We start from the raw sequence: 69,860 nt of genomic DNA on the forward strand, positions 1-69,860 counted from the left end.
ATAAGATATCAGTCAGGTCACACAGGAGAAGCAACTATCTGCTTCTCCACCCTTCCCCCCCACTTCCCCCCCCCCCATGGCTCCATTGGCGCACATGGGCCTGGACACTGAGGATGGCTCCATGGATCCTCTGCCTCAGGTGCTAAAAATATCTTAGCTGCGAGCATGGCCCCAGATGGTTAGAGCATTGACCCCAGATGGGGGTTGCTGAGTGGATCAGGTTGGGGCACAGGCAGGAGTCTGTCTCTCTATCTCCCCTCTTCTCAGTTGGAAAAGAGGAAGAAGAAAAAAGATCATTTGTTAAAAAATAGTGTCATCAATCATTAGCTAGAGAGAATGAATCCAAAAAATCTCCAAACATGGTGCTTAGCTACCCCCAAGTTCCCTGTTATGCCCCCCACCCCCACCCCCACCCAGCCTCCCTAGTAAGCTCCTTCCAGGGCTTGAGGTTGCCTGGAGAGCTAATTTCAGGCCTTCCCATCTTGTTCTGAGGCCCTTAGGCCCTCCCCTCTCCTACCTTAGGAGGGTCTCAGGATGGAGAGGTCCTATCCCCCAGCCTTCCTGGTCCACATTAATGAGCACATTTTTGAAAGAGCCTGGAGGAGAGATTCCCAAACTCTTAGTTGCAGAGTTTCAGGCTGAGAATGAACAGATAAATAATGGCTTGCCAAATTAATTAATCATTTTATTAGCCCGAGTAATTATTAATCAGGTCATTAATCACCCAGCTGTGTATTATGAATAGTAATTGAGTGGTGGTGGGGAAACGGGATGGAGCAGGTTTTAGCTCTAAGGTCCAGTAGTGTCTGGACCTTCTGGTCCCAGGAAGTTTTGGGAAGGTGTATAGGCCCCATCTCTCCCCCATGGAATGGAACAGGGTCTATCTGGTCCCTTTGCAAAGGCAAGCACCAATTTGAGATGTCTCACCTTGACTTCCAGAGTTTAGATGGGTGCAGGTCATAGAGTCTGGGACATGCACACAGAGGCGAGAGAAAGATGAAGGGAACTTGCACTTAGGAGTGTGTGTGAGTGTGCATGTGTGTATGTGTGGACAGGGTAAGGACAGGGTGGGACCAGTGGGGAGAGACGAAGACAGAGCCAGATGTCCAGATGTTCCCACAGTGTCGGTCTGATCCATCAGTTGATAGGTAAAAGCAATACTCAGATTGACTCAAAGTTTTGCCTTTAAGCCTGACACCTTGGAACTGCAGATGCCACCCGAGAGGAGGGGCAAAAAAGGGGGGTAGAACCAGAGGAAGTGAGGAAGGGCAAGATGAGATGGAGTGGGAGGAGGAAAGAAAAAATAGACATGACTCGTCACCTTTGGATTTGGGGCCTGCCGGCTCCAGGATTTGGTATTTTTGTCTTGTTGGGGTGTTTGATAATTCCCTCTGTGCCCACTTTCCCACACATTCCACTCCACTCAGGGCCTCCTCTCTCCTGAGGCTTGGAGTGGGCCTCAGCTTCTGAAGTGTTCCTCTTGGCTGTCCCCTGGGAATCTGCCCACTGCTCTGTGGGGCTGGAAGGAGGGGAGATGCGAGGATAAAAGGAGAGAGGAAAGGGGTGGCATGTTACACTTGTTCTTGACACCAAGAAGTCATTCTGTAAGTCCCACCATCATCTCTCTTGCTGTTTGGAGATCCCAGCAACTCATATCCTTATGTGGTATCCTTTCAGACAGCAGTAAGCTCTTGTCCCTCCTGTGGTCCCTATCCACAGGCCTCCTTTTCTCTGGGCCAGATGCTCCCAGGCCTTCTTCCCTTTGCAGCTCACTTGGGGAGGGGCCAGTGATCATGTTTTGACCACCTTGGTCCTATGTTATAGCCCTTTCATTTCTGTTTACAGCGAAATTCATTCTTTATTTATAGTAGGTCCTGCTTTGTTTATGACCTGCTTGGGGTCAGCTTCATTCTGTATCTCCAGTTCCTCTCCCATGCACTGTGTGTTTATGTCTCTTCTTGGTGCCCTATTTGCAGGCCCTTCCCCAAGACTGCACTCTAAGGGGACACGGGGCAGAGGAAGGCCTGGGTCTGAGAACCTGAGCCCTATAGCTAGAGGAGACATGGGGCTGAGAGGGGGCATGGGATGCTGGTGGCTCCCAGTTTGGGCCATGGGAGGCTGAATGCAGGGATACTTACATAGGGAGGGCAAGGAGACAGAGGTGGCCCCTGAATCCTGAAGAGGCCTTTCAGGAGGGGACACCCTCACATGACCAACTCCACCTGTTTGGGGCTCAGGCTCTGTGAGGATACGGACACCCACACTCCCCAGGCTCTAGCCCCTTCAGGGCCTGTCCCCTGGGCATCCCTGTTCAGTGTATCCTCTCAGCAGAGCTCTGGGGGCAGGGCAGAGGGTCAGGCGCAGGGGCAGCTTCTGACAAGACAGAGACTGTCATGAGATAAACACAAATACGGGCCTGGAACCTAGCCTCTTGTTTGAAATTCTTGACTGCAGCTGGGTAGGCTGGGGGGGCAGTTGGTGAGAAAGGGGTTGGAGAAGGGAAAGCAGACCTACTAGAGGGTATGGGGGTGCAGAAGGAGGGGACTGCGGCCCTGTAGCCCTTGACATTGCTCAAGGACTTCTTGCCAATCACTTTGAGGAAAAGTCTAGCATTTAAAGTGCCCCGAGCTTGACCTACCCGCTTATGAAATAACTCAGTAGTGGGCATGAATAGGAGAGCAGAGGGTGGGGAGATTTGAGGAACCCCAATATCTGGGGGTCAGGAAGGGGATGCAGCCCCATCTCAGCCAAGGTCATAGGTTCTTTCTCTTGTCTGACTTCCATTTCCGTCTTTGTAAGGGACTGGGGAGCAGGGAGGGAGGGCGTGAGCGTGGAGGAGGCCAGGTCCCTTGCTCTTCCCCTGATTCTCCCTGGGAGCTGTTCATCTTTAGTCAGGTTCTGAGTGTTTTCTGGAAGACTCCTTGGGGAGTGTGGGGCACCCTCCTCCACCCCTAGCGGCCCCCTTTCCATGTGCCTTTGGGGCATCACAGGTTCCACCTTCTCCTTGTCCTCCCTTTCCCCTGTCTTTTCCAGGCTAGGACGTCATTAGAAAGGAGGCATCTTTATTTTCCCTGACTCCCTTTCCCTGAACTCTCTCCCTCTGCCTCACTGGGAAGCCTTTCTTTGGCCTTGCTGCATCTCTCCTCTTCCATTCAGTTTCGCCTGCCCAAACTTTTTCTTAGAACAGAGGAAGTCAGGCCCTTGATTTCTACTCTGAACCCTCTCTGGGCCCTATTTCTCTTGGCCCTTTTATGGATTCCACAGAGCTTTTCTTAGACTCTTAGAACACCGGAGAGAACCTACCTGCCTTCCTGGTTCCCCTCTCCTTCCGAAGTCTCACATTTCTAGGCCGCAGAGGGGAAAGGATTATGCAGTTCTTCCCATTGACAGCAGAGGGCAACACACACAAACCCAGGCAGATTGTGGAGGCTGAGGGGTCTGGGTGGGGTGACTCCAGTGAGAGGTGAACAGAAGAAGCTTGTTAGCCTAGGTAGTGGTCTGGGGGCAGAATTAGTGGAAAACTCTAGGACCACTAAATGGGATGGGAATCTCTAGTTCTTTGCCTTATTTATAAATTCTATAATAGCTAATAATATCAGCTACATTTTGGGACACTTTTTATATAACATTTCAAATTCTCAAAATGACCACGAAGTACAATTATTTTCATTTTACAGAAGGGTAAACTGAGACTGGGGAAGGTTAAATCATGTTGAATCGTCCTCCCAAGGTCACACAGCAAGGAATGGGTAGAAGTGGAATTCAGTGGTCATTATGAGGTGGCCTATGCCTGGGGGTCTTCCTCTTTATCCCAGCTACTCAGCAAGGAGCCTGGAAGAGGCCCTCTCAGCGCCCACCGAGTCGCCTCCTTCCGGAGTCCAGCAGGGTTCAAAGGAGGGTTGGGAGGCTGGGAGGGGGACCCCTGCCCCCACAAGCCTTCCTCAGCCTGGCCAGATGCCTTTGGGGCCTGGAGACAAGGGCTGGAGAATGGGACTGCCATAAACAGTGTCCGGCTGCACTGCAAGGCTGTAAAACCAGCCCAGCAGAAGCTGGAATGCAGAGGGATGCAGGAAGGGTTTTCTGGCAGGGTCTGGCCTGATAGTATCTTTGGGGCCCCGGGGGTCAAAGGGTAGCCCGCCTCCCTCCCTCCGCTCCCTCTCCTAGCCATCCTGCTGCTCTCTCCTTTCCCCTTCCCTGCCCCCTCCTTGCCCACATTTCTGTAGTTGTGTCCATGTGTCCTTACCTCTGTTCAGTCCCTCTTAGCCCCTTCTTCCCTGAGGGCTGGTAGAGCCTGCATGTGAGCCTATTGACTGTAACTTTGGGATTTCTTTGCCTCACTCCTCTCATCTGTAAAATGGGGAATTATGCTAGTACTTATCTCAAAGGCTAGATGAGACAGTATTTGTAAAGCACTTAGAATAGTGCCTGGATTACATAAAGTGCTATCTAATTATCTGTTAATATAATAAATATTAGTGTGTTTGTTTATTCTTATTTCTTCTCCCTGCTGAGGGATCTGGGTTAGCCATAGGTGTTATTACCCCGATTTCTTCCCACAACCATCATCTGGATCCTGGAAGGGAAGCAGCTGAGGGGAAGGATAGATCTAAAGACAGGGTGCATGCTGAATACCCTACTTCCCACCAGTCCAGGCTCCTGGACCTGCCTCTGCAGACCAGGCAGCCACCCCTCTTCTAGCCAGCAGGGGGCAGCAGATGCCTGGACTGTGATGCGCAGGAAAGGGTGTGCCCCAGCTCACCTGGCCCTGCAGAGAGAAAGCGCCCAGGACTATGAGGAAAATCTAGTGGTTGTTTGTGGCCAGGACAGGTTGATTCCCGGTTACTTTTTCCTGCCCCGGTGCCTCTGTATATGTGAGCCGGTGTTCTACCCCGTGGTTACTTTTGTTGTGACATGCACAGGGCAAATGAATATTTTAGAATGTACCAGAACCAGCAGAGCAGCATGTTAGAGCCAGAAGGGACTCAGAAATTGTCTAAATACCTAATCTTCTTCAGATGAAGAGGCTGAGGCCCAGAGAGGGCAAGGTGCTTGTTCAGACTTGCACAGTTAGTTTGCCGCAGAGCTTTCAGGCTCCTGCTCTGTTGCTCTTACGAGTGTGTGTCTGTGTGTTGGCATGATCTAGGTGCATGTGCTGTCCTATTCAGAAGCTTGGGCTTCAGAAGAAGTGCCTGCTCTTGGCCCCTGAGGCTGCCTCCTGGGAATAGTCCTGTCTGCCCCTTCCCTGGCTCCCCTTGCTCTGCCCTGGCCTCTTCCTCATGGCCAAGCGAGATGAAGGAGATTGCCTTCTTCCCTGGATTCTAGGTCTCTGGGGGGTCAGAGCTCTCATAATAACAACAGTATAACCATTTGTAGAGTGGTTATTGCCACATGCATCAGATCATTGAATTACTTAACCCTTCAACAACTGTACAAGGGAGGCATCCTGACTAGTCTTAATCTATACATGAGGAGATGGAGGCACAGAAAGGTCAAGGACCTTGCCCAAGATTACACAGCCAGCAGGTAGCCAGGTAACCAGGTAACCAGGCTGTCCCAAGGAAGCTCGGAGCCCTACGCATAGTGTATCATGCAATGGCGCGAGCTCCACCCCAGTCACCACTCTGACTGCTTGCTGAGTGCTCCTCACGTGCCAAGCACCAGGCAAAATACTTCTCATCCATATGGGCTCTAATCCTCAGGATGACCTTGTGAAGAAAGGCTTTGTTTCTGGCATAGTAGGCTTTACTGTCACTTTGCAGAATGGAAGATCAGCTAGTAAGCAGAGGTGCCAGACCTCTGTCTGGGCTCTGTGTAAAACCCACACTTAGCCATCTGCTGGCTCGGTGCTCTCTGGCTTTGTATCACCTGAGGATCTTGTTAAAATGCAGGTTCTATTATATGAAGCGAAATAAGTAAATCAGAAAAAACCAGGAACTGCATTATTCCATACGTAGGTGGGACATAAAAGTGAAACTAAGAGACATTGATAAGAGTGTGGTGGTTACAGGGGGAGGGGGGAAAGGGAGAGGGAAAGGGGGAAGGGGAGGGGCACAAAGAAAACTAGATAGAAGGTGACAGAGGACAATCTGACTTTGGGTAATGGGTATGCAACATAATTGAACGACAAGATGACCTGGACTTGTTATCTTTGAATATATGTATCCTGATTTATTGATGTCACCCCATTAAAAAAATAAAATTATTGAAAAAAAAATGCAGGTTCTGGTCTGGTAAGTCTGGGGCAGGCCTGGGATGCTGCATTTCCATACGCTCCTTCTGGGGGTGCTGACGCTATTGGTGCATGAATCATGCTTTGAGCACTAAGGGCCTCTGGGTCCTTCTAGTTCTGGCATGATGGGCTTTCTCTGGGTCTCAGTGTTCCCATCTGTAAAAGAAGAAGGGCCCAAAGAGTTCGGATACTCAGTTCAGGTTCTTTCTACCACCCACCACTGCCTTATACCACCTCTAAGCATGGGCTTCATGGTCTCTCAGAGTGGAGAAGATCTTAAGGACCTCTTGGTGTGACCCTGTTATTTAACAGCTGGAAAAGCTATGACCCTGGGGAGGGTGGGTGGGTCCTTTCTAAAAATCATAAAGCACATTTGTGGTGGGTATGAAACTGGAACCCATATTCCTGACTTCCAATCAGGTGCCCTGTGCTCTTCCTGAAAGGGCCTTGGGTGCTCTAGGAATCCACAGGGAGGCCCAGCCACTGGGCAGTGGGAGGGCTGGAGGGCTCCCATGAGGGCTACATGATGAGTCTTTGTTGGGAGCCAGTTGCCCCTCTTACATTGGCGCCAACCTTTCTGTCTTGGTTTCTCTTTCCTCCCCTTCCTTTTTGGTTTCTTGCTATCCCTACTCTCTATGCCCTGGTATCTCACCCCATCTCTGTTCCAGTCGGGTTGACTCTATCCTATTTGTTTCCCACCTGCCAGCATTCAGAGTCACAGGTGTGACTTTGAATGGCATTGACCAATTTGCATGGACAGCTGCACTCCCTTCTCCAGCTCCCTCTGATCTTCCCATGGTCTGTGCCCTTCTGGCTTTCTGTAGCAGAGGAACTTTGGGGCTGACAAACTTCCTGAGGCTGACAGAGAGGGGGGGTCTGCCTGTCTGAGAGGGCCTAGAGCAGGAAGGTGGGTCCCACCCACAGGGTGGAGCTCCTACAGGAGCCAGACTGGACGGGGCCCCCACAACCTCACCCTGTAGCCAGCAGCCCCGTTCAGGCTGATCCCTTCAGCTGGGGGTGCAGTGGAGCACTGTGAACCTAGGTCTTTTCATGCCACCAGCACTGCCTGACCTCCCAAAGGATCTGCTGACTTCATGTGTTTACCTGAATGATGAGTAAACCAAGCAACTCACCAAGAAAGCCCATAGCAGAGCTAGAACCTGCTGCTCTCCTGGCTCAGGGTGGGGCTGGCTGAGGAAAGACTGGGAGCCAAGGCGCCTGGGTCCCAGTTCTCTACATGACTCAGACTGGAGAGAATGGAGCAAGCAGCTCCCCTCCTGGCCTTTTCCCAGGGACTCTAGGGAAGCTCCTACTCCCTGGGTGGGGGCCAGGGGGGACTGACTGACGGAGCATTCATTCTACAAATGCCTATTGAACACTTCCCCTGTTTGGGGCTGGGATGGACATCAAATGTTCAGATCCAACTTAGATCCTGTTGAAGAAAGAGGAAGGGTCCTTACATGGGCCAGAGAATGGGAGGGAAGCCTCGGTCACATCAGAACTGAGAGGCAAAACCAGGAAGACTTTTCCTGGAGTCAGGTGCTGAGGAGGCATGGAAAAGAAGTGAGGAGTCCTTCCTGCCTGCACGTGTAGGGTCCAGTGTGCAGATGGTGACCTGGGCAGGTTGCTCCACTTCTCTGGGCCTAATTTCCCTCCTCTGAAAAATGAAGCATGAAGCTAAGTGAACAGTTTTCAGGTGCCAACTCAGAATTACCTGGGGGTTTAAGAGTCAGGTTCCTGGGCCTCTCTGATCCAGGAGCCCTAGGGGCAGGACATAGCTTTGTTTCTCTAGGTCCTCCATAGTTCTGATGGAGAGGTGATGGCCCAATCTGCAACCCAGAGCTCATCACACCCACTTGCTGACCCTGGTAACAGGGTGGGGCCAGAGACCAGAAGAGCCTGGAAAGTGGTGGGGAGTGGGTGGTGGTGCTGGAGGCCTCCGAGGGTCTCTCCCGCCTCCTGCTCTGATTCCCTTGCCCAGTGCTATTTGGAGGGAGCACTGAACCCCATCATTTAGACCGCAGACGGGCACTGTTACCCCCCACCTTGGAAAGGAAACTGAAGCCCAAAGCTGTTACCTGGAAGAATCCTGGGCTCTTTGTTTTCACATTTTAGATCCCCACCACTTCAGGTTTATGGCTTTTTCTCTCCCTTCTCTCTGCATTGGTTTCTCTTTTCTTTGTGGATAAGATACTTCCCTTTTCCATCTCCTGCCAATTTTCCTTCTTTTTCCTTTTCTCTCTCTTCCTGTCATCTCCAGTTTCTAATAATTTAAAGTATTTTCGGAGAATGTCCTTATCAACTCTTTTATGAGAAGTCCTCCCTGTCATCTGCCCCAAGTCCCTCCTCCAAGGGGAGTCCATATTTCCTGTTCCTTCCTCATATATGAGGAGGAGAAAGGGTCATAAACATCGCCTTTCTGACTAGCACCTGTCTTATCCAACTTCCCCTTGCCTCCTGCTCCTTCCCTGTCATCTAGTGCCAATTTTCCCCCTCCTTCTTCAGGTTTTAGAATTATTTGTTTGGTTTATAGCAGGGGCAAAAAGCCAGATTCATTTTCAGGGAGAAATCCTCTCTGATCCCAGCAGGAAGGATTAAGGTTAGATGCCTGGAAGAACTTCCAAATAGCTGAAGAGCAGCCCTGAAAGGAGGCTGTGGATCCAGAAGGAAGCCTGGATCCAGCTTATAATCTCCTTTTTACCCTAGTTCCTCCTCTTTACACATCCAAGCCCTGCCTCTGTCCTCTTCATGGGTGTCAAGGGAGGAGTCAGTGGGCGTGGGTTCCTCAGGGCCCCACTGGTGCTGAAGGAGGGGCTGGGGTCCCGTGCCACTTTAGCTTTGCCCATTGCTCCTGCTTCACTATTTACTCCAACTGTCTTTCCCCTTTTCAGGCCCTTCTGGTCTCTGTCTGCACCCTGTCCCTGGGGTCAGCTGGTGGAGGTAATGAGCTCTGAGTTGCAGATTGGGCCTCTCTCTGAAGGTGGGGCACCAGGGTCTGTCTCCCTAGGCCTGGCTCTGATGGCTGGGGCCACTAGAGGCGGAGCTGCCTGTACTGCCTCTGTGTGGCCACAAGGAGGCTCCGGGACCAGGTTTTTCTCCTTTCCACTGGAGCTGCAAGGACTCCCAGCAGCCCCAGCATGCGCACTTTTCTGGAAGTGCTGGCGGTCCTGCAGCTGCCACTGAAGGGTCTCTGCCAGGCTGGGAGGCCACTGAAGGGATGCAGTCTCTGCCCTTCATAATCTTATTCCAGAAGTACTTCCCTTCTGTGTCAGGATGGCCTTCCAGCTGTCAATCCTCCATTTCTATTGCTACTGGGGGGAAGAGATCAGGCTGAGTGAACCACTCTTCCTCTTCCATCCAGGACCGACCCTACTAAGCTTCTGAGATCAGATGACATCAGGCGCTTTCAGGGTAGTTTGTAGATGACTTCTCCTTCTCTCTCTCTCTCTCTCTCTCTCTCTCTCTCTCTCTCTCGTGTGTGTGTGTGTGTGTGTGTGTAAAATAGAGAGAGAGAGTGTGTGTGTGTGAGAGAGAGAAGAGAGAAGAGAGAGGGATTGATAGGGACAGTCAGACAGAAGCGGAGAGGGATGAGATGCATCAATCATCAGTTTTTCGTTGTGACACCTTAGTTGTTCATTGATTGCTTTCTCATATGTGCCTTGACCATGGACCTTCAGCAGACCGAGTAACCCCTTGCTCGAGCCAGCGACCTTGGGTCCAAGCTGGTAAGCTTTGCTCAAACCAGATGAGCCCGCGCTCAAGCTGGCAACCTTGGGGTCTCGAACCTGGGTCCTTCTGCAACCCAGTCCGATGTTCTATCCACTGCGCCACCGCCTGGTCAGGCTTCTTCTTCTTTTTGCATTACCACTCCTCTCTTCCCTCAGGCTTGAACCAAAGGACTTGTTCTCTTCTGCATCCCCTGGCCATTAGAGCTCAGACTGACTGTCACAGCTGAGGATTGGATAGGCAGCAGCAGGAAAGATGTAAGCTAGACATTAGGAGGGACTTCCTGGCAAAGCGAGATATGAGCTTTGCTTTCTAAGGGAGACTGAACATCGGGAAGTTGCCTGTCCATCTGGGGTGGGGCTCTGGTCTGTGGGTTGTAGAAAGTCCTCTGTGATCCACAGCTGTCACCTATACTTCTTAGTGGGGGTTATAGAGGAGGGCTGGGCACAGTTACTTGCCAGTGCATCTCTGAGCCTCAGAAAACCATGAATGTTGCTGAATCCTTGGGCTTTGGGGATGGGAAGAGAGCTGTATGAGGCTTTTCAAAGGAAAACACCTGAACCACTCCCTCCCCTGGCTGATCACTGGATGAAATGACAGAGCAGTTTTCTGCATTCATTTAAAAGTTTATTTGGAGCCTGTTAAGTCATTAGATTTTCAGTTTGAACATCATCAACCTACTAGGCAAAGGCTAAGTTGATGTGGGGGGGCCTTCCTGGAGTGGGAGATGACACCACAACTTCACACCCCTCCACAGGAGGTGACTGGTTCCCCTCTGTCCTCTGCACCTCAACTTTCCAAGTGGGATGTGAAATGTCATCTACCTCTCTTTCCGGTCTGTCTTCAACGCTGAGAGGGCCCTGGGGCTGTGGAAGGAGAGGGGTTTGGAGTCAGAGCCCACCTCATGGAGGCAAACAGCAGACCTCTTTGCCTCAATCTCTACATCTGTAGTGTGGGAATGATAACACCTATCTCTCGGTGAGCTTTGTGAGATGTGTGTGTGTGAAAGGGCCTCAGGGCACTCAGCATGGCACAGCGCTTCCACCCTCTACACCTCTCTCTGGCCTTGCTCATTTTTGGAGAAGGGGAGATGTGCCCATTTCTCAGACAGGAAAATGGGAGCAGAAATGATATGAAGGCCCACGGCTGAGGTCTCTGCTGGACATGGTTGAGGATAAAAAAATGTGTGGGTTCCCTCCTTCTCTTTGCTTCTGTTTCCTCCTTCCTCTTTCCTCACTGCCCTTCTCTGACTCTTCTCCCTTCTGCCCCTCACCCACCTCTTTTCTTTCTTCTTCTTCTCCCTTCAGTCTAGTCCTCTGTTCCTCTAGCTTCCTCTATTTCAGGGGTCCCCAAACTACGACCTGCGGGCCGCATGTGGCTCCCTGAGGTCATTTATCCAGCCCCCGCAGCACTTCTGGAAGGGGCACCTCTTTCATTGGTGGTCAGTGAGAGGAGCACAGTTCCCATGGAAATACTGGTCAGTTTGTTGATTTTACTTGTTCTTTATTTTCAATATTGTATTTGTTCCCGTTTTGGGTTTTTTTTTTCATTTTTCCGAAGCTGGAAACAGGGAGGCAGTCAGACAGACTCCCGCATGCGCCTGACCGGGATCCACCTGGCATGCCCACCAGGGGGTGATGCTCTGCCCCTCTGGGGCCTTGCTCCATTGTATCCAGAGCCATTCTAGTGCCTGAGGCAGAGGCCACAGAGCCATCCCCAGTGCCCGGGCCATCTTTGCTCCAATGGAGCCTTGGCTGCAGAAGGGGAAGAGAGAGACAGAGAGGAAGGAGAAGGGGAGGGGTGGAGAAGCAGATTGGCGCCTCTCCTGTGTGCCCTGGCCAGGAATCGAACCCGGGACTCCCACACGCCAGGCCGACGCTCTATCGCTGAGCCAACCGGCCAGGGCCCCTGTTTTTTTTTTTTTTTTTTTTTTACTTTAAAATAAGATATGTGCAGTGTGCATAGGGATTTGTTCATAGTTTTTTTTATAGTCCGGCCCTCCAACGGTCTGAGGGACAGTGAACTGGCCCCTTGTGTAAAAAGTTCGGGGACCCCTGCTCTATTCATTCATTCATTCATTCATTCATTCATTCAGCATTAAGTTAGGTGAAAGGGCTGCTTTAGAAAATTGAGAAACGCACATGCCACAGTCCTGGGCTATCTCCTGGGACTTCTCCTCTTGCACATTGCCCCAGCTTCTTGGTCTTTCTTCTTGACTTCCCCAGTAGGTTGATGCCACTGTTTCATGGGCCTGGGTTGGGAAAGGAAGGTCATAATGAAACCCAGTCCATTTAAACAATGTGTGCCCTGACAGGACATGATGGTCCCTCCCTTGAAGGACTTGTGATGAAGGAGGGAGGCTGAACAGTCAACAACAGTGCGGTGTGACAAGTGCTATCTTGGAGGTTTGAATATAGTGCCCGGTTGCCTGGGAGGCACAGCAGGGAAGACTTCACCAGAGGAAGTGACAGTTGAGCTGGGTTTTGAGGGATGAGCTGGAGCATTCCCCATTCATAATGGGGTGGGAAGAAATCCTGTCAGAGGTACCACCAGGGGCAAAGACATGTTACTAAGAAAGGGCAAAGAGAATTCAGAAATGGCCAATGGTTCTGTGTGGCTGAAGCCAGGGAATTTGTGGGAGACTAAAACCCTAATCCAGAAAAAAGTTCAGCAACAATGTATAATGGTTAGCTCCCTGGCCAGACAAGATGGTCCAGCACAGGGCATTGCTCTAAGCCAGATGGATGACAAAGAGAAGACAGGACTGGGGACACTGAGAAGAGTGCCTCGGGCTCCAAATGGCCTCCCTACTTATTGCCTATACTTTCCTGGGTAACTTACTTTACTGGTCCTGGGCCTCAGTTGCCTCATCGAGAAAGTGGGGAGAGTTTCATCATCACCTGAAGACAGGTAAGACAAACAATGTGGTTTCTTGAGATGCCTTCCAGTGTAGAGATCACTCATATGCTGATCACTCAGGGGAGTCTTCATGGAAGAGGAGGAGGGCTTGGTACCTGGCCTTAAAAGATGGGGATGTTGAGTTAAACAGAAATGGGTGGGGAAGGGTGGGGAGTATGTGGGGACAAAGGTCAGAGGCAGGACAGTGAACGTCCTATCTGGAGGACAATGTGTAGCTGGCACATGGAGTGCTGGGAAGCTGGCTCTACAGCAGGAGAGGAGGCCCCCTGGCAGGGCAGGAATGTGACTTGTCCTGGTAGGAGGTGTGGGAGAGACTCATGGTCACCATTGTGTGAACCCACCCTCACCCCTACCCACTCTCTGCCACCAACCTCTCTAGGGACCCAACTGAGCTGGAGAGAGCCTGCAGTTGGAAAGGGCTGACTGGGAAACAGAGACATGCAAATGAGATGAAAACAGTATGCAAATTAGCCCCTCCCCACTAGACCCACTGCTTGTGATCTGTTTTGTCTGAGGTTGGACCACAGGAGGGTGGGGCAGAAAGTCCTGTCACCCTCCCTTCTTGGGCTCTTCCTGTCTCATTGGCTAAGCCTGGCCAGACGTGAGGACACAGTTCAGTACTGTTCTTTCCCTTCTGCAGGCTTAGGTGCTGTCCCCTGAGCTGGAGCCCTTGTCCCTCCTGTCCATCCCTGGATGATTGGCCCAGTTCCTGTGGGACCCTCCCAAAGCACACAGGGAGTGTTTGAATCTCCCTGAGAGGGAGACCGAAGGGCAGGTCAGAAAGATGGCCTGAGACAGAAGGAGCAGCTGGGATGGGACACAGACAGGGAGATCAACGGGTAAGGGACAGGGCACAGAGAACATAAATCCCCAGGAAAATAGGCAGATGCAGACTCAGTGAACAAGCAGCCCCAGAGACCCCGAGAGACGTATTCCAGCAGAGATCCTCACTGACAGAGACAGACAGAGAGCCCTTCTCATGTGACCAGCCTGGGACATGCAGTACCAGCACCTCTCTGTTGGTTTCCTCATGCCTGTCTGCCTATTCCTGGATGATGGTCCCTTTGTCGGTTTAGCTCCTTGTTTGTTTGTCTCTTTGTTTGCCTGTTTCTCTCCCAGCTCCCTGCCCCCTCTCTGCTGTCTGTCTGCTGGTCCAGACCCCTCTATCTGTTGCTGCCCTCTGCCTTGGCCATCTCTCTATGGAGAGAAAACTGCCCACTGGGATCGTGGGATCCTGGATCTTTGCCTCCTGGTCTTGGATAGGTTCTGTCTTTCTTCCTCCTGAATTTGGGTCTCAATTTCCTTCTTTCTAGGGTGGCCTCACCCTCTGCCTCCTATCATGTTAATAAGACTCAGGAGTGTGGGTGGCTGACTATATTTATGATTGCTCAGGCATTGGAACAAAGGGACAATACTGCATTTCAATCTTCTAAGGCCAAAGCAAAAAGGAAATAGTGACTGCAGCGTGCAGTGCACTGGTTAGACATTCAGAGGGACTTCCCAAAAGGGAGATGTGGAAAATATTAGAATGGAGCAGCTCAAAGAGATTAAACAACCACCTGCATAATCTCCTGTGGAGGAGCCTCATGGAAGGGGTGGGGCTGATGGGCAATATGACCATCCCTAGTTTGTGTATTCTAAGAAGAGGTCTTCTGATGTTCTGAGGTAGTAGGGATGTGCACGAAAAGGCTAGGTTACCATTCCCTGCCATCACCTACCCTTGGGTCCCACCCGCACAACCTCCAAGGTAGGTGGGTAAAAGGGCTCAAGGGGAAAGGGTGTGGAGGAAGTACTGTCTATCTCCCCACCTCCACCCTGTTTCCCCACCACCTTCCCAAACTCAGGACTACCCCCCCCACACACACAATCCATGAGAGATGGCTGCTGGGGACGGAGTGATATATGTAATGCAGATAAAATGTCAGCAATTCTAAATGGGTCCGGAGATGCAGCCTGTGGGGGGATTGGGAGGGAGAGAGGGCAGAACAGGGGGGGGAGAGAGGAAGGGAAAATGAGATGTGGGCCCTCACCGGGACAGCAGCAGGGGCAGACATCCCCCTTCCCCAGCAAAGGCCAGAGGAGGGGTAGACCCAGGCGGCAGGAGCCCAAATGAGATTTTGAAGAGGGAACTGGAGGGTGGGGGGTGGAGGAGAGGAGGAGGAGGGCGGAGGCAGCGGGCCGGAGCTGCTGATGTATAGCGGTTTCATAACTTCCTCAGTATTAAAGGCAGGTTCATGGGGAGGGCAGCGCCATTAATCACCAGGCTGAATGGGGCTGGGATTTGCTGAGAGGCGAGCTTGCTGTCTGCTGCGCCTGCCCGGCTCAGGGCGGGAGGGGGCGGGCAAGGATGCCCCTCCTGAACTAGGGGTAAGACCCCAGGAATCTATTCTGGGTGTTGGGCAAGTGGGTCCTTGCCAATAAAGAAAGGAGGGGAGCGCTGTGGACCTTGGCAGGAAGAAGGAAAAGGATGAGGAGGGTTGTGACGGGCTAGGGGAAATGGGGTCGGGCTGGGGAAATGAGGGCAGCCGCTGAGGGGACCCTGGGGGAGAAAAACTGGGGAAGGAGGATTGTGCATTTGAACATGAAATTGATCGCATGTAAATATAATGCAAATGACATGCAAACGAGTTCAGGATTTCTCTGGGTCCCATAGCTCAGGCATTTTCTTTCTTGGACTGAGAATTGGGGCCAATTTGCATCCAGTTCCATTCCCACTGCCTTGTTTTTTTATTATTAATATTTTCAGAGTGAGAATTCAAGGTCTTACCTTAGTAAGGGGGTGAATGATGGAGCTGAGGTGGGGCTGGTCCTCTGGGCTCCCTGGGAAAGGGCGAGGCCACCCCAGGGAATAGTAGCATCAGGAAAATTGACATGCCTGAGTGAGAGTGAGGGAGCTGCTTGGTAAGACTTCTAGGCTTCATGCCTGAATTGATGGGGGTCAGAGAGGCAGAGGCTCTGAGGAAGATGGAGAAAGATGGGGAGAGAGAGACAGCTTTAGAAACAGACCCTGTGCAGATAAGACAAGGATGCATCCCACGTTCTATGAGGTGGGCATTGTCATCCTCTTTTCCAGATTAAGAACTAAGTGATCAGCCTAACGTTCGAGAGGTAACACTCTTCCTAAGTTCATACTGCTGTTATGAGCCAGACCCCCAACTCCAGGTTTCCTTGAAAGTTCAGTGCTCCTTGCAACCCACCATAAGAGCATCTCTGAATGCAATAAAATAAAAATAGAGAGCAGATAGATATTCATGTTGTCAACAGGCATTTATTGAGCATCTAATAGATCCAAGTCAGTGGGCCTGTGCCCAGGAGACTGAGCATTGACATCTTAAAACAGTCTAGTGGGGGCCATAAGGCATTTTAAAAATTAGTGAAACACTCAACTATTGGGGACAAGGGTTTCCAAGGAGGCACAAGCAAAGGGAAGATTAGGGAATATTTCTGGGGGAAGATGGCATCTGATGTGGGCCTTGGGGAGTGGGTAGAATGTGTTCAGTGGCAGAGATGAGGAGGGAAAAATGTTCCAGGAGGGGGGACAAGATGGGCCATTGTGCAAAGGCAGGAGAGGATAAGGAAGTGGAGCTTTCCAATGTGTTAGACTTTTTAGAGCATAGAGTGTGCGGAGAGGTGTAAGGGGTTCAAGCTGAGATAGATGGTAAAGGGGGGGTCTGGATGTAAGAAAGTTGAGAGGCCAAGCCAGGGATGTGGATGTTACCTGGAGGGTCAGCCAGAAGTAGTGAATAGGGTAGATCATTAATTTGATCCTGGATTCAGTAAAGAGATATTTATTGTTCACTAACAACAGGTCAGGGCTGTCCTAGTAGCTTGAGATACAAAGGTCTGATGTGTACCTCCTTTAGGAAGTTCGGTCAGCAGCAGTGTCCTCATCAGTAAATGGGGTACAAGGGTCCCTCCTTTAGCATGAGGGTTAAATGGGAGATTCCATGGCAAGTACTTCGGGTGCTGTCTGATGTAGAAGGAGCACTCAGTAAAGGCTAGCTATTGTTGTTATCATCCTTCTCCCTCTTCTGAAAGGTGTGGAATGGGGGACAGAGGCAAGGAGAAGGATCAGCAGTCCATTACAAAACTTGGGGAGGGATAAAGTAGGACAGTGTGGGTGGGAAGGAGGGGACAGATTCAAGAGAGCTGCAGGGACAAGAGAAGGCAAGTGACAGAGATAGAGGCAGGGGCAGAGAAAGTGTGGTCTAGGAGCACTGCGGGTGGTGGTGCTATGGAGCAGAAGACTCATCCTTGGTCAAGTACCTATTCTGTTGCTGGTTCACCGGGAGTGCAGGGCAGGGCAGGGCAGGGCCTGGCTGGTAGGTCAGCTGAAAGCTGGGGTTCTTGGGTCCTCTTCCCACTTGGCTTCTTGCCCCCCCTCCCAGATTCATCTTGATTCCTCAGTTGCTTAATTCAGCTTAACGTGTGGGAGATGCTCCTCACACTCTGCCAAACCTGTAATTTTCACCCTTCTGCTGCAGGACTTGGGGACCAGTCCAGTCCCCTTGGTTGTCTGTCTGATGTCTGTGTGGTCCCCTCAGGATAATTGCTCTGGACAACTCCAACACCACTCAGACAGATTGGCTGCCCTCCTGGCCTGACATCTCCCACCACTGCATCAAGCCAAATTACTCAGCACCCCCAGCCCCGGGCTCTGGTGAAATCCAATTAGCAAGGAGAGAGCTGCACTGAGCTGACAGCTCCTCCAATAATTGCTTCCCTAGCAAGTGATGCAAATCAGCCCATCTAGCCTGTCCCTGCTCCTCTCCCAGGGACCCAGGCATCCAGGCCCCAGGAGAGGGACAACACTGAGTTGGGGAGACTTAGAAGCTGTTGCTTGCTTCCATTTAAATGGCCATCAATTCATAAAGCTGTTCTGTGCTGTCTTGGGTTTGGAGATGGGGATATTGGGGTGGTGAGGCTGGACCAGGTACCCCACTGACTCTGCATTTCTATCTTAACTGAGAGAGTGTCACTCTCCCTCTCACTCTCTCCCCTTAGAGAAGAATCTTGTGTACCTGTTTCCTAGTAAGGTAGATGAAGGCAGAGATACAGAAGACACAGACAGGGAGATGGCTGAACATGTTAAGGAACAAATGGATGAATCCACAGCCTGGATTCTGGTTTTCCAGTTCTAGGAGGGAAGTGGAAATGGGACCTGGAGGACCTGCAGATAGCTTTCTCCAATTGCAAGTCCCCTCTTCACAAGGCTGGGGGAAAGATTTTGAGGGTTAAGTGCTCACAGCTGGGATGGGGCTGTGATACCATAAGTCTTGGGAAGCTTAGAAGGCCTTATCAAAGCTTGAGACATTGTGACTGTACTTGGATGCAGTGGCCCTTGCTTACCACACACATCAGGGATCTCTCTCCACTTCCTTCAATGTAGGTCCTTTTACAAGCCTGTTAATGCCTCTTCCTTAACATCTTTCCTTCTTATATCTTTATCTCAAGTTCTTTCTTTGACTCTATCATCCCATCTCCTGCTGATCTGGGATACCTTAAAAGTACTCTCTTTGCAGTCCTGAACTTCCAGCCCCCAACCCTAGCCCGTGTGGGTCACTGTCTTTGTGGAAATAGCCAGGGATGAATTGCCCAGTCTTGTCCTCTGCACCCATGTGTCTGACATGGCTCTATGTGCCTGGATCTTGGTTCCTCAGACTACTATCTGCCTGAGTACCTGGCACATGGTCATAACAACAACTAATCTTATGGAGCATCAATTCTGTGCTAGATATCATACAAAGCACATTAAGTCATTTAATTTCCACAAAAGAAGAGATGGATTACAGTAATCATCCCATTTCACAACTGAGTTAACTGAGGTACAAAGAAATTAAATCATTTGCCCAAGATCACCACTAGCAAATCGGCAAAGCTGGGGTTCAACTACAGGCAGTCTGAGTCCAGAGCCCACACTCTTAATGGCCTTCTTCCTCCCCTCCCCTCCTTTCCTCAGCCCTCTCCTCCCCTCCCCCCTCTTTTAATGTTTATTAGGTTGACTGGGAGAGGCTAACTGTCCAGTGTAGTGGAGCTGGAGGAGATGGCCGAACACGAAAACCTTTGGGGTTCCCCAGGTCAGAGGTGGTGAAAGCTGATGAGAGTGACATCTGGTATTTGGGGAGGGGAAACATGGCCCTCACTTCTGTAACCTCAAATATCTATTTCTGCGCTGGAGCCTGTGCAGCTAGACAACTCCCCTTTCCTACTCTGATGGCATGGAGGCAGGAAAAAGGCTGAAAGATCAGCCTTTAAGCCTGAGCTGGGAGTTAGAGCTATGACCTCCAAGAGGCCAATAGATGGCGCTCATGGCCCAACACAGTCCAGGCAGCCCAAGGAAACCAAAGGAAACGGAGTTGGCAGGTTAACTCCTTACCGCCTGGGCTCAGGCTCCAGGAGCATGCTGGTTGGTGACAGAGGGCCTTATCCCAGGACTGGCTGGCCACAAGGGAGTCACCCAACTCTCCGGCCTCTGTCTAGGCCACAACCTGAGTCTGCTTCTGTGTCACAAGGCTCTATCCATAAATCAGTCAGCCAGTCCCTTGGAGACTTCCCAAAGGACCAAGAGTCTCTAAGACATGGACAGGCAGGTTGGGATGGACCCACCTCAGCCCAAGTTCATCTCACAGACTCTATCTTTTGAAAGTTTGAGTGTCTGTTTCTAAGCAGTCAACACTATGGAGATGTGGAGCTTCTCATTCCCATCTTCCCTCGGAGGGACTCACTAGGTGGTAGGAGTATGATGGATTAGAGGCAGAGAAGGGCCTCAGGCCCCTCTGGTGTCAGCCATAGGGACTCACTGTGGGTTTCCCAAGACTCAATTTCTTCCTATGCCTGGACTCTCTATCTCTAGGCTCCCTGGGGTGAATGGGCTTACAGGGACAGAAACAGTTATCCAAGTTGTCCAGGAACTTGAAATTGGAGGTAAGGGTTTGGGAGATGTCCATTTGTCTGTCCTGTAAGAAGCAGACCTGAAGTGTGGAGGGGCTGCTATGATGGAGAACAGGAAGTGCCTGGCAAGCAAGTGGCAGAGGGCTAGGGTGGGCAGGAGGGTTGTTTAAGGGTGATGAAGCTCCTAGAATTCTTAAACAATGTTTTCCCTTCCACCCTAATTTTTGTTCAGAGACACACAAGAACATAGACCTACAGAGATAGAAGAACCAGCCTGACAAGAAGATGGTGCAGTGGCTGGACCATTGGCCTGGGATGCTGATGACCCAGGTTCAAAACCCAGAGGTCACTGGCTTGAGGATGGGCTCATCCAGCTTGAGCATGGGCTCACCAGGTTGAGTGTGGGGTTGCCTGCTTGAGCATGGGATAATAGACATGACTCCATGGTCGCTGGCTTGAGCCCAAAGGTGCTGGCTTAAAACTCAGGGTCACTGGCTTGAGCAAGGGGTAACTGGCTCAGCTTGAACCCCCTGGTCAAGGCACATATGAGAAAGCAATCAATGAACAACTAAAGTGACACAACTACGAGTTGATACTTCTCATCTCTCTCCCTCTGTGTTTGTCTGTCCCTCTTTCTCTCTCTTTTGCTAAAAAAAAAAAAGACAAGAGACTGAGGGAGAGGGGTTAGTTCTAGAGGCTCAGTATACTCTTATTTCATAATTTCAGAGAAAGAGACAAGGAAATATATGTACGAAGAAAGAGACAGAGACACAGATTACAAGAGACTAAGGTTGGAGATACATTGATATAGGGAGAGAAAGGCAAAGACACATAGAGGGAGAGAATCTGACACAAACGAAAGCTCAGAAAATAATGGTCTTTGTGAGATGGATGACTAATTCACTTTCTAAGTCGTATAAAGGTGAGAGTGGTTTCTCACCTTTGGTATCAGAGGGTCACTTCTCATAGTTTCCTGAAGTTCCTGCTACACTCATGAAGTGTCTGTTGGTAGGAGAGAAGGGGAGGTTTAGGAGGAGAATAGCATCCTTGTTCTTTCACTTCTTTCTGTTCTGGGTTTTACTGGTCTTCTTCCTTAATATCTGCAGGGAGGCCTTGATCTCAGTCCTGGCTGTGCTGAAGTGTGCAGGAGATGGGGGTAGAAGGAATCTAGAAGATAACTGACTTCAGGGGAGTTCCAGTCTAATGAAAATCTTAAAAAAAAATTTTTTATCCATTGATTTTTTTTTTTTAGAGAGAGGAAGGAAGGCGTGCACACACACACACACACACACACACACACACACACAGAGAAACATCAATTTGTTGTTCCACTTATTCATGCAGTCATTGGTTGATTTTTGTATGTGCCCTGATGGGGGATCAATTCCTCAACCTTGGCATGTAGGAACAATGCTCTAACCAACTGAACTACCAAACCTGGGCCTGAAAATCTTATAGTCAGGACACAGAAACAGACCCAGACAGAGGACAAGAACAAAACTAGGAGTGGGACAGTTTTGCACATTGGTATTGGGTTGGGGAGGTGGGAGGGAATGGACTGTTAGGTGCAGCCATGGGATTGGGATGGGTTAGGGAAGGTGTCCTGGACATAGTATTTGAAGGCGAGGACTGGGAATGATGGGAGATAATAGGGCTTTGGCATAGAGCTGGGGAGAGAAGGGAGAGAAGTCAAATAGTAAAGCCATAGAAATGGGCTGGTTTTTGAGAAACTCAAAACAATTATTAAGAGTTGTTAGGAGGCCTGACCTGTGGTGGTGCAGTGGATAAAGCATCGACCTGGAATGCTGAGGCCGCCGGTTCGAAACCCTGGGCTTGCCTGGTCAAGGCACATATGGGAGTTGATGCTTCTAGCTCCTCCCCCTTCTCTCTCTCTGTCTCTCTCTCCTCTCTCTCCCTCTCTCTCTGTCTCTTTCTCCTCTCTAAAAATGAATAAATAAAAAAAAAATAAAAAAAATAAAAAAAAATTAAAAAAAAAAGAGTTGTTAGGAAATGACAGAAGTGCTTCTGCGGATGTTCTATATACAGTCCTTGAAGAGGTGCAAAGGAGAAATCTCTTATCTGGGGCAACAGAAGAGCTAGAAATGGTCTTGAGCCATTGTTAATTTCCTAGGGTGAGTTAAGAGGCTGGGGATGGTTGAAGCTCCTTGATTCGCAACCCCTTTGGGAAAAGTGTTCTGGATGAGTTTTGAAAGGGTGATGCCCTTTATGGCTAGAACCCAGGCTCTCCTAGGTCCTTACAGAGCCTGGCACTCACTTCTTATGTCTTGATTTAGCCCTGAAGAAAAGTACAAACTACAACCCCCAGCGTCGCTGAGCGCTAATTCAGCTCGCTTTCCGGAGATGAGTGTTTCCGGCGGAAGTGGCCGCGGCTACGCCAATCTCCTTCCCTAAACAAAGTAGACTACGGTTCCCAGTGTCCTCCGCGCCCGGGGGCGGGGCAAAGGAATCGGAAACCCAATGTGGAGCTGGATCAGGTGAGGAAGTAGTAAGCTGGGAACCTGGGGCGCCGCGGACAGGCTCGGGGTTCACAGAGCTCCGGGGCGGCGGCAGGCCGGGAGTCGGAATGTTTGTGTTTCGTGGCCCCTCGCTCTGTTTGGGGCTCGTCCGCGCTCAGAGAGTGCACAGCTCCTGGAACCGCCCGGAGGCCCGAGGGAACGAGGCTTTCTCGTCCGGCGGAGCCCGTGGGAGGACGCGGAACTCTATGGAGCTTGGTCGTCCGCCCCCTCGAATTGAGGAGGAAGGATGAAGTCGTATATTTGAGTCCATGCTCTATTATTATTAGTTATTATTGTTATTATTATTATTGACTTAATGATTTGCTGGTTGTCCTTGTGGATTTCCTGGAGTGCTCATAAGGGACAGGGGCGTGGATAGTGGCTTCGATTTCTTCTTCACTTCCTGGGTTTATGCCTGAAAGTCTAGGTGGCCAGACTTATCGCTGGATCACCCTCCGCTTCCTCTTCACTTAGTGCAATATGACACTGTAATTTATAAAGTACCGATGATAAGTTTATGACTCTTGATTTACTTTAGATAGGATTTCCACGTTCTTCTTTTGGGCTGTTACAGTATTTTGTTCGGGGCATTAAACCTCGAATCACAGTGTATTACAGTTGTTTATCTGTCGTCTAAGTACTTTATGAGCCTGGCCTACATTTTTTTTCACTTTGGATTTATTCCCCACCAAGAGACAGACTTACAGGACCTATTAAAGTCCTGTAGAGAGAGAGAGACAGGAAGTGAGAGAGATGAGAAGCATCAGTTTGTAGCTGCATCACTTTTAGTTGTTCATTGATTGCTTCTCATACATGCCCTGGGGATGGGGCTTGCTCCAGCAGAGCCAGTGACCTTTTTGCTCAAGCCAGATGAGCCATGGGATCGTGTCAATGAGCCCACGCTCAAGCCGGGCACTCTGTGCTCAAGCCCGATGAGCCCACGCGCAAGCCAGGGAACCTGTGCGCAGGCTGGGGACCTCAGCATTCGGGTCAACACTATCTACTGTGCCACCACCGGTCAGGCAGAGAGATTCATAAATACTGAAAAAAATAAATGAGTTAACTACTCGTGGTAGGTTGGGTGGAATTTCTCATTTTCACTTCATAGATAGGACAGTTAAATGACTTGAGCAAGGCCTGACCTGTGGTGGTGCAGTGGAGAAAGCATCGACCTGGAAATGCTGAGGTTGCCTGGTCAAGGCACATATGGGAGTTGATGCTTCCTGCTCCTCCCCTTCTCTCTCTGTTCTCTCTCTCTCTCCCTCTCTCCTTTCTAAAATGAATAAATAAAAAAAATTAAAATAAATGACTTGAGCAGGTCCTTTTTGGTCACCCCATTAAAGAGGAAAAAAGAGGCCCCTTTTAGAGCTGAAACCAAGACTAGAATTTGAGTCAGATGACACCCAGCTTGTGGCTCTTGCTATCAGATCAGGCTTTGAAGCCCTGGAACTCTGAAGATAAGGCCTAGCCCCACTCTTTCCAGCATAGGTCTCTAGAGATCAAAGGTAGGTTCATCATAAGGCGTTAGTTAATAGAGGTTCCGCATATGCAGTAGCCAGTCCACTAATACTTGTGCCACATGGGGAGATGCACAGCAAGGGTTCCTGAGACATCTGAGTTCTGAGCTTCCTTCTCAACATGTGTTTGAGCTCCACTGGCTCTGTGGGTAGCCACTTGGATAGATTAGACTTCTGACATCAGTCTGGGGACAGAGTTCCTAAGTTTGGCCCCTGATTTTTCCTCTCTTTTCTTCCAGGCTAGGGTCAGAGAACAGGTTGATGGATCAAGATTTTGTGTCAACCCTGAACCCTGAGTTTCTGTCGGGGTTACTCTTAACCTGGCAAAGGGGTTGAGAAGGAAAAAGAACTGTGGTCTTCCCTATGGAAGGTCCAGTCATGATGGAAACATGCCCAAAGCCTGACAAGCCTACACTTTAGATGCCAGCTGCAAGTTCAGGGGTCCCTAGGCCACCCACACTTCTAACTGGCTACAAGTTCAGATCCAATCATTTGATAGAATGACTCAGAGAATTCAGGCAAGCACTCCACCTGCAATTACAGTTTTATTATAAAGAATACCAGTGCAGACCAGCCAATGAACACATATAAGGGAAGATCTGGGAGGGTCCCAAACACAGCTTCCACACACCCCTTGACAGGACACATCATCCTCCTGACATCCGTGTGTTCACCAACCAGGAAACTCACCAATGCCTCGGCGTCCAGAGTTTTTATTAGGGATTTATTATGTAGGCATAATTGATTGAAATCATCAACCACATGGTTGAACTCAATCTCCAGCCCCCATCCCCTCCCTGGAGGCTGATACCACTGGAATCAAAGCCCCAACCCTTTAATCACATGGTTGGTGTTTCTGGCATGGTCACCCTCACCCTGAGTCGAACTTTATCATCAACTCAGGTTTAGTCTGAGGTATTCACTATGAATAACAAAGAAATTTTCATCACTTGGGAAATTCCAAGGATTTAGAGGCTCCCTCCAAAGAACCAAGGACAAAGGCCATGCAAAGTATGAATTCATGAAGAAGCCACTAACTGTGGTGACACACAGTGGTTCTCAGCCTTCACCAACCATCAGAAACACCTGGTAAAGCTTCTTCAAAATATAGATTCCTAGGCATTGTGCCAAACCTACTCATTTGTGGGGTGGGACCGGGAGCCTATGGCAAATGCTGCAGTGTGTGGAGGAGGGAGGGCTTTACCAGAGGGGCAGTTTGAGCTGCATCTGAAAAAATGGGTATTATTTGGATGTGTGGAGAGCGGGGGAGGCACAGTCCTCGTTGACAATAAGGAGTGTAGAAATGGTACGGGCAAAGTTTTGAGAGTTGGGGTAGGAAGGGCATTTTGAAGTGAGTGGTATGATCAGGCTGGAATACTGGGTTTGCATGGGAGTGGTGAGAAGAAATCTGAAAAGGAATGGCCTTTACAGCTTATGAAGTTTGCTCAAGTGCTCCCTGTCTTCTGCCCCCGTTCCCTCTTTTCTGCTTCTTTCCTTCTCTCTTTTCTTCCCTCCCCCCTTACACATAACATCTCATATATCAATATAACTTTTTTAAATGACTTTTTATTGTTCAATTAGTTGCTATACAATATTATATTAGTTTCAGGTGTACAGCCCAATGATTAGACATTTATATAACTTATGAAATAATCACCCCGATAAATCTAGTACCCATCTGACACCACACATAGTTCTTATAATATTATTGACTACATTCCCTATGCTGTACTTTACATTCCCATGACTACCAATTTGTACTTAATCCCTTCATTGTTTTCACCCATCCCCCCAACCCTGTTCCCATTGGCAACTATCAAAATGTTCTTTGTATCTGTGAGTCTGTTTCTTTTCTGCTTGTTTATTTATTTTGTTTGTTTTAGATTCCCCATATAAGTGAAATCACCCTTATATTAATATAGGTCTACCGGAAAGTTCTATCTGTTTCTATCACAAGTTTCGACACATAAGCACATGTTTATTTGGCGCATGTGTGCCTCTCTATTTTTATCACTTAATGTATACATACTGATGTAGCAAATTAACTAAAACAAAGTTGATTCACGTTAGTCTTATGTGTGAAGCCATAGTGTACCCATGGCTACTGATAAAGTTCATTTACGCCACTGTAATTTTTACGAATTTCAACAAGGAAAAAATGCTACAGAAGCATGTCTGTCGCATCCACCATATTCCCCGGACTTAGCACCCTCTATCACTTGTTTTTGTCCTTGCAAAATTTTTTGAAGGGCAAAAAATTAAAAAATGAAGAAGCTATCAAACAAGCACTGGTTCAGTTTTTCTCATCAAAAGATAAAACATAAAAAAAAAAAGATAAAACATTTTTCAAAAATGGGATATACAAATTGCCCTCATGCTGGCAAGAAATCATTAATAATAATGGCAATTATATTATTTAATAAAGTTTATTGACGGTAAGAAAAATTTGTATTTTGTTTAATTCCAAAAATGGACGGAACTTTCCGGTAGACCTTATATTATTAAGTGGGTAGTATTGTTTTTATATTTGGATGAGGCAACCAGAAACTCTAGCCATGGTTAATTTGTAAGAATCTAATCTGAGTACAGTAGTCATCCACATACCACTAAGGATTCTTGAATGTGAGCAAGAAGCTGGACTGGGCTGGGGAGGTTGTAGAATTAGGGTGGCTGATTGAACAGCTAAGGCAAGGTGGTGTGTGGGTGATTAAGAGATCACCCTTGAGTCAAATAGTATGGGTTCAAATCCTAGCTTCATTACTTGCTAACTGTGTGACCCTGGGCAAGTAGCTTGATCTTGCTAAGCCTCAGTCTCCTTATCTGTAACATGGAGCAGTGATACTTACATGGGGTTGTTATGAGTATCAATGAGGTATGTCTGGCACAGAGCACTTGCTTACCATCTGGAAGCTATTTTAATTAGCCTTCTGTAATTAGTCTCTAAGCTATGACTTTGCACCTGCATCTCATTCTTCAGCACATTGGTTTCCAAGACACAGCTCATTCCGGCTGGGCTTGCTTTATTAAGGGTGACATTAAAGGTGCTGAAATTTTGCCACCAATAGGTATTTATTGGAAACTTACCATATGTGTGGCATGATCTAGTGATGGAAAGGAGGTTTGGAGTGGGGAGTGGTTGGTTATGGATTAGTTTCACCAGGTGATGAGAAGAGGAAGGATACTTAAAGTTGGGAGAGAAGGGGTCCTTTTGTTACCAAGAACTGATGTGAGCTCAGTCCTGCCGGGAGGTTGGGGGATGACTGACACAGTCTCTTCTGAGCCCAGGAAATGGTAGTAGGGGCCCTGGTCAGCCTGGATCCCTCCCACTCTGGGGCTCAGGGGGCCTCTGTCCATCTGTTTTCTAGGTGACGGTGACATGGCTGTGTCCCAAGCTTTCCCACTGGGAACCCTCCATGAGCCTGCAGGTGTCCTGATGGAGCCCCAGCCCTGCCCTCAAAGCTTGGCTGAGGGGTTCCTGGAGGAGGAGCTTCGGCTGAATGCTGAACTGGGCCAGTTGCAGTTCTCTGAGCCTGTGGGCATTATCTACAATCCCGTGGAGTATGCGTGGGAGCCACATCGCAGCTACGTGACCCGCTACTGCCAGGATCCCAAGGAAGTGCTCTTCCTGGGAATGAACCCGGGACCTTTTGGCATGGCCCAGACTGGGGTAATGGTCTTGGCAGCCTCTGGGGGTGGAGTGGGAGGCCTCCCACTCCAAGGTGGATGGTTGGCTGCATGCATGTGGAAGAGGAGCATGGACATGACTGTGGATGTGTGTGTGCAGGGCTCCCATCTCCTCCCAGTACACACACTGGCTCCTATGGGTCTCAGACACTCCCCTGGCCTTGCTGACCATAGTTAACCAAGGACATTAATGGCAGTTCCGTTTCCCCTGTGAGCTGTCCACTAATTGCCTCTGAGAACCCTTCCTTCCGCCAGCCCCATCCTTACCTTGCCGGATCTCCCCTCTCCCTAGATTGTGGTTGGGATCAGGAGAGGGACCAGGACTACTGGGTCCTCAGGAGAGAGCGTTGACAGGGGTGGATATGGAATCGATGCAAGGTATTCAGGCAGCCTCTGTTCTGTTTCTTAGCTGAGGAGAGTCCCAGAACAGAGCTAGGTTCCAGGGCCTGCCTACTTATCTGTCAGACCTCGGGATGAGTGTGGGGGTGCCTGGCAGATGGGGGAGGGGAAAAGGCTTCAGGGCAGGAGCCTCAATCGCTTTTATTGACCCCAACTGGGGGATGAAAAGGTGATCAATGATGATCAATGGAAATGACAGCCTGAGGCTTGGGGCTGAGAGGGTACCCAGGGAGCAGTGGTCAGACCTGTCCTTGTGCCTCCTCTAACCTGGTGGCCTTTCTGTCTCAGACCATTGGTCTGTCCTCAGTATTACCTACCATGTCCTGTATGTGGTCCCAGAGGCTAATGGGGGTAGAGGCAAACAGATTAATTCTGGGACCACAGTCCACAATGAAAAATTGGAGAAGAGGGATAGGATCAAACCACAGTACCAGAAATTCTTGTCTTGGGCCTTTGGGTGAAGGTGGCAGATGTGTGGGGCAGTGTTCAGGCTAGGTTCTCATGGAGGTGAAAAAGGGTCAGTCGGTCCAGAGGACAGGTGTCAGGTCTCCAGTTTGAAGCCCTCATGTCTCCTTCTTCACAGGTGCCCTTTGGGGAAGTGAGTGTAGTCCGGGACTGGTTGGGCATTGGAGGCCCTGTGCTGAGTCCTCCCCAAGAGCACCCTAAGCGACCAGTACTGGGACTGGAGTGCCCACAGTCAGAGGTGAGTGGTGCTCGGTTCTGGGGCTTTTTCCGGAACCTCTGTGGGCAGCCCAAGGTCTTCTTCCATCACTGTTTTGTCCACAATCTGTGTCCTCTGCTTTTCCTGGCTCCCAGTGGGCGCAACCTCACCCCTGCTGAGTTGCCTGCCAAGCAGCGAGAACAGCTTCTTAGGCTTTGTGATGTGGCTCTCTGTCGGCAGGTGCAGCTGCTGGGGGTGCGGCTGGTAGTGGGAGTGGGGCGGCTGGCAGAGCAGCGAGCGCGGCGGGCTCTGGCCGGCCTGATGCCCGAGATCCAGGTGGAGGGGCTCCTGCACCCCTCACCTCGGAACCCACGGGCCAACAGGGGCTGGGAGGCAGTGGCCAAAAACAGACTGAATGAGCTGGGGCTGCTGCCGCTGCTAACGAAATGAGTGCCCCCAGAGCCCAGCATAGGGCACCTTCCAGGCCCCCAAGTTCTTCTGGGGCAAGCAGATGACTGCACGCCTTCTGACTGGAGCAAGGAGGCCCTTTTTGACTGCCTGGTTGCTGGGACCTGCCACGGCAGTTTTGACACTACTGCTGCTTGCCCTCCTGAGTCCTGCTTTTTTCTCCTTTGAGCATTGCCTCTTTGGTCCTGTGGCACCAGCTCCACAGTGAGGCAGCACCAGCAAACTTCCTCCTTCACTGTTTCCTGGGATCCTCTCTTCAGTTGAAAGTGACCTCCAAGATCATATTTGCTGTTTTAGAGAAAAAATCCTGCCAGGATCCTCACCCATTCTCATAGAGCAATGTCTTTCAGCTGACCCCTTTCTTCACAGAACCTGGACAAAGCCTGGGACATGGGTATTAAGAATGAACTTCTTTTTTCCCCCAATTTTTTATTTATTTGTTTTAGAGAGGTGGTGGAGTGGGGATGGGGGGAGTGGAGAGAAGGGTGGGGGAGGATCAGGAAGCATCAACTCCCATATGTGCCTTGACCGGGCAAGCCCAGGGTTTTGAACCGGCGACCTCAGTGTTCTAGGTAAACACTTTATCCACTGCGCCACCGAAGGTCAGGCCAAGAATGAACTTCTTATGGAAGACTGAGGATGGCTGAGAGAGAGAAAGAATTCAGTGTGGCAGAGTTGGAAAGGCTCGAAGACCTTTTGAGATTTGTGAACTTTATGATTTTGGGCAAATTGATTTACTTCTTCAAGCCTCAGGATCCTCGTCTATAAAATGGGGATCCCTACCTCATGGGTTTGGTGAGGGGGTCAACTGAGATAACACTTAAAAGTGCTTTGCGTGGTACCTGGCACATGGGTGGCTCACTACACCTCTTTTATTTTTTCCTCTGGGTTGGGGAATCACTGCACTGCAAGGGAAGTCCCTCCACTTGAAGGCCCTGCTGGGAAGTTGGGGGGCAGGGGAGATGTCTCGGCCTCCATGTGTGGCCTGGGTGAGGGGCAGACTTGCCTTGCCGGAGCTGGACCAATGACTTTATGAAAAACCCAGCCTGTGATTTCCTTTCAGTCTAAGCATTAAAACTCCTAAATCCTTTTGTGTTGGTGGTATTTTCCCCTTCTGCATGTCAGGGGTAGAGGGTGATAGTTTAGATTTTCCCCTCCTACCTCTTCACTGTTGGCAAAGGGTTCTCTTAGGTAGCTGGGGGATGATGTAAACAGATCTCCAAATGCCTTACTAAAGCAGCAGGGTCCTGCTGGGTCCTGTCAAGGGCTGGTCTGCTGCTCAGGCACTGTGGGGAGCAGGTGTTGGGTGGATGGCATCCTGGTGTCACCAGCTAGCTAATTTCTCATGTCTGTTGCAAGGCTGGTTGCTGTACCCATTTGGTAAGGGCTGAGAAAGAATCAAATTGGGAGAAGAACAGGTCTTACAACCACCTTAATGAGAAACACATGGACTCTCCTGGGACAGGTCATCTCCAGCTTTCAAAATTAAGATTTTTAGTAAGTGTCTGAATCTCCCCTATTTACCCCGCCCTACAATATTATATAATAATAACGAATTTGCATGGCCTTTGTCCTTGGTTCTTTGGAGGGAGCCTCTAAATCCTTGGAATTTCCCAAGTGATGGAAATTTCTTTGTTATTCATAGTGAATACCTCAGACTAAACCTGAGTTGATGATAAAGTTCGACTCAGGGTGAGGGTGACCATGCCAGAAACACCAACCATGTGATTAAAGGGTTGGGGCTTTGATTCCAGTGGTATCAGCCTCCAGGGAGGGGATGGGGGCTGGAGATTGAGTTCAACCATGTGGTTGATGATTTCAATCAATTATGCCTACATAATAAATCCCTAATAAAAACTCTGGACGCCGAGGCATTGGTGAGTTTCCTGGTTGGTGAACACACGGATGTCAGGAGGATGATGTGTCCTGTCAAGGGGTGTGTGGAAGCTGTGTTTGGGACCCTCCCAGATCTTCCCTTATATGTGTTCATTGGCTGGTCTGCACTGGTATTCTTTATAATAAAACTGTAATTGCAGGTGGAGTGCTTGCCTGAATTCTCTGAGTCATTCTATCAAATGATTGGATCTGAACTTGTAGCCAGTTAGAAGTGTGGGTGGCCTAGGGACCCCTGAACTTGCAGCTGGCATCTAAAGTGTAGGCAGTTTTTTTTTTTCTGAAGCTGGAAACGGGGAGAGACAGTCAGACAGACTCCCGCACGCGCCAGATGGGGATCCACCCAGCACGCCCACCAGGGGGCTACACTCTGCCCACCAGGGGGCGATGCTCTGCCCCTCCAGGGCACCGCTCTGTCGCGACCAGAGCAGAGGCCAAGGAGCCATCCCCAGCGCACGGGCCATCTCTGCTCCAATGGAGCCTCGGCTGCAGGAGGGGAAGAGACAGAGAGGAAGGAGAGGGGGAGGGGTGGAGAAGCAGATGGGCGCTTCTCCTGTGTGCCCTGGCCGGGAATCGAACCCGGGACTTCTGCACGCCAGGCCGACGCTCTACCACTGAGCCAACCGGCCAGGGCAGAAGTGTAGGCAGTTTTTTTTTTTTTTTAATTTTTCCATTGATTTGAGAGAGAGAGAGAAGGGACGAGGGGAGGAGAATGGAGAGAGAGAGAAGCACCAACTTCTTGTTCCATTTAATTCAGGGATCCCCAGACTTTTTACACAGGGAGCCAGTTCACTGTCCCTCAGACTGTTGGAGGGCCACCACATACAGTGCTCCTCTCACTGACCACCAATGAAAGAGGTGCCCCTTCCAGAAGTGCGGCGGGGGCTGGATAAATGGCCTTGGGGCCGTAGTTTGGGGACGCCTGCATTTAGTTCCATTTAGATATACGCTCAATTGATTGCTTCTCGCACTTGCCTTTACTGGGAATTGAACCTGCAACCTCAGTGTGCTGGGATGATGCTTGATCCACTGAGCCATCCAGCCAGGGCTGAAAATGAAGGCAGTCTTATTGGGGATTTTGCCTTTAAACCTGTGGGGTTTCGGCTAATTCTGGGCAGTTAGCGCCAGAACTGGATTACAGTTTTGCACCCCCACATGCCTTAGACATCTTTCCTTCTCTCTGCTGCCAGCACTCTAGTGGTAAGTAGTCATTGCCTCGTGTTGCCGAGCACTGGATTAGGTGCTGAAATAACTTCACAGAGGGAAGCCATTGTTCCCTTATGTATTTAGCTGAGGCACTCAGGTAAAGCTCTCTGGAGAAGATGGCATTTTAGGTGGGTCGTGGGAAAGTTTTGGAGAGCTTAGAGAAGAGCATTGTTATGTTCAGGGGTGGCCAGTATATTAGCATTGACTTGGCCCAGTTGGGAGGAAAAGTTGGAGAGGGAAGTTGGGGACAGCTTAGAAAGGGTCTTGAATGCTGGATTAATCTTAGAGAATTTAAAATCCAGCTGGGGAAGTGAGGTACACAGAAAACACAGGTGGGGATAAAAGGACATGCCATATAGGATGTGGTGTAGGTGTAATGGGGTCAGGAATGGAAAGAGAGGGTTAATGCATAGGGAAGAGTTCATGGGGGTAACAGAATCTGGGTGAAAGCCTGGGAGTGGGGCGAGAATCATGAGATGGTTGGGGTGGGGTGCAGTGCACAGAGGCACTTGAACAGCAGTGATCAGGATGACAACTTGAAGACTGGTGTGGCCGAGATACTATTGGGGTGCATCTTGTCAGGGAGAGGCTGATTAGGATCCTGGCACTGCCTTTTCTCAAGGGCACTGTACTAGTCTGCTGCCATGACAAAAATACCACAGACTAAGTGGCTTAAAAAACAAATTTATTTTCTCACAGTTTTGGGGGCCAGAAGTCCAAAATGCAGATGTCCACAGGTTTGGTTTCTCCTGAGGCCTCTCTCCTTGACTTGCAGATAGTCGCCATCTCCTTGTGTTCTCCCATGACCTGTTCTTTGTGTGCACACCTCCCTGGTAACTCTTCTTATAAAGACACCTGTCGTGTTGGATTAGGGTCCCACTATAACCTCACTTAACCTTCATTACTCTTTAAAGGTCCTATCTCCAAATGCAGTCACATTGGGGGTTAGGGCTTCAACATAATTTGGGGGGCACACACATTTCATAATAGGCATTTAAATTCCTGTCACTGCTTTTCCTGTCCCCCACCAATATCAACCTCTTGACAAAAGAGGGTACTCAGGAGGGCCTTCTCTCCAGTCTGGTGCATGAAGGCTGGTGAGGTGGCTTAGCTAGCTGATAGGACTTAATCCACTAGACTGGCCCCTACCCCCAATTCATTCTAGAGCCATTTCTTTAGTACAAATCAAAATGTCCTTAGGGAGGGGAAGCTCATTGTTTTCTTGTGAGCCAAAGGGAATGGAGACTTCAGCTGCTACAAAAGAATTTTAAAATCAAATTGAAGTGATTTGGGATCATCTAGAGTTTCACAGTCCGATGTAGTAGGCACTAGCTATGTGTGGCTGTTTAATTAAAATAAGTAAAATAAAAAGGTCAATTCCTTAGTCACTATCCATGCTTCAAGTGCTCAATAGCCATACATAGCTTGTGGCTACTGATTGGATGACACAGATAGGAACACTCCATCATTGTATAAAGTTCTATTGGATAGCACTGATCTAGACATCAGTGGTTCACAATGCTGCCTGTGAATCAATTCATCTGTAGAAGTTTGAAAAGAGAGAAATTCTGAAGTGCAACCTGGTATCAATTTTTCTCATTAAACTATGGGTATACAGCCAAGATTAGGGCAGGATTACATGAGAGCCTGGAAGGCAAGAAACGGGTCTCTTCTCTTCTTTTCCTCAGTCTTGATCCCCACACCTGGCAAAGTAGGTGTTCAGGACGAATGTGCAAGTAATGCATGAATCTGGTTTTGGAGGTCTACGCCATGGCGCCCATGCAATAACATGAGTGTCCTGAGAGTTTGTTGCTTTTTCCCAGGGATGATGATTCAAATTCTGGTTCAGAGAAGTGGCAGAGGCTTAAAAACCTCACCTCAATATGCACGTGCATGCACACATATACACACACTCAACTCGATAGAGGCAAAACTGTGCTTTGAGCAGGAGGGTTCTGAGACTCGGAGTGTGTTGGGGAAGAAAGACTCTTACTACTCATTTTCTCTTACTGAAACAGGATGGCTTAAAGAAAGATTGAGTCTTGAGTTTGACCACTGTGTGGTCCTTCATTTTCCTTTCTCAGTTCAACAAACATTTATTGTGTTGGGAGATGCAGGCATATAATTATAGTATAAATCAAATGGAAACAGGTTGTAAACAAGTTCTAAACACAGCGCTCTGGGCACACTGAGGAAGTGATTAGCCCTTAGAATGTGGGTAGGAGGTGTGTGTGCCTATGAGACAGGGAGGTGATTGGAGAATTCTCTTCTATCACTTGCTCAGTCTTTTTTCTTTTTCTTTTTTCCTTTTTTAAACTTGCTCAATTTTGCTACTTCCATGGAGTGGCTGTTCAAAAAGGGGGCCACTAAGTCAGATCTCCCAAAAGTTCCTGAGCCCTGACTGCAAGGGGATAGAAAACAGGATGAGGGGAGGAGCTCTGGGGCCAGGAACTGCAGGAAACAAGGCTTGGGCGTGGCTCTATAGGAGACAGGAAGTGGAGCTTCATCTTTGATCCTTGTTCTGTGAACCTCTGGGATGGAAAACTGCAGCAAGCTGTGTCAGGGGATGTCCAAGAGCTGGAGCCAAAAAAAAAAAAAAAAAAGATCAGAAACCCAGTCTGGGTACAGGTAGGCACAGAAAATAGATGGAATAGAGGGAGGAAATAGAGATTGTGGCCCAGCACAAAGTCTCAGTTCTTCAAATATTCTTCTTTAGGAGGATATAGGCTAGCTGTTTTCTATTTTTTACTAATGCCCCAAAGAAGGAAATAATTTCAACTGGAGCGCTGGCCTGTGGTGGTGCACTGGCTAGAGCCTCAATCTGAAATGCTGAGGTCACCAGTTCGAAACCCTAAGCTTGCCCAGTTGAGGCACATGTAACAAGCAACAAGCAACAAGCAAGCAATGAACAACTACAGTGAAGCAACTAGGAGCTGATACTTCTCACTTCGCTCCCCTCGCACTGTAAAATTAAAAAAAAAAATCTAGCCTTGGCCAGTGGCTCAGCGGATAGAGAGTCGACCTGGTGTATGGACATCCTGGGTTCAATTCCTGGTCAGGGCACATAGAAGAAGCAACCATCCTCTTCTCCCCCCACTCCCCTTTCTCTCCCTCTCTCCCTCCTGCAGCCAGTGGCTCGATTGGTGATTGGTTCAAGCATGGCCCCAGGTACTGAGGATAGCTCAGTTGGTCCGATTATTGGCTCTAGATGGTGTTGCCAGGTGGATCCTAGTCAGGGTGCATACAGGAGTCTGCCTCACTATCTCCCCTCCTCTCACCTAAAAAAAAAAAAAAAAAAAAAAATTTTAATTGGAGCATGAGACATTGAGGTTAGACACAAGGATAAACTTCCCGGTTATGACCATCAGGTGATGCAGAAATTAATGCTTTGGGGGAAGCTGAATTGCTTTCTTCTATAGAAGCCTTAATGCCAACCTGGCCCCAGCCCAAGCTTACCAGTCAAAGCTTTCCAATCAAGGTTGAATTATAATGTATTTGGGGAAATGTTCTCTCCCTTTTTCTTTTCCTCCCCGTTTTGACCCACATTCTGTCAAAAACAAAACAAACAAAACAAACAAAACAACTGCAATAAATTTTTTCTGTATATTTTCTTGCCCATTCTTCTGCCACTACATCTGGCTCAAAGATTTCAGCCCGATATCAGTCTCTAGGTCCAGCTTGCAGAGGAGGTGGCTGAGAGCCCAGAGTAGTCCTGCACAGTAGTCTGTGTCAAGTCAGGTTGCCATTTCCATTGTCGTTAATTGAAGCAGCTTGACCCTTATCATTTCAGGCCAGCAATTTCCTGTCTGCCAGTTGGGAGCGTGTGGAGGACAAGTCTCAGCAGGTTCTTCTGTCCTTCTATCTACCTTGATGGTGTTAACTAACTCCAGTCCAGGATGCAAAAATGGCTTTCCTGTAGCTGTTGAGAGAGGGGAAGCCCAGCCTCACACAAACATCAGGTTTACCTCTTGGGATCTCAAACTTTGTCTTCTTAGGAAAGCCTTCCTAGTATCTCAAGCCTACCTGTTGTAATTTTGGCTCAGTTTTGTTTGTTTCTTTGTTCAGTTTTAAGACACTTGATGACTGATGCAATTGCCTCTCAGAACTTCATCAGATGGTACTTTCTGCTGTGGCCTGGACAAAGAACAAGATGTTTTTGAAAGAAGGATTTGTCTTCCAACCCTGGAAAGGCACACCGTGGAACAACTGAGGTGTGATGGCTTGGATCTGAGGATGAGAGTGAATATGTTTTGCTCCTTACCCAGCTTTGAGGAAGGTCTTTGTGAGCACTGAGATAACATGCCCTTGGTTCCTATGTGCGGTAGTGTCACTCTGTAAGAACCGTTTTAAACGGCAGGGTGATGTGTTCCCTCTGGAGTGTGGATGTCCAGGGTATCACATGCATTTGTGAGCTTTTGTGATCCATGGGGATCTTTTTTTGTCTCTGCATTAAAAAAAAAAAAAATCTCCTAGATGGACACTTGTGTAATTTAGTTTGACCCATTTTGCTGCTGTTGTCTTTGTGTCTGTTGCACTTTTGTGGGGCCTCTACGTTTACAAGTATCTTCAGAGGGTTTGTGTCTTTCTGAGTGTCCTCTGGCTTGTAGGGGAGAGGAACACAGAAGGAGCCCAGACACGGAGGGGAGCCGTTGGGGCGGGGGAGCGTGTTGGGAGGAGGTGCGCAGCAGTCTGTGACTTGGAAAACAGATTTGTGGAAGAGGCGAGCAGCCGGGGCGTGCGGAGCACGAGGGGCGGGGGCGGAGGCCGCTCTGGCCCCCAGCTCCTCCGCAATCCAATTAAATAACATTTAAATGCATAACCAGCCTGCGCGGAGATGAGGCTGGAGATTGGAGCGGGCGCGGCGGCGGCTGCGCGGGCGGCGTTTTGTGGAGCTCAGCGATTCTGGCGGCAATTTCCCCGCTCCGCGCGGCTTTTACGAGCCGGCTCCGGCGCCCGCCCGCTTCACTGCGCCCGCCCCGTGCCCGCCGCTTCCCGCCACTCCCGCCTCTACCTTTTTTTCTCCCTCGTCTTCTTTGCAGCCTTCTGGACTGTCCGTGCGTGCGTGGCTCCCTCTGTGTTTCTGTCTCTTCTCTGGGTAGCCTCTGCCTCCCTGTCTGGTTGCTTATCTCTTCTGGTCTGTTTCTGATTCCCTCTGTTTCTCTGTCTCTCTCTGGGTGTCCGAGTCTTTCTCGCACGTCCTGTCTCCAGCTCTGCCATCTGTCACCGTTTGCTTCTCTCCCCGTTTCTGCCTCTGACTTTGACCCCCTTTTCCTGGCTGATGGCCTCTCTGTTTCTCTGTAAATCACCATCTCCTCACAGCTTCTGTTTCTTCTTGCCCCCTCCCCCCTTTTTTTTGCTTCTCTGGCCTCCCAACCCCTTCCCCTGAGGTCTACTTGCCTTTCCCCCACAACTCAGAGGCCTGCGACTGAGCAGTTGTGTCCTCACCACACCAGCCTTCACTCCTCAGACTGCATTCAAACGTGTGCTAATAGGGCGGGGAGAGGGAGGAAAGGAAACTTAGGTTAAAGGGGGGAGGGGGACAGCGTGGTGGACTTGATGGGCTCAGGCCTAACTGGATGATGGTGGAAATAAACGTGTCATGAATGCGTGATTAGAAGAAGCCCACTCTTCCTTAGATCCTTAAGGAGCAAAGCGCATTCAGCCCCAGGGGTCTGAGTTGTCTCCTTTTCAGGAGGTCTGAACGAGTATTAGAGGGGCGTGATGCCACCAGAGTTTGAGGCTCTTCTGAGGCTCGGATGGGGAGTGGAGTCCTTCCTGAGGAACCAGGGTGGGGCAAGTTCCCCATAAAGAGGAAGACAGAGAAAGCAAAACAAGCCATTTTGTTTCTTGTATGGGACAAACTCCATTGTCTCCTCTTCCTCTTCACTCCCTTTCTTATCCCTGCTCGGTCCCCTCAACATACGGAGCCTGCCATTTACCAGCTGCTCCATGCCTGGCAGAGTCTTCGGAAGAGCGTTCCTGACAAAGAGAACTGCAAGGGCAAAGGCCCTGGCGTGAGCGTGTCTGGTGCATTGGAGGAACAGCCATGAAGCTAATACAGCTGGAGCAAAGAGAGTAAGGGAAGAGAGGTGATATGTCTGAGAAGTCATGGGAACCAGATGGTGAAGGGTCTGGTAAATCACAGAGAGGCTTTAGCTTTCACTTTGAGTAAGATGGGGAGTCACTGGAGGGCTTCAAGCAGGGGAGTGGCATGATCTGCCTTGTATTTTTACAGAAAACTCTTACTGCTCTATTGAGAGTAGATTGGAAAAACAGGGCTAGAGAAGCAGGGAGACCAGTCTGGAGCCTTTTGCCATACCAGATAAGAGATGGTGGTAGCCTGGACAAGGAGGTGATAGTGGAGGTGGTAATGAGTGGTCAAATTCTGGATAGACTTTGCAGAGAGAGCCAAGGGATTTGCTGTTGGGCCAGATGGAAGGTGTGCCAGAAAGAGTAGAGTCAGGATGAGAACAAGAAATTTGTCCTGAGTGATTAATATGGTGAATACTGTATGAGGAGCTGGGTTTTGGGGGAGTCAGTTTGGACACGTTAAGTCTGAGATGCCTGTTAAGCATCCACGTGGAGGTGTCGAGTAGGCAGATTGATACAGAGGTCTAGAGTTTAGTGATGCAGTCCAGGCTGGAGATACAAATTTGGGTGTAATGAGTGGCACTGAATGAAATCCTTTAAGGATTAAGCACAGATAGAAAATAAAGGACATTCATTGATCAAGTCCAGGCATTTCAATAGTTAGAAGTTGTGGAGTTGCACTTGAATCCATGTTAACATAATAAATTTAAAAAATTAATAAAAAAAATAAAATGTCAAAAAAAGAGAGAAGTTGTGGAGTTGCAAAAACAGTAACAACAATACAACAGTAACCACCAAAAACCATGAGACAATATAGCAAGGAAGATTTGAGAATGGAGTGTGGGGAGCTCTTAGATTGATCATTCTTTATTCCCAACCACCCTGGTGGGCAGACCCTTATAGCCCCAAATCTAGATGGTCCCAACACATGCACCGGACCTTGGCTTCATTCTCCTCCAAACTCCATACACCAACAAGGCTGCCCACCTCAGGCCACCCCTGCTCAAGGACCTACATGCCCACCTGAAACTCCGCATTCTGGTCTTAGAGGCAGGGGAAGAGAATTGGGGCAAAAAGGACCTCAAAACTTTGGTTTACTTTTACTGCTTTACCAGGAGGGAAACTGATGCCCTGAGAGACAGTGACCTATCCAAAGTCTCTCTGCCAGTGGAGGGCCAGGGCTCCCAAGGCATAGTTGAGTGCTCTTCGTACCACATCCATCACACTGCCTTTGGAGCACTTCTCAGCAAGCAACAAATGTTTACTGAATATCTGATTGTGCCCTCTGTGTGTAGAATAGCAAAGGATGACTCTAAGCCGGGGTACAATGGAAACAATTCTTGCCTTCCAAACGCTTGAACTAAGGACCCCTGAATTATTTTCCCACTCTTTTCCTATTTCTTCACTTTGATTCCTTGTGATTTCCCAACATGGACTCTCTCCTTTCCTATTTTATGCCCTAGGTCTTTCCTGCTCTCCAAACCTTGCGCCAACCCTTTCTTCCAGAACCCTCTCTGGAACACCTGGATTGCCCTAACCCACTAGGTAGCTCAGGCCCCACACAAGGTTCTTTAACTCTACCTCATCTCTCTGACTCAATCCATATGCAAGTTCTATCAACCCTGTCATCCAAATACACCCCAAATCTAGACATATCTCACATCTCTACTTGTACAATTCTAGCCAAGACACTTCGTCTTGTTCGCACTGCTGACCACAACAGCCCCAACAGCTTCCACTGCTTGTCCCCCCAACAGGCCATTCAATACACAAAGGTCACTTTCTTCCACCTGAAACCCCTAGCCTGTCTCCTGAGACTGTGTGCTTCTTATTATTCCTGTGTCCTTCAGATTAGCCTTCGTCACTTTTCCCTCAGGTGTGACCTATCTTCTCTCCTCTGAGTCCCTGGGGCAGAGGGTGCTGGAGGGACTGAAGCTGTTCTTTGTTCATGGGGTGCTGAGGATCCCAGTTGTGCCTGGAGTTGGAATGGGGGATATTGTGCTATCCTAGAGGGGGCACTAACGGGGGTGTGTGTCAAGAAGTAAGATTAGGTGTGTCTCTGAGGTGGCCAGAAACACTCAGGGAATCTGTCTTAAGACTCCCTTTCCCTCATTTCCATCTTTTCTGTTTCTTTCTGTTCTACTTCTTCCTTGTCCTCATTGTTCCTTCCCCTTTGTCTCACCTGACTGTCTGTCTGTCTTTGGGTTGGGGGTGGGGTGAGAGGGATTCTTTTCTAGTCTCAGGGTCATGAGAGATTCTCCAGTCAAATGCACCCCTGTTCCTGATCCATGCCTCCCTCCCACTTGGGGAAGCTGGGCTGGGACAATTAGATGGAAACCCTGACCTCATCCCCTCTAGCCTGGTCTGATATTCACTGTTTTATCTCCAGTGCTTAGTATGAACTTTGCACTTAGTAGGTGCTTATTAAATATTTATTGAAAGGAAGGGAGGGAGGGAGAGAGGGAGGAAAAAAGAAAAGAAAAAGAAAATGTGTACTTGAACCCATGGGAATCATGTGGAACTGGAGAATTGAACTGACCAAGTTGGACTGGGCCCTGAGGGTTTACATTTCTCACGTTTCTAGGGATGCTGGTTCTCAGATCACAGTTTGAGTAGCAAGGCTCTAAGGAGAGGCATCTGTCAGGCAGAAGGACCCTCCCCCCCCCCCACACACACACATACCTAAAATTGAATAAGAGAATGATGAAATTGAGAGACTGAGAGATAGTAGAAGAGAAGAGCCAAAGGATGAGAGGAAGCCTGCCACCATTGGATAAATGGCCCCCAAGGCCCCAAATAAGTACCCATCGCCAAGGTCTCAGGATGCCCAGAAGCCCCTACAGTATCTCCTGCAGTGGCCTTGTCTTCCCAAGGCCCCAGCCCTGACTTGCAGGAAGGGGCTCTGGAGACAACTGCCACTCCCTTGCCTCACTGGCCCCTCACTTCTGAGAAAGCTGGGAGTCAGAGAAAAGAAAGCTTGTCAGAGAGCAGGTTTGGAGTTTTCCTTCAGTTTCACAAACATTACCCAGACTACCTCTCAGCACCAGGGACACAGAGGCAGGAGTGGGGAATGAAAGACTTGGGGTTTTAATTGGGCCTTGGAGGAGGATGGGGAGAGCTTTGATGAGCCTATGGGATCCCCAGAAACTGCTGGAGAGGGCATTTCGGGTAAAATGGGCTGGAAGCAGGATGGATCAAAGCATGTTCCTTGAATCATTCGGAACCAGAAGCTGGGGAGAGAGAAAGTGATGGAGGGGAGAGTGATGGTGAAAGGAGACATTATAGGAGTTCAGTATAGGTCTGCATGAAGGAGGGCTCTAGAGGCCGATTCTGAGGAACCAGTACTTCGGTGCCAATGCAGGCTTATTTTGTATGCATTAGGGAGCCATGAAGGGAGTCCCATGAGGAAGTGTGTGTATTTGTAAGAGGTGCTTTTGGTAAGGGCCTTGCCTTTTGGTTTACCTAACTGACTGTGGAGGGCCGGTTCTCTGAGAGAGCTGTCTTGTCAGTCTGTCTGTGCTCACTGGAGGCTCAGTCAGATTTTGAAGATGAGGGGGTAATGCCCAGGGTTGGGAGGAGTTGGGGTGGTTGTCTTTTTCTCCACTGTGGGAAAGAGCTAATTTTGTTATGTGGGAAGTTTTATGAACTTCTGCCTTTACTCCAGGTTCTTTTACTCAGGAGCCTCTGATGAGGACGATTTATGCTTCAGGAAGGGAGAGGGAGGGGAAAATAAGGGGGTCAGTCTTTCACAGTGGCTGAGCAGGTCAAAGCTTGGCTGGCCCGTGCTGGTGGCTACTGACACCCACCTGCCTACTCAAGAATGTGCTTCAGCCTTTGTTGCCACCAACCACGCCACCCCCTTCGAAGTGCTTCAGGGCCTTGGAGTAGGTGCCAGGGCGTGTCACCAGTGCCGCGTGCTTAGAGTCAGTCCTGCTTAGTTAGGTACGTCTGGTGCTACCAGGCTAGGTGTTGGTTAACCAGCTGGTTAACCAGCTTTTAAGACTATCATGTATGTGTTTCACACACTGGCATATTTGGATGTAGGTCTTTTTTGTCAGCTGCTGGGGAAGGAGTAGCATTTTTGTGATTGTGGAAGGGAGCCTCCATGCAAATCTGGGTTTTCCCTGACAGGGACCTATGTCTTTCCTCTCTGTGTATAGCTGTCCTCTGTCACACTTTTACTTGTTGTTGTTCCTCCTGAAGGTTGGAAACTGTGCCAACAGGGTGGGCAGACATTGTTTCTTTGGGAAAGTAATGGAATACTACAGTGTGTCCGTAAAGTCATGGTGCACTTTTGACCGGTCACAGGAAAGCAACAAAAGATGATAGAAATGTGAAATCTGCACCAAATAAAAGAAAAACCCTCCCAGTTTCTGTAGGATGATGTGGCAGCATGTGCGCATGCGCAGATGATGACGTAACACCGTGTATACAGTGGAGCAGCCCACGGCTGTGCCAGTCAAGATGTGGACGATACAGAGGGAAGTTCAGTGTGTTCTGTGGCTTGCTAAATTCGAATCCGTGACCAAAGTGCAACGTGAATATCAGCGTGTTTATAACGAAGCGCCACCACATAGGAATAACATTACTTGGTGGGATAAGCAGTTGAAGGAAACCAGCAGTTTGGTGGAGAAACCCCGTTCTGGTAGGCCATCAGTCAGGGACGAGTCTGTAGAGGCTATACAGGATAGCTACCTAAGGAGCCCTAAAAAATCTGTGCATGAGCCCACATCGAACTGCACTGAATAGGTATGAAACTGGGAGAGTTTTCCTTTTATTTGGTGCAGATTTCACATTTCTATCGTCTTTTGTTGCTTTCCTGTGACTGGTCAAAAGTGCACCATGACTTTACGGACACACTGTATTTTCATCTGATTTATTTTGGTTCTTGACGATCCCCATGCCAGTGTGCTAACAAGCAGGAGCAGTCGTCAACAGTATTGCATGGAAGGTGGACAGATTGATGGGCAGGCAGGGACTCTGTCTCCAAAAGGCCATTCAGTCACGAGGGGACCTAAAAGAGCTTGGGGGAAGGAAGCCAGTCTGAGCCTTGGTTTCTCAGCTCTGGGACAACGTTGTGTGGGCTCTTCCTCTCCCTGGGTCCCGTGGCCTCCCGTCTTTACCTTCCTCACTGCTTGCAAGCTCTTCAGCCCAGAGCCCTGCAGATTCTTCTACAACACATGTCCCCAGCACATCTCAGGCAAAGTCTCTCTGAACTTGTAGAGTGAGGAGAAAAGTCTGTGTCCTTGGTGTTGTCTACACCTTTGATGTGTGGCTCATAGTAGGTGCTCAATGCACAATCAATGACCAAATAAAGGAACTTCTAGTTTCAGTGAGGAAGTTTTTTTTTAGCCACTACCTGTCATTGATTTTCAGTGTTAGAAAGAAGAGGGCTCAGTTCTGTGTTCCTCTGCAGTGACGACCCATCCTTAGGTTTCCTTTCCAGGAACATCTTCTCACCCTTCCTTGTTTATCTGTTTCTACTCTTTTTTTTTTTTTTTTTTTTTTTAAATTTTCCATTGATTTGAGAGAGAGAAGAGGAGAGGGGAGAAATAGAGAGAAGCATCAACCGATTGTTTCACTTAGTTGTTCCACTTAGTTGTCGCTTCTCTTACATGCCCTGGTTGAGCCCCAAACCCGTGACCTCTGGCATGCCAGGACCAGGCTTTAACAACTGAGTCACCACCCAGCCAGGGCCTCTGTTCTCACTCTTTCATGGGTATTTTAATGGTTCTTTTATGTCTGTGTCTTATGTGGTAGATTATCTCCAATCTTTTGGGGAGGGAAGTGGGGAAAAACAGCATCTCTGAAGATACTGTCATATTTCACTTCAGTTACACTCTGATTTCTTTCTGCTTGCTACTTTTCTGGTGGCCCCCAAGTGAAGGGGTGCTGATCATATGCTGGCATACTGGGTCTTGCTGCTCACTGGAGAGTGAACAAGAAGCCAGCCCAGAGTTTGGTGAGGCAGCATAATTGAAGAAGGGAATAAGGGAGGACAAGGGAAGATGGGAGAATAGAAAGGTCAAAACAAAGACAGGGAGAGCAGAGGTGAGGCATAGGATCTCAGCCTCAGTCTGTCATCTGTAAAATGGGAATGATAGCAGTGTTGTCAGGAATAAGCGGGTTAACACATGTGAAGTGCTTGCTTGGCAGGTGGTAACTTTTATATGACTGCTTGATGGTAAAAATAATAAAATAGGGTAACACCGCCTATATCACAGAGCGTGTTGTCAGACTCTGGGGTTTGTAAAATGCTTTGTGAACGGCAAAATGCTAATGCTTTAGCTGCATAAGTACTATTCAAACCTTGTAGTTCTTTGCTGCTGATAAAGAGGGAGCTGCCAGAAAGAGGCATGGAGCCCCGGTTCTGTTCTGCTTTGGGGACTGTTTCCTTACTGCCCTTCTCACCTCCTTGTGAACAAAGTCCAAACCCCTCACCCTCCCTGCTTCCTCACATGCCCAGAGGCATGGTCCTGAGAAGGTAGAGGCTTCTTGGGGCAGGAGGGGTGCCGGAGAGAGGTCAAGGGGAAGCCAAGCTGAAAATGAAAGCTGGGGACGGGACAATGGAGCAGCACCTGCTGAATCATGTTTATGGAAGGAGCTGCCCAGCTCTGGTTTTCTTTTCCTCCTTTGTCTCCCAGCCTTTACTCCTGTCCCTTTTCTTCTTTCTTCTCTCTAGCCACTCCTCCTTATTTCCCTTGCCCTCAGTGCTCCCCACAGTTCCGGTACCCCTCCCCCTTCCCTGACGCCTGCTCTGAGACTTCGTTCCTTTCGTTCCTTTCGTGCTGCCTTCCAGTCCTCTCCCTCTGCCTCCCTCCGTCTCCACCCCAGCTCTCCCTTGACTTCATCTCTGTGCCATTCATTCCCTTTTCTCTCTTTCTGCCTCTAAGTCTCCCATCTTACCCTTCCTGCTTCCATTTTCCTCTTCTATTTTCTGCCTTCCTTTCCGAATTGGTCTCTCTGCCCCCTGCTCCCAGCCTTTACCCCTGCTCTGCTCCCTTTCAGGTCCTGTCAGCTTCACTGCATGATCCTCATTCACGTGATGAAATAAAATATTAGTAATAGCAGGACTAAAATCTAATGAGCATTTACTATGGATGAGGCACCTCTAAACACTTAATCTCATGTAATCTTCTCACGAACCCCGTGTGAAAATTGTCAGCATCCCTGAGCTACAGATGAGGGCTGTCAGGTGAAAGAAGTTAAGTAACTTGCTGACGGTCTCATAGGTAATAAGTGTCCAGAGGTAGACTAAGGTCAGTTGAGGCCCCAGGCGCAGAAGAAAACATTGGGCCTCTTATATTAGAAAAAAGTGTAAAGTTGGGGTTTTGTGGGCCCTTCAGAAGTTGGGGCCCAGGGCGTGCACCTGGTGTGCCTGCTGTTAAATCCTCTTCTGTAAGTGCTGGAACTCGGATGCAGGTCTGTCTGCCCGAGGAGACTGAGCTCTCAACCACAGGAATCAGTACTGGCCTTGGGAGAAGCTGTTCCTACTCTCTCTCCCAGTGAGGTTAAAAGAGCCCTCTTTCCTTAAACATCATCTTGGCACCCCCGAACTCCTGCAAAAGTCGTTTTGTTCCTTCTCCTTTTTCTGTCCAAGACCAGATCTAACCTAGCTGGCAGAGCTCACTCTCTGTGCCCGTGCTGCTAAGGGGACATAGCAGGGCACTGACCTAAGCACTCACTGTAAGCATTTTATCTTTTCATCTTCACAATAACTGTGTGAAGTAGCTGTTCTTCTCATCCCCATTTCACAGCTGAAGAAACGAAGGCACAGGGAAGTAAGTAACTGGCTCACAGTCACAAAGTTAATGGGAGGCAGAGCCAGAATTTGGGTGCAGGCATTCTGGCTCTGGAGAACTGACCCTCCTTTGCTGTAACACGGCTTCCAGGCCTCCAGGGAAACAGGTTTCAGCCTCCTACTCATTGCGACTAGCCCGGCAGCTTTGAGAAGTTGATGTGGTCCACCCCATCCCTCAGCTGCAGCCTGTTTCTGTGGCACTGCCCGTAGTGGTGTCCTCTCTGCCACCAGCACTGGCAGCCCTCAAGGCCTGGTCAGACTGCCAGCCCTAATGGCCTCCTGAGGGGATTTATTGGCTGCAGCCCCCAGGGAGCAGGGACAAGTATTTTCCTCTTCAGCCTTGCTGTGCTACCTCCCAGCCAGACAGTTCCCTGGTTCGGGCCCATTGAGGCAACTGATTTACCTCTGTGACTGGGGGATTTAGTTGCTGTCCTGGCTCCTACTATAAATCCCTAGGCAAATAACTGAGCTCTGCCTCACAGCGGCCAACGGGATCACGTGGGGACCAGATGGCTGCTTTGGCTATGAGGTGGGGAGGGCAGGGGCCGGCGGGAGGCTCGAAGGCTTTCTCGTGTACCCCTGGCCACAAGGCTGGGCTGTGCCTTGCTCAGGCCCATGGCGTCTCTCTTAACTTTCAGAGGCTTTAACTGCCCGGTCGTTGCATCTCCCGACCTTCAGCACCAGTTGCCTCATCTGAAGTCTATTTACCTAACATAGCTGCAGAAGGAGAGGACTGACTGCCATCCCTGGGTTTGATTATGCTTCAAAGAGCCAAGCATTACTTGGCTTCCTTGGGCCCCTTACAGCACCTATTGGATTGTAGGATCTGTCCTCCCAAGAGAGGCTCATACTGAAACAGGATGTGATAAGAGCTTCCCAGTAGGAAGGGGTGACAGATTCCAAGTGCAGGTGATGTAGGGTGGGGACCGAGGGAGACCTCCAACGTGTGGGCCTGAGGCAGGCTGAGTGAACCCCAAAGGGTAGAGTTACTTCCTAACAGGGAAGGAGGGAGGGTTGTGGTGGGCATGGTCAAGGCTCCAAAACCTACTTTGTGGCCCAGACTCAGGAGCACAGTGGAGCTGTTCTGGAGTCCACACTGGAACTGGGGACAGGTGAGACTGGGTAGGGTCATCCTTCTATCATTGCCCCTTGCTTTTTTTGGTTTCCTCTGATCCCTCTTTCTCTGAGTTCTACAACACCCTCTCCCTGCCACCCCTGCCTGGTCCCCTCTGTTCCTTTCCATTTGCCTGGTCTTCCCCATGGTGTCGGTTCTCTGTACCCAGAAAGCACTCATGTTGCTTGACTGATCAGCTGGAGGTGCTGGTTGAGCTGAAGCTTGGGGCTCTGGTTCCACTCCCTGGAACCTCGTTCAGCCTGGAGCCTGTCCCTGGTGTCTGTGCCATTTTGTTCTTCTATTCCTCATCCATCTTCCCTGTTCCCCCTCCCTGCCCCCTGCCACGGCTGCCTCTGCCTGGGAGATTACAGTCACTGAATCAGCAGCCAGCACCACGTTCTGCTGATAGGGGACTTTCTGCCTCTGGGGGCTCCTCAGTGGGTTCAGGGCCCCTCCTGGGGAGCGGGGTGGAGGGAAGGAAGTGCTGGGAGGAGAACAGGTGACAGAAAGGGAGAAGTGAAGGGCAGAAGGTAAAGGAGAAAGGAAGGAGAATGGACAGATAAAGGGAGAGGGGGAAAAGAGGAGAGATTTGGAAGAAAAAATATAGGAAAAGATGAAAGAACAGTGAGGGATGTGAAGAGAGAGGTGGAAGATGGGGAAATGGTAAAGAGGGTATAAGAGGGAGTGGGGAGGGCATGGAAATTAGGTGGCCATGAGCCTTATTCCCCAGCCTGCTCTCTCCCCTCCCCTAGTGCTCACCCAGGTAGGCCCTGTGGAGGCCCAGGTTCATTGGGACTGGGCTGCAGGGTGTGGGTTGAGGCCCCTAGGCCCTGAGTCTGGGGCTCTGCCTTGCGCCTCCCTCTCTCCCTCTCACGTGGTGGTTTGTACTTCATCTTGTTTGTGGGGCGGCTGGGCCTGCTCTCGGGGTTTAATGATCTGTGCCATTATTTATAGCTTTGCGTGCTGAGAAACACACTGAATTTATCGCTTGCTTCTATAAATAACCCTGGCAAACGGGTGCCCAGGGAGGAGGCCGGGAGGAGGAGGGAGAAGCGAAGAAAGGAGAGGTGGGGGGTAGGGCAAGAGAGGTCTCTGTAGACTCTGTATCCAAAATGGGGTGATGTGTGTGCTCAAGGACAGCAGAAGCCAGCAGGACTGTGTGAGTGTGGGTATGTGTCTACAGGGACAGAGAGAGAGTCAGAGAGAGGAATAGATAGGGACAGACAGACAGGAACAGAGAGAGATGAGAAGCATCAATCATAAGTTTTTTGTTGCGACACCTTAGTTATTCATTGATTGCTTTCTCATATGTGTCTTGACCGCGGGCCTTCAGCAGATTCAGTAACCCCTTGCTCGAGCCAGTGACGTTGGGTCCAAGCTGGTGAGCTTTTTGCTCAAGCCAGATGAGCCCGCGCTCAAGCTGGCAACCTCGGGGTCTTGAACCTGGGTCCTTCCGCATCCCAGTTCGACGCTCTATCCACTGTGCCACCAACTGGTCAGGTGGTATGTGTCTAAAGGCAAGTTAATACAAATGGGACAGTGTGTGCCCCTGTGACAAGGGGAGTGATTGCATGTTTCTGAGGGTGTGTGTAAATTGTGTGTGGTTTTGTGTTTGTCTCTGGTGCTATGTTGGTGGCAGTGAGGTTGGGAAAGAATAAGGTGGCCCCAAGGAATGGCTGGACTATAAATGAATGTGCAATGGAGCCAAGAGGCAGTGGTGACGAGAATTAGGTTCCTTTCTCTGTGAGTCGGGTAACAGAAAAATACTGCAATGAGACTGTCCTGGGGTTCAGTGGCAGAGGTGGGAGAAGGAAGAAGTGAGGCCTAGGAAGCAGTGTGTATATTTGTGTGTAGGCGGCACCTGAGGAGGCCTCTAGCGTCCTGTGAAGCAGTACCAGGGTCACCTGCCCCAAGATCCAGAGGGACCCTGGCTTTGGGCTGCGTGGACAGAGAGGTGGTGGTAGGGGTTGTGCAGTTGGCCGCAGTACTCCTCAAAGGACCGACCTGCTGGTAAGTCTTGGCCTGGGATGGGGGTTGGGGGCCAGTTAGGCCTGCCTGCCCAGGCCAAACGGAGTCCTAGTGCTGTGGCCTGCTGATCTGTCTGTGCCTGACTATAGCAGGCCTCAGCCCCTGCCATGGGCTTCTCACCACTGCCCCCAGGACTGTCCAGGACAGGTCTTGGGGAATGGGAGCCGTGGCACTGCTCAGTCAGAGGACAATGGCCCTGCCTGCTCCCTCTCCCCCAGCCCACAGTCTCCTCCTGCTCGGAACTTCCACACAGAAATGGCTGCAGCAGCCATTAGCTCTGAAAAGTGCTCTGCATCTCTAATAAGGACATTTGCATATATAATGAAAAACCTTCACAGGTGTTGGAGAAGCCGCCCCTCCTCTCTTCCCTTTCTCCTCTCCTGCCAGCTGTTGCCTGACCTCTGGCTCTGGTAGGTAGGGGTGTCCCTGTCCACTCAGTGAGATGTACTGAGGGGTCAAAGGAACAGGTAAGTAGTGGTGGTGGTGGAGGGTGTTCCCCTCTCTGGGTCAGAAACAGGCAAGGTGAAAGCCCATTGTGTCCATGTGCTCGGACAAGCCCAGTGACATGTATACATATATGAACATGAGCCTGTGCACAAGCACAGGGAGAAGGTCAAGGTCAACATGCCCATCTTTGCTCAGGTGCACTGCAGCACATAGTAATGTACCCAGGTCAGTGCAAGTGTGCAAAACATCCTAGGCTGCACCCACACAGTGTGCCGTGTACACAGCTGCCAGCGCACACTCTTTCACACTCATGTTCTGGCACTAACACAAGCAGTTAGAGAAAAGTGCTCCTGCACCAAACACTTCTCCATCTGAACAGGGCCACTCCCTCCCTCCTTTTCTTTCTCCCTACAAACCCAAGTGTTTCTCATAACTCATCAGCCACTATTTAGGTCAGAAAACTACCTACCTTCCACACTCATTCAGATCTATTAAGCACACAAGATGCTATTTCTATTTTTTTTTAATAAGTAAAAAGGGCCTTTTCACCCTAGATGGGTAGCATTGAAAGGGAAGAAAAAATACCAAGGCCAGGGTGGCTGGTAGGGCTGTGAGTTAGGAACCAGGGAAGGTGGAAGGGTCTCCACGGAGGAGCAGAGACTGGGGGCTAAAGTCCCCACAAGGTCATTCTTAGGTTATCCCTACAGCCCTGATGCTCCAGCTGCAGATCAGCCAATCCCCAGTCCAAGGCCTCCTCCTGCCCTCCTGTGGGTCCTGCCAAGCCATGTGACAGTGCCCCCTGTTTGGCTGCTGCCCCCCCCCGATAATGGATGCATCTGTTCAGCTGTGCCTGTTGGGGGACAGGGATTGCACAGCTCCTAATTATATTTTTCTCCAGCCAGGGCTGGGGCAGAGCTGTGCAATGGTTCCCCCTTGCTCTGCTGGGGCTGAGGCTGACATCTGAGCTAGAGCCAAGCCTGGAGGCAGGCATCCCCTGAGCTGCTCTGGGGTGTGAGCTGTGGGGGCACTGGCCTGGAGTGTGGAGAGGGGAAGTGCTTCCAGAAGGCTAATAGAGGGAACAAAGGACATCACACCTATCACATCAGTGACCTGGGAAGCTGGGATAGGAGTTTATTTTTTTCACTCTGAGATAGGACTTTAAATAAATGACTTTTCTCCTTCCCACTGAGGGCAAGATTCAGGTTAAATGTCAAAGAGAACTTCCTGGCAGTCAAGGATGAGACATACTGGAGCAAAAGACAGAAATGTGGAAGGAGAAGTTGCAGGTGATTCAGATCACTCTGCCTAATGGGAGGCTCAGGGCACACAGCTGCAGAAGAAGCCAGCTGGAGTTAGGGGAGCAGGGAATGAGGTTGGACTTGGAGTGGTTTTTTGGAAGGCGGCGTTGGATGATCCTGAACTGGACATTCGAGTAGGTTGTTGATCAGTACAGGAGGCTCTCTGTCTGGGCTGGCTTGGGGAGGGATGGGGTAGCTCTCAGGATTGTAAAGGTGGCAGACCTCCAGACTTCTCCACAAGGGCACCAAGGTCTTGGGGGCAGACACATGCATTCAACAATTCACCAGTATAGAGGATGCCTTAGGACGGATGGTGACTGCCCAGGCTGGAAGTGGGCAGAGATGGTGATTGATGAGGGAATGAGACTTCTACAACATTTGTTCTGATTCCAATACCCTATGAATCTCCAAATTAGGACTCTCCATGGGTTGTAAGAAGGGAAACCAGGGCAGGGTGAGCAGAAAACTGGTGAACAGCCCCAGGAATCCTGGCTACCAGTCCCCTTTCCCTGGGGTCAGTGGATATGATAGCATGGCTGTGATCATTGTTAATCACTATTCACTGATACTGTAGGTCAGTGGTCCCCAACCTTTTTTGGGCCACGGATCGGCTTAATGTCAGAAAATATTTTCACAGACCGGCCTTTAGGGTGGGACGGATAAATGTATCACGTGACCGAGACAAGTGTCAAGAGTGAGTCTTAGACGGATGTAACAGAGGGAATCTGGTCATTTTTAAAAAATAAAACATTGTTTAGACTTAAATATAAATAAAACGGAAATGATGTAAGTTATTCTTTCTCTGTGGACCGGTACCGGTCCACTGCCCGGGGGTTGGGGACCACTGCTGTAGGTCACAGTAACAACAGTTCTAGCAGAATTATTAGTCACAGTGCTGTTGTCTTTGGGGGTCTCTTGTCTGAGGAAAGAAACGGAAAGGGTGGCCTGAGCCCCTGGGTACCCTGGGTGTCAAAGGAGGACAAAATAAAATAGCTGTCCTGATAAGGCAGGTCTCCCTGTTACTTCAGTCGGCGCTTGTAGTGAGGAAGGTAGTGGGCAGAGAGGCAAGGGGCAGGTGGGTGGGTACCTAATGGTCCCTGTGACCCTTGTTGTGAATGGTTCCCTGATCTCTATCTCTCCAAGGCATTTTCTCCTCCTGCCCATGCTTACAAGGGACTTGGGTGGTTGACCTGTCTGCACAACAGCGCCTCCTGTCTCCCATCACCGGACTTCACTGCCTGTCAGAGCTCTGGGTGGGCTGTTTAGCCCTCCCTCATCTTTCATAGTGCCCTGGCATGAGATTTGGGGGATGTGTCAGGTGAGGAAATGCTCTTTCTGTTCTGGGTGTGTTTCTGTCTCTGCTTTTAGGAGGGTTTCTTTATATGCATGCTGGGGTGCAGGCCTGCAGAATGTCCGTGGGGTGGGAGGTAATGGCAACTTTCATACCCATTCAGGGTGGTGATGAGAGAGACAGAAGGGGCGGGGAGCCGGCTATCCATCATCTCCCCCCTAGAGCAGACCAGGACGGTTTTGTGAAACCAGGCTTTCCTGACCTTAGCATTATGCTTATATTTGCACACACACACTACACACTGTGCACACACTCACCCCTAGAGATAGCATGCTGATGCTCAAATTGACATGCTGGGCACCTCAGACTTTCTCCTAGGCAGTCTGCCCTGTGAGCTACTTCCAGGGCAGATTTCCTAATAACCCTCTTTGCATGAGTACTCACTCCTCTTACCCCAGACGAAAACCTCCTCTGGCTCCCCGGTGCCCTGGGTGAGGTTCAGACTCCTTAGCTTAGCATTCAAGGGGATCTGATCTGGTCTCAGCCTGACTTCCCAACCTGGTTCCCCATAATTCTCCAACAGGAGTATCTTCTTCAAGAAGGTGGGTCATATGCACTTACATTTCCTCCTCCTGCTTGGGTCACCAGGGGATATGCCTTTCCCCCCACTCTCATCTCTGTTGGATTAGATGTACCTCCTTCAGGGGGCCTGTTTGCTTCATTTTACAGCAACTTTTTTGTTAGCTTGATCCTTAACATCTGGAGAATAAGTCTTTCTAGAGGTTGGGTGGGAGGACCCTTTCTCCCCATTTTTAGCCTCTCATGGTAGGGTCTGTGTTTATTCATATTTATTTTCCTGGTGCCAATATGGTGCCTGGCATTGGTATATGTAAATAGCCGAGAGCCTGGCTCCCTGGGAAGAGCATCCGTCTGAATTAGATCAAGTGTCTGCTCTGGTTCTTCCTGGCTGTGTGACCCTTCCTGAGGGTGCAAGCAGCTCGCCCTTTCTGGGCATCAGGCTCACAATGACATCACGAGGAGGTGAGATGTCCCTACTCTAAGAGTCTGTGTTTTTGTGGTGGTGATGATGGAGATAGGGATGCACATGCAGTCCCTTTCACCATAGACCATGAGGAGGCTGAGAGTGGTAAGAAGGTCAATGGCAATTAAACTCAAGGATCCAGAGAGCCCCCCTGCCTCCCCAAGAAACCGGTGTCAGGTGTAGACAATTACATGTGATTTTAGACCACTTCCTTTACCTCTTGAACCCTCAGCTTATTTATATGAAAACTGCATTAATGTTGAAGGCTTCTTTGGGGCATTTGAGAAGATTCAGTAGGGGGAAGCTTAATTCATACACACAATGCACACAGGGACTCAGTTATTTGGGGAGTTGTACCCAGGTCCCCTTTCTTTCATGTAGGCTCTGTTCTGTTTCTTTTCTTGATTATTTCTAGGGAGAACCCATCCTCACCTCTCCTCCAATTGGCCCAGGAGGGTGGCATCAGACCTTAGTAGGGTCCCCAACCTGCAGCCTGCTGGGGGGGGGGTTCTGGGCTGCAGAAAGCCTCAGTGAGCTTCCAGTTAGTTCCTCTGCCGGAGTCTCTTGTGCAGACATTGCTTTGCAGGAATCAGGAGATTTCCTGCTACCCGGGTTCCCATATTCCCAACTCCCCCGCCTCTGGGACATCCTGCCCCCATCTGACCCTGACCTCTGGGATCTCACCCAGCCTAAGACATGTCCCCGTTGCTCATCATGCTACCCTTGGAATACGGAGGCTGGAATTGTTCACAGAGGCCAGGAAAATTCCTCAGTGTGAGGAGGTGGGAGGGTCTGCAGGGGTCCCCAAACTTTTTACACAAGGGGCCAGTTCACTGTCCCTCAGACCGTTGGAGAGCTGCCACATACAGTGCTCCTCTCACTGACCACCAATGAAAGAGGTGCCCCTTCCAGAAGTGCTTAGGGGGACTGGATAAATGGCCTCAGGGGGCCGCATGTGGCCCACGGGCCATAGTTTCGGGACGCCTGGTCTACAGTAAGGGGAGACCCCTGTCCTACATTATGGCCTTTGGCTCCTTTTCACTTCCTACGTCACCCCTGGGAGAGAGGACTTGGATCAGAATGTACTCTAAACCGCTGTGCCCCCAGCCTCCACATGACCACAGAGACAGGAAACTTTCTTTGTAAGGAGCTGGAGATCTGGAGTATGTTCAGGGGACCCTGGGGTCTGCCTTCCCAGCCCCTCCTCAGTCTGTGCTCTCCAAGGACTTTGGTGCCTCCAGACTGGGGAGCAGATGCTCTGTTTATGGTGCAGGAGGTTTACATTACTGAGGCCTCTCAGCCCAGGGCTCTTGAGGGAAGAGGGAATGGACTGTGGGAAAATCGAGGGAAAGGAACCAAGCTCAGCTTTGGAAGGAGGCATGTTAGTGACTTTTCCCCTCCTTAAAGCAGCTGGGAGGATCTAATAAAATCTAGTACTTTCTCCTAGGGAAGAAGGACCCTAGAAAACAAGCAGGAGGGGGAGTCAAGGGGGGAAACTGAGGCCAGAGAAGAGTCAGCAGTCTGTTGGAGGGGGGTGGCACGGAGCTGCTGGAAGTGAGAGTTAGAGCCAAGAGCAGACAATGCCAGTCAGGATGCCATAAAATTGGTTTGGCTATGAATCCCAGTATCGGGGTCATTGTGAATAAGTGTATGGGCCTGAGTCACAATGTTTCCTTTTTATGACTGGGACTAGCCTCTGCTTGTGGGATGCCAAGAGAGGGAGGAGGGTTGGGCAAAATCACACAGCACTTGACTCTGAGCAGGGGCTGTCTTCTCCTGACTCTCTATTGCTCTTAGTTTCCCAGCCATTCTTGATCTGATGGAAAAATATATACTCTCCACTCTCCAGAACCTCCTATGCGCTCTCCAACCCCATTTCCCCCTAAATAGTTGTGTATGAACTTTGACCCTGGGAATCCACTTTGGGAGAGCATTTTGGGAAAACATGATAGATCCTTGTAAAGAACACCAACAGCTTGCAAACAGCCTGTGCTAAATTGCCCCTTCAAGTGAAAATTAAAGCAGATGTCTGTTTTATGGCCATGCTTTCTTGGGCTGCAGTTATGGTGGGAGTGCGGCGGCTCAGAGCTGGGGAGCGCATGGAGGGTGGAGGCATTCAGGGTGGTGCATACTGGGCAGGCGGACAGCAGCTCTAAGTGGAGGCTCTCTGGGCCACTCCTTGTGTCTCTCCCTCCTCCATCCCTTTTCTGTGCAGAGCAAGTGTGGAAATAACCCGTAGCCCCAGGAAGTCTCTCTGTAGGCTGTCCTCTCCCGGTGTGATTTTGGGGAGTTCTTGCTCTTTGTGGGAATTCTAGCTATTTCTGCTAGGGCAGAAAGAGGGGCTGCTGCTCAGGTTCCAGCCCACTGCCTGCCTTTGTACTGTTTTCTCCAGACCTAGTCCACCTTCGTGTATTAGAATTCTGAGTGGGGTTGGTTTGAAAAAAGGTACTAAGGCAGTGATGCTGGTGGTGGTGCTGGTGGTACTGGTGCCAGTGCCGGTGCTGGTGGTGGTGCTGGTGGTGCCGGTGCTGGTGCTGGTGGTGGTGCTGGTGCTGGTGGTGCTGGTGGTAGTGCCAGTGCCAGTGCTGGTGCTGGTGATGGTGAAGGAAACCACTCGCCTACTCTAATCCCTTCATTGTAGAAATGAAGAAACTGAGGCCCAGAGGGAATGTGTTGGGGAAGATCCTTGGATTGGGAGAAAGGAAATCTGGGCCTGATATTGACCCAAGTCATTTCCCTTGTCTGGGCCTCAGTTTCCTCATCTATAAAGCTGGATAATCAGATTCCATGAACTCCAGGGTCCTTTTCAGGATTGTGAAACCCTAGATAAATAAGTACATAATAATGACAATAGCCCATGGTTGTTTGACCCCCTAGGATGTGCCAGGTCCTAAGTGCTATACATTTTCCATGGGTCATCACATTTAAGACTCAATACTTATTGAGGTATCATTATTCCCATGAGAACCACAGGCACAGAGAAGTTTAATAACTTGGCTGAGTCCTCCAGTGGCAAAGGTGAATTTTGAGCCCTGGCAGTCCCTCTCCAGGGCCTGGACACACAGTCACTACTCATAGAGGACTGGATCCAGATCACTTACCTGTGGAGTGAGTGCCCAGCCCTGCTGGCCCATGGGCCAGTGCCCCTTCCCCTGGACCAGGCTGCCTGCAGGCTGCTGGAGTCTTCTGTACTTGGGCCCATGAGGCCTAATGCTCAGGGCATACCTTGGAGAAGGGGACTTCACGGGGCAGAATTGGGCTTTTAGAAGGCTTTTAGAGGCTGAGAAGAGCTTTTAGGTGTGTTATGAAGGACTCCACGAGCTACAAGGACTCCTGATCAGGGAGCAACTGTACAATATTATATAAAATCCTCTCCCTGCCCCTCACCCAGTGGCTGCCCTGGGAGCCAGGAGGAGCTCCTGCAATATGGTAGCCAGACTGGCCCAGCCTGCAAAACCCCTCATTGACCCCCTCCCCCCCAGCCGCCGCTTGTCCCTTTCAGGCCTGGCTATATATTCCAGCCTCTTCTCAGGGACTTCACTGCTAGAACTGGATGTTGCATCTGGCTTTCTCCTCAGAAGACAATTTATGGCAACATTCGGAGACTTTGTTTTAATGAAGTTGCAAAAGTAGGTTAATGGGATGTGGGTGTTTTTTATTCTTCTCCCCCTGCCCCATCTCCACCCCTGGGTAAATGAATGATGCTTCTCCCAGCATGACTCAAAGTCTGGCAGAGGATCTCAGGCCTGGACTCGTCTCTTTCTTGGCTTTCTGCTCAACTCCTCAGCGCTCTTCCTCCCTGCTGCTGGGAAGGTACTCTGAGTGTGTAGCTCCAATTCCTTCTGCTTCTGCTGTGGCCCCAGAAGATGCTCTAAAGTCTACCTAGAGGCAAAGAGCATGGCAGAGTTGAGCGACAGGGGCTGGAGTGGTGGAGTAGCAGTGGTGGGACCCTGAGGAAGAAGGGAGCCAGAGTTATAGGGAACGAACATTTTTTTTTTTGAGAGACAGAGAGAGAAACAGACAGGAAGAGAGAGAAATGAGAAGTATTAACTTGTGGTTGTGGCACTTTAGTTGTTCATTCATTGCTTTTTCATATGTGCCTTGACTGGGGGGCTCCAGCCAAGCCAGTGATCTTGGGCTTCAAGCCAGCGACCTTTGGGCTCAAGCCAGCGACCATGGGGTCATGTCTATGATCCCTCTCTCAAGCCGGTGACCCCGCACTCAAGCTGGTGAGCCTAAGTTCAAGCCCACAACCTTGGGGTTTCAAACCTGGGTCCTCAGTGTTCCAGGTTGACGCTCTATTCACTAAACCACCAACTGGTCAGGTAGTAATGGACTTCTTTTGGGTTGGAGAGACATGGAGGTAGCATGGGCCTAGAGAACTCTGCAAGTTTTAGGGGGAGGAACTGAGTTTCTGGGAGCCTCTCCAATTGCTGTTCCTGCCTTTCTAATTTATCTGTCTCCTGATGCTGTGCCTAATACATGGCTGTCTTTGCAAATGTTTGCTGAGTGGTTGATGAATGTAAGAGTTCTCTATCCTGAGTCTCTAAAGCTAGAACTCACCTTTATCTGTGCTTACCTCTGAAATGGCCCTCAGCCTATTCCTGCTTGGGAACCCCCCCTCTTACCACCTGTCTGCCCAATCCTTGCTCCACACTTCCATCTCTCAGGAAATACCCCATGATTAAACTGCAAGAACTATTCTCCATTTATTCATCTGGGTCCAAGATGAGAGTCTGTCATCCCTGGAAGGTAACAGGAGAAAGGGCTATATCTTTTTCCTTCAGGTTCTCCCCAGCTCAGTAACACCCAGGTAGGGCTCTAGATTGAGGTGGGAGTGCAGAGCCTAGTTGTTGCAGGGGACACACACCCAGGAGTACCATCCTGCTGCCTAGGCCCTTCTCCACGGTCCTTCCTTGTATAGGAAGCTGGTGGCATGCACAGTATCTGGCCTTTAATCACTCCCACAACCCCAAACTCTTGCTGTCAGTAAATGCTTCTGGTGACCAAGGTTTTGGACCTGAATACCAAGATGGGAGAGAGCAGGGCCTTGCTGTCCTGTAACCTCAGATTACTTCCCTCTTCTGGGAACCTGGGTCACCTCTGTCCTCCCCTCACCTCCTGGCTGTGTTTTACACCTTAGTTCCCTTCCCTTCTGGGCCCAGGCAGAAGCACAGGCTTCTGGCCTATGCTATACAGATGAGTCCTATACAAATTCCAGAGAAACCCTACCTTAAAGACCAGAACACCCCACCCTAATCCCCAAGGCAACTCTGCAATAATCCCCAAACCTTACACCAGCATCCAGAACCTACAATCACATGCCCAACTCCTGTGGTAACACTCAGAACTACCTGGCCCAGGAAGTGTGCAACATAGCACAGGTACCTCAGGAAGTGTACTACAGCGCCACCTAACATAGCACAGGTGCCTCAACTCAGCTCCTTCCCTGAGGAGCGCCTGAGCCTTTTGAGCTGGCTGTCTGGCCCCGGCCAGAGTGCTTTCTTTCTTGACCAGACAGGGCATCCTTCTTGAAGACTGGAAAACTCTCTCTGACCTTGCTCTCCACTGAGTTTCGCTGCAGCTAAAGGAAAGGCGGGTGCACAGGGCTGGATGTGGGCTGGTTGGAGCATGGAAGATGTCTGTCCAGGTCTGGCAGAGGGACCCTGTGGTCTGCCACTTTGTCAGGATGTCTAAGGAACTTGAATATGAGACCTGGAGATTAGACCTTGAGAGACTCTACACAAATAAGTCAGGTCTAGTTTTATTCAGAGATGGGTGAGTAGAACAAGGAGGTGACTTCTCTTTTACTCAGCCTGAGCTGAAGGCCCCCTCGCCTGGGGGAAGGGTCTGGGAGGTAAACAGACCAGATGGCCCCTAGTGGGGCAGGGGAACCCAGAAGACATGAGTGTTTCCAGTTGATGTGGGAATCCTAGGGCTTCTGTGGCAGTTTTCACTGATGAAGAGAGACATGACTGCTGGGTTCCCAGGACCTTGGAAACCAGACAATGTCCAAATGTACATGCATCTACTGGGCAGTTCTGTTTCAGGTCTGGATCAGGGTGGACACTGAGGGTGCAGATGATGGCAGTTCAGAGGGAAGACACAGAGGTCCACCCCCTGGTCTGATGAAGGAGAGTCCCACCAGGGCTGACTTAGTCATAGTCAGAGGGGGGCAGGGAGGAAAAGGAAAGTGTAATCAAGGGTTTCAGGTCAGGAGGGCTTCAGGGAGGAGGAGAGTGGGTAGCAAGATCAGAAGAGAAGAGAGGAGCAGAGTTGGGGAGGGTTCTGGTTGGGAATTCTGCAGGTCTATAGGCAGTGAGGGCTGTCAGTTCAACCTGCAGGCACCAGAGGTTAGAATCTCTGGATGTAAAATTGTAAGGAGAATGAAATGCAGAGTTGAAAGAATGAAAGGCATAGGGACTCCAGGGTTTGCCCGCAACCCTCAACCTTGAGCAATTTACCCACACTGTTAGTGTCTTATTTCTCTAAGCTTAGAGAGAACATCAAGCATTTCTGACTTTTAAAAAAATCTTCTTTGACAGATGAGAAAACCACTTGGGCCCACGATCTGATGGAGTAAAGCAGTGTCAGTCCTACCCTGGTTTGTGAGAAGGACAGTTGTGACGGGGGCTTGGGCAGCATTCCAGTCCCAGCTCTGCTGTTAGCTGGTCCTTTCTACAGGCCTCGGTTTCCCTATCTGTGAAACAAGGGGAGTTGCGCTGGCTGATCACTCAGAGCCCCACCCTTTATCTGATACTTGTTTAATAAAGTTCAAGGTCCTTATAAGAATCAGATGAGATCATGAATGCTGGAAAGCTTTGCCAAAATATAAAGCGTGCTTTCAACGTGAGGAGTCGAGGGGCTGCCTGGGGCTGGGGCAAGGTGCTTTGAGGTGGGTCCATTGGGTCTGGGACCCCTGCAAGGCAGATTCAGGGAGCTCAACTCAGACTGATGCCACCCCCTTCCCACAGCCACGCTTTCTCCCTTCCCTGCACAGCCCAGGCTCTGGGGACCAAGCCCCGCTCAGGCTGGGGGTGGGGCTCCCAGGGGTAGGGGCAGAGGGGGCGGGAGCCTCCCTTCCCAGTGGCTCCAAGCTGGAGCAGGGCAATTACGCTGGAGGATTTATGTCCCTTTGCCTTTAATCGGAAACTCCGTGTCAAGAAGAAAAATCTGCACTGTCCTCCGGCCCAGCTTCCTGCTTTGTCATTATTATTGGAGGAAGGTTGATTTGGAAACTAAAGAAAAGTGAGATTGGGGGTGGGAGCCACCAGGGAAGGGGAGGTGTAGGGCAGAAGGGTGGCCTTCCTACTGATTGTCCTGGTTTGTCACAAGAAAAGGATAAAGGGCAGGACGAGGGCTGGGGGTACTGGGGGGGCGAGTGAGAAGAGACTAGGGAGACACTAGGGAAAGGGTAGGGGCTGGGAGATCATGGAAGGAAGGGGTGTCCAGAAGCTGAGGGGACACCAGGAGCAAGGGAAAGGGTGGGTAACCATGGGGGACAGCCAGAGGTTGAAGGGACTTGGAGAGAGAGGAAGAAGAGAACTAGGGCTCAAGGTGGAGGGAAGGACATCCAGGTGCTGGATGGACATTATTAGGGAGGAGATGGTGGGATAACAGTGCGAGGAACCAGGGGCTCTCAGAGGGATGCTGGAGGAGAGAGGGAGTGTGGAGTAACCAGAGGGGACACAGGGTTAGGGGAAGAGGCTAGAAGAGGGAGGGTTATCCAGAGGGATAGTCATGGGCTGGAGCTTGTGGGGGGTTGGGTCAGGGTCCTTGGGACTGTGGCTATACCTGCTGACCTGTCCCTGAGAAAGCCACTCCTCTCTTGGCCCACCCAAGACCTGTTGTCCCTGGTCTCCTGGGTGGAGGGAGTGACCTCCCACAAAGCTGCAGGTTTCCCCTTCCACTTCAGGAGCTGTGTCTCTGAGCAGTGGGGTACAGTGACTGGGAATATGCTGAGGGGAGCCCCTAACCCTCAGGCCCTTCGAGGACTGGAACAGAAGTCTCCAAGGGGGAAAGGCCTGTGCTCTGGGAAAGGAGAGGGATCCAGAAGAGAAGCCATCTGTCCTAGCATCTTCCCCATCTTTGATGGAAGTCCCCCTAGTGTCTTACCTGTTATCTCCGCTGCTGCCAGGATTTCAATCTGATATGTGGAAAGGCACCAGCTCTGGAATCAGTCCCTGGCACTGACACCCTTATGCACTTTTGTGAACTTCAGGTGTTGCGCCTGTAACAAGGAGACAGTAGTAGCCACATGACAGTAACATCTATGATTACTCTATGATTAGAGACAATTGGGTAAAGAACCAGCATGTAGTAAACCTTCAAAAGACACTGTGCCCATTTGGGGGCAGTGCCCAATATCTGCAACTTCTTTGGTTTATTAAGCACTAATTAATTCTCTGTTCTTCTTCATTTGATCCCCATGATGACCTAATAAAGGAGCCTGGGTAGCGTCACTATCCTCACTAGTGATGGGAACCTTGGCCCAGAGCCCCTGGCTGACTTGCCCAAGGCCACACAGCACATCACTGGGACAGCCAGGTGGGACAGCCCCATAATACTACGTGAGGGGTTTGAAGATCTTCCCCTGGTTCTCTTTCCTCCATTCTTCCCCCCGGGCTCCACACTCAGCCCCTTGTCCCTGGGATCTGGGTCAAGTTTGGGGTGCTCAGTGAATTGGCTCTGTTTCTGATCCTCCTGCAGCCTGGGCTGTACCCACCCTCACGCACCTCCTCCCCAGCTCAACTAAGAGGTTTTATAGCCGTTTACGAGCGATTTCTGTCCATATATTACCGGAGATATATAGCCAGGCAAATATTAGGGACCCAAGCGGAGGTTTTAAGAGGCGAGTTTTACTGCTGCTGAAAGAAGGTGTAATGGACAGCCTGCGGAGACCCACTTCCCTCTTGCGTGTGGCCTGGTGGTGGCAGCATGGACTGACATGCAGTCTGGAAAAATCTCTGTGAAGCTTGAATATCATGCCGGCAGCCAGGGATGCCTGGGTGGAGGGTAGTGATCCAAGGGTGGGCTCTGTTCTTCAGAGAGCCCTGCCAGCTGTGGGGAGAAGACCAGAAGTCACAGGCTGGCTTGGACAGGACGCCCTCTCCACCTCCGAGCAAGAAGACACCGAGTTCCAGCAGTTCGATCCATAGAAACATGGATTGAAGTGAGACGCCAGGAAAGCACTTCCCCACATGGGCCACTGGAAGAGACTGCCACATTGCCTTCTGCTGGGATTCTTTAAAAACTGGGTCTGAGCCTGGCTGGGTAGCTCAATGAATAAAGTATTGACCCGGCTTGCCAGAGGTCACAGACAGAGGAGTGGACAACATGACCTCTTACTCTCTTGGGTCCTGTCAGGTGATGAAGGTGTGCAGAGGAGGTCATCCTTGCCCTCCTCTACCTCTCTGTCCCAAGCCCCAGCCCAACTGGCCCCTGCCCCATGTGGGCGGCTGCATTTAGGCTGGTGCCGAGGGGTAGGAGAACCTTCTTGGCTTGCAGCATGTGTTGAGATGTTCCGGGGAATCCTCGCTCCTGATTTAAGCGGCTCCGACAGCTTTATGGCATCTCTTCAAGTGAGCCCCCAACGTTGGCCGTTTAACTTTTTAGTGTCGTTTAATGCTTAGGCTCCAGCGGACAGGCAGGCCCCTCGGCCCCAGAGGCAGCGGCACTAAATCAGGACACTCTGAGGCTCCGATAAATAATTTTTACAGGGCACGAAGCCCATAGATCACTAGTGGGGTTGGGGGGGGGGGGAGAGTGGCTGTGATATTTCAACCAATTGTCATATATGACTACCCCGTGCTCTGATCCAGGTCATCCACGTGGCAGCCGGCTTCATAACCACATTCAGCTCCAGGGTCCTTGACATGGGGCATGGGAGGTGTGGTGGGGTGATGGTGCCTCCAATAGCCCACAGCCTGCAGGTGGCCTGGGAACACATGGACTGCTGACCTGCCCTAGTCAGCAGAGTGCAGGTGACCCAGTCAGAGCTCCCCCTGGCACTGGAAGGAAGGAAGGCTGCCAGCAGGGTGGGCCCAGAGGAAGAGAAAGGACTTTCTGTAGCCCCTCCCCCCAAATCACTTTAAACCGCCTCCGGGTTCCCCTAACAACTGCAAAGCTGAGGGCCAGTGAACAGGTACCGGGCCTGCAGGAGCGAGGGCAGTGCCCGGGAACAGAAATGCTCACCACTAGTGAAAGAGACAGAGCAGCAGAGACAGGGCCGGGGGAGGGGAGAGAGGGGAACAGTAGAGAGCAATGGAGAGGGACAGAAAATTGAAGATGGAAAGACACAGGAAGATTCAGAGAGAAAAAGGGAGTGAAGAGCAAGGGGAGACAGAAACCCACCCTGAAAGGACACTCCGACAGTCTTTTCCTAGAGGCTGGTATCAAGCCAGAGAGACTATGTTATGGAGAGGCCCAGGGAGGGATGGTGTTCCTGCCAGGCTAGAATGTCTGTGCCCTCTGAGGACGCCCTCCGACTGGCAGCAGGCCTGTGTCTCTGCACCAGCTCCGCACTGCTCCACACCCAGCCCTCCCCTTCAGTGCCCTTGCCCCGTCCCCTCATCTGTAAGATCCTGGGATTTGCAGGGACACTTAATCCATATGGAGCTGATTCATTCCCATCTAAATCATCTCCTTGAGCCTCCCTAAGAGCCCTCTGATGTGCCAGCCGCCATTCCTCTCCCCCGGAGGTGGCGGGCTGGGGGCTGCCAGTAAACAAACCTCAACCGCCATCCATCCACCCGGGCATCGTCTGTCAGTCCAACCGGGACCATTCATCTCTCCACCCTGCTCCTCCCACCCCGGCCCTCCAATCCCTCCATCAGTTGGTCAGTCTCTCTGTGTGTCTCCTCCTCCACGTGCCTCTCATATAACCTCCTCTGTTCTGCCTTATTTTGGGAAGGATCTTGACGGGTCGTCTCTACCACCCATCTGCCTGCAGACAGGAGTCTTACCTCACCCCTCACACAGCAAGACAGGGTGTCTGTTTCACTGCCTTCAGAAGAGAGGACTTCTGCTGATGTCACTGTATAGCAGTGACATCTCATGCTCAGGGAAGTTCTTTCTTGTGTATGGCTTGGGTGTCTGAGATTCACGTGTGCTCACAAGTCTGGCCCCGGGCGAGGGTATGGAGTTCTGTGCAGGCATGAGCGTCCCCAAATTATGTGCAGGCATGAGCGTCCCCAGCATCTGTAATATGGACCTTTTAGGGTTAGTGTGGCACCTGGAGTGCGAGACGAATGACAAAGCCCTTCTTCGTGCCTCTGCCAGCGGAGCCAGTCCCGTGCCCACTGGGTGCTCTATAGCGATAGCCTGCTGGCCATGAGCTTATTTTTCAGCTCCAGTGAGTCCAGCGGCCTCACATATTCCCCAGGGAAGTTTTTTTTTTTTTTTTACTTTTTTTAATTTTATTTTATTTATTCATTTTAGAGAGGAGAGAGAGAGGGAGAGAGAGAGACAGAGAGAGAGGAGAGAGAGAGACAGGGGGGAGGAGGTGGAAGCATCAACTCCCATATGTGCCTTGACCAGGCAAGCGCAGGGTTTCGAACCGGCGACCTCAGCATTTCCAGGTTGACGCTTTATCCACTGCGCCACCACAGGTCAGGCCTCCCCAGGGAAGTTTTCAGTGGAATGACCCAGTGGGTCTGATGCAGGACCCAGATCATGGCACCCCAAGCCTGGCAGGGTCTGCAGGAAACACTGAGGACAGTCACTCACTTCTGCCCTCCAGCCCAAATTTCTTAGCCCTGGCCTGTGGACTGAGCTTTCCCCAAATATCTATCTTGACTGAGGGGGAGAAGGAGGAGCAGCAGCAGGTGCTGGCAGGGCCTTCCACAGCACTGATGCCGGGAAGCCCTTATGTTTCCCATGCACTCATTAAGAGGGGGCATTGCTGCCCCAGCCTCAGGTTTATGTGTGACAATCCCTCACCTCTCACATCTTCACATCAGCCTGGAAGTGGCAATTCTGGGACAAAGTGGTGGAGAGGAGACAGAAGCATTTGTTTTGGTTGCATCTCAGTTTCTCTATCCACAGCACCAGTTGGGAAATAAATTTGTCTCTGAAGTAGAGTTTGGGTTAGATGGTAGTTGCCCTGCAGAGGGCTGTTTCGGGCACTAGCGGAAGGGTTTAGGGTGGTAGGCGTGGAGTCATGGGGAGGATGAGGGCAGCACCTGTGACAGGCATGTCCTCCCTTGGATTCCACAGTAATGGTGAGTGGGAGGGGCAGAGGAGAGGAGAGTGGGGAAGAAGGGTCTGCAGATGCCCCAAGTGCTGGTGCCAGTCCCTCTGCAAGACCTAGAACATTTTGTTGAGCATCTGACCTCCCCCAGGCCAGACCAGACCAAACCAGGTAGAGAATCCCTTGTGTGAGCCCCAGCCCTCCCCTCATTCTCCCCACTCCCCACATGATTTGCCAGCACCTTTTCCCATTGTCATTGGTCCCCTTCAGGGAGCCACTATGAGTACACAGGACAGATGGGGCTCTTTCAGCTGCCATCAAGCTGTGAGGATCTCTGACCATGCCCCTTCTACTCCCCCCATAGGAGTGAAGGCTTTAATTCTAGTCTGAAAGATAAGAAGGGTAGGGTGAGGGGACAGAGGCTGGAGGGGGCATGGGGAAGCTAACCACTAGCCCCAGTTGTGTGAACATACGTGCGGGAAGGGAGGGGCCTGCAGGTGGCATGGCCCAGCTTAAGAGTGATGGAGTGCTTCTTGGTTCTCTGAGCTAGAGACATATGGTATATATAAGGCCAAGAAAAATGAGAAATTATTTCCTAAGAGAGAGAGGGCATGGGGGAATAAGACAAAATTCAAGCCAGGGAGATCCAGTGCCACCAGGCCCCCATCACCATGGTGACAACCCATCTGTACTTGACTGGATCAAAGTCCAAGAAGAAGAAGAGTCCTGAGAACTGGCCCTTGGGACCTCTAGGGGGAAAGTTGATCTCCAAAACGTGCATTTCCCTAAAGTCACATAGAGCAAGGGGCACAAGACGCAGCTTTTCAAATGTTCAGGTGGGACAGCTAGTGGAGCTTTACCCATCTTCCTCCTTCCTCTCTCTCCGTTCCTCCCCTCTCTCCAGTCCAATGGGAACCAACATTCTCTTCCCCCATTGGCTTGTATCTCATGGTTCTCCACAGCTTCCTGCACTCAGTGGCTCTTACCCTCTCTCGTTCCCTCTGAAACTCCCCTTCCTGAAAAAGCTTCCCAGGCTTTTCTTCTTATATAGCCCCCGCCTCTGAATAGAATTCACTTACCCAAACTTGTGGCTGATACAAGTCCTTTTGGATCTACTTGTGGGATGGCACCTTTGTCCAACAGGGCTTGAAGTTTCTTTCGTTTGTTTCTATTACTCAGAATATCCATTAGTCCAAATTTGGCCTTGACTTACACAATTTAGGCAAGGCTCCAAGGGTTTATGTGGTCACCAGCACAGCTCCAGGAGCAATTTGATTTTTAATAGCATTGACAGCCCTTATTCTGACTTCATGAGGCAGAAGTGTCTGGAAGGACACTGAGGGGCCTTAGAGGGCCCCTGAGTATGACTGAAGCACTTCTCCTGGGGAAGCTAACTCTTGTGACAGCAAGCAGTGACCGAGGCTGGACAGTAGGTAGAACTTTTGAAGGCTCTAAACTTTGAAGGAAAGATATCCAGGTTTCAGCCAAACCTTTGAGGATGGGTGACCTTGACCTTTCCAAGCTCTGAGAGTGCAGAGGGAGTGAGTCTGAAAAGGTTTACTTCTATCCTTGGAAGACTGACCCAAAAGAGGGAGGGCAACTTCCTCTTTCAAGACCCCTGACTCATTCACTCTCAGTGCTGTCCCATCCACAGTTTCTTAGATAATTGTTCTTTGGCCAGAAATCTGGTTCTTGAGCCCCCTCTCTTATTCTTGTCATGATCTGGGAACTGCCTTGGGGAACCAACTCCAGCTCCATCTGATGGAGCCAGAAAGACAGAGGAAGAGCCACTTCCTGAGTGATGCAACAAGCCTGCCAGGTGCTGGGACTGCCCCCCATACAGGACTGCCTTCTTCTCTTTTTTGAATGTGAAGGGAAAGGATGGGATTCTGGGGAAAGAGTGGGGTTGGCCAGAGCAGGGTATGGTATCAGCTAGAAGAGCACCCCCTCCCAGCTGGCCAGATTCAAATGTGCACAGATGGAAATGTCTTCACAGCCAAGGGCCCCTTCCTCCCAAGGCGAAAAACCTACAAGTGTGGAACATCTGGATCAAACCACAGCCATGAAAGCCCAACATCAAACGAGGGTTTCCGAGCGACCCTCCCCACAGGCCTTGCTCCAAGAGAAATTGCAGATCTTCCTGCTTGAAGCTTTTAAGTGTCACCGAACCCCTCAAGTTTGGGACTGCTCCTTATTCATGGAGACAGATGTCCCCGAGTGAGCCGGTTGGCTTTGATTACCCCCAGCGGGAGAGGGTGTGTGACTGGATCCTGGCTGTGTTGGGGGCTAGCTTGGGATTTAAAGCTGTGATGAGGAGCTCTAGCAGTTCAGGCTGGGGGCTGGGGAGAGCAGGGACAGGTGGGCCTTTAAAACGTGCCTACATCAAAGGTTTGAGTAGACTCCCTTCCCAGCATTGGCGCCTCGGGCAGGAAAGTAGTGATTTCACCACATAACTGCACGTAGGATGGATCTCAGTCTGAGAAGTTCTGGGGAATGTGGGGAGGGGAGGGAGGGTGGTCCCCAGAGAGGAGGAAAGGGCAAAGGGGGTTTCTCATTTCCAAAATGGTCTGCCCAGGCCAAAGAAAATGGGGCCATATGCTGTCTCCCTCCCACTCTGCCCCTGTGGAGGGAGGACTGAAGGGAGGGGTACATTTTTGCAAGGTAGGGAAGAGGGAGCAGCTGCAGCATTGGGAGGTGGGAGCTGGATCAGGATAGAAAGTGAGGGGAAAGCAGGGATGTCTCCTCCAAAGACAGGAGGAAGGTCGCACAGCATGTAATTTTAGGACACTGGGCTCTCCCCTCCCTGCTCCCCAGGCTGCTTCCAGGTCTGGGAATCAGAAAGCACAGCCTTGGGCCATCATGCTAGCAGTGGGCGCAGACTGTGGCCTGTGGCAGATGGGTTAGGGAGGTGCCCCCAGGCTGGAATCCCAGTTCAGATCTGAGTAATCTACCTGCGGAACAGGTGAGAGAGAGTGCTGGATACTGATACTCCCTGTGACCTTGGTTTAAGAAGCCAGTGGTTTATTATTGGGGCAAAGGTGACTTTCAGTTGGGAGAGGTGCGGGGGGGGGAAAAGAGATACCATTTACTTTCAGTTTACATTAGTCCCTGCCACCTTTCAGCATGCCTTCCTGTTCCTATTCTCTCCCCTTTTGCCAGAGAGGTTTGTGGGTATGCATGGTGCTCTATGATACCTCTAGTGTTGGCCCACCCAGGCTGCTTTATAAGGATGTACTTATATGTTCTTTCGCCATCTAGACTGCCAGCATCTTGAAGGCACAGACTCCCATACTCTTCCTGTGTTCCTAGTGCTGGCAGAGGGTAGGTGCTCAGCAGAGCGCCCTGCTCTGTCTCCTAGCTGGAGCCCATCCTACCCCTGGCCAGCGCTCTGGGGAAACAAAGGACAGCCCACGTGATGCTTCAGCAGCATGCAGGCTTCTGAGAGGCTGTAGGGCAGCTCCTCAATGACCTCCTTTGGCAGTCTTTTGGGAGGATCCTAGTTAACAGCACTTTCTCCCACCTCTGAAGTTTATTGTCCATACGGTTCACCTTCATGGTCAGGTTTATTATTATTTTTCAAATATGGGATGGATATGGTGTTTTTTTGGTTATGTGAGACCCAGTTTTCTTTGGGACTAGACTGTCTTTTTTTTTTTTGGCATTTTTCCGAAGTGAGAAGTGGGGTAGGGGTGAGGGGTGTGGGGAAGGCAGACAGACTCCCACATGCGCAGGACCAGGATCCACCCGGCATGCCCACCAGGGGCGATGCTCTGCCCAGCTGGGGCCTGCTCCTCTGCAATCTGAGCCATTCTAGCGCCTGAGGCAGAGGCCATGGAGCCATCCTCAGTGCTCGGGTCAACTTTGCTCCAATAGAGCCTTGGCTGCAGGAGGGGAAGAGAGAAATAGAGAGGAAGGAGAGGGGTAGGGGTGGAGAAGCAGATAGGCGCTTCTCCCGAGTGCCCTGGCCGGGAATTGAACCTGGGACTTCCATACACGAGGCCGACGACGCTCTACCACTAAGCCAACCAGCCAGGGCCAGGACCAGACTCTCTTACCCCACCTTTTCACCTACCCCAGTGCCAGCATGAAGGCTGAGTCAAGTCACAGAGTTCAGTGGGCTGCTGCCTGGCACCTCCCAGTGCTGGTGTGTCAGCCTTTGATGTGGGGCTTGTCTGGGGCTCTGCAGGCTGAGCATCCAGGAGCCGCTAGTCAAGGATGTCCTGGCATAATGAGGTGACTAGGACCCATGATGGAGCCCCTGTCCCAGTGAGGTGAGGATACCAGGAGGCGTGAATAACTCTGCAAGCTGAGAGAACCTTGAGGGGGGGGGGGTGTTGTGGAAATGGCAGAGGCCAGTGGGTTTTATTCAGAGAGACTCTTTGGGAGAGGCAAGTATGAAAGAGGTGGAAAGCAGAGAAGGGAAGGGTTGGGCAGAGAATGGAGGACAACA

The 69,860-nt window shown here is 50.4% G+C and overlaps 1 protein-coding gene and 2 long non-coding RNA genes across 7 annotated transcripts; 1 reads left to right on the forward strand and 2 right to left on the reverse strand.

Moving 5' to 3' along the window:
- Window positions 1-10,723: 10,723 nt before the first annotated feature.
- Window positions 10,724-12,935, reverse strand: LOC136323050 (uncharacterized). The gene is made up of 3 exons (XR_010728908.1): window positions 12,797-12,935; window positions 12,097-12,206; window positions 10,724-10,821 (listed from the first exon to the last, which is right to left on the reverse strand). It is a non-coding gene; the product is annotated as an uncharacterized lncRNA (long non-coding RNA).
- A 2,218-nt stretch (window positions 12,936-15,153) lies between these two features.
- On the forward strand, window positions 15,154-31,041 carry SMUG1 (single-strand-selective monofunctional uracil-DNA glycosylase 1). 5 transcript variants are annotated; one of them, XM_066258518.1, is made up of 5 exons: window positions 15,183-15,241; window positions 19,998-20,095; window positions 22,060-22,260; window positions 27,164-27,465; window positions 28,465-31,041. In XM_066258518.1, exons 4-5 carry the CDS (start codon window positions 27,175-27,177, stop codon window positions 28,990-28,992), a joined length of 819 nt encoding a protein of 272 aa, XP_066114615.1. In that variant the 5' UTR covers window positions 15,183-15,241; window positions 19,998-20,095; window positions 22,060-22,260; window positions 27,164-27,174; the 3' UTR covers window positions 28,993-31,041. The 5 variants fall into 5 exon arrangements, with proteins under 5 accessions (XP_066114617.1, XP_066114615.1, XP_066114619.1 ...); XM_066258520.1 differs by lacking the exon at window positions 19,998-20,095 and having other exon boundaries at window positions 15,154-15,241; XM_066258522.1 differs by lacking the exon at window positions 22,060-22,260.
- A 25,785-nt stretch (window positions 31,042-56,826) lies between these two features.
- LOC136324956 (uncharacterized) lies at window positions 56,827-66,545 on the reverse strand. The gene is made up of 3 exons (XR_010729168.1): window positions 66,490-66,545; window positions 61,336-61,450; window positions 56,827-57,170 (listed from the first exon to the last, which is right to left on the reverse strand). It is a non-coding gene; the product is annotated as an uncharacterized lncRNA (long non-coding RNA).
- Between the last annotated feature and the right edge of the window lie 3,315 nt (window positions 66,546-69,860).

Source organism: Saccopteryx bilineata, chromosome 2 (assembly GCF_036850765.1).
Source record: "Saccopteryx bilineata isolate mSacBil1 chromosome 2, mSacBil1_pri_phased_curated, whole genome shotgun sequence".
Taxonomy (NCBI): domain Eukaryota; kingdom Metazoa; phylum Chordata; class Mammalia; order Chiroptera; family Emballonuridae; genus Saccopteryx; species Saccopteryx bilineata.

Coding starts and splice junctions, on each gene's coding strand:
- SMUG1 (XM_066258520.1), top strand. CDS start 27,175: ATGGCTGTGTCCCAAGCTTTCCCACTGGGAACCCTCCATGAGCCTGCA. Junction 27,466..28,464: donor TTGGCATGGCCCAGACTGGG/GTAATGGTCTTG, acceptor CCTTCTTCACAG/GTGCCCTTTGGGGAAGTGAG.